Source organism: Empidonax traillii, unplaced genomic scaffold (genome assembly GCF_003031625.1).
Source record: "Empidonax traillii isolate 1590-97213 ecotype Southwest subspecies unplaced genomic scaffold, ASM303162v1 scaffold19:size3308961, whole genome shotgun sequence".
NCBI classification, from domain to species: domain Eukaryota; kingdom Metazoa; phylum Chordata; class Aves; order Passeriformes; family Tyrannidae; genus Empidonax; species Empidonax traillii.
Genome location: NW_020955212.1, coordinates 2,066,797 through 2,138,885, shown reverse-complemented (window position 1 = coordinate 2,138,885; position 72,089 = coordinate 2,066,797).

The window sequence follows — 72,089 nt, the reverse complement described above, 5'->3', positions numbered from 1 at the left end:
TGTGGGTATGTGAAATCTTTATGAAGTCAAACAAAACACTTTCAGACTGTGTGCTATCTAAACCCATGGTGGAGGGCTTTTTTTTACTACCAGATGGTTGTTGCTCCAGTTATGGTAGCCTGGATGTGTGCTGACATCTAGTGGTCCTTTAGAGAAGAAATACAATCCAAATGCTTATTAATTAGCAATAAAGAATAATAATCTCAGATTCAAAAATGTATTTTTTCCCTTTTCTTTCTTTCCCCTCACAGCACCTGTAATACTGTTCTAGATAACTGAATTTTAGTGATTATTGTGCTTTTCGATATTTGTTCAAGCTGAGGTTTTCTAAAGCACTTTCCCATTGACATCATGCTGAGTCCTTTGGGAAAATCCACCTGGAGGCTTTTCTTGACTGACAATCACTACAATATTTAAGCAGAGAGTGTAAAATTGAAAAAGAAATAGATAGAAGTGCAGTTTTGAATGTCTGAAGCCACAGTAGGATCCGTATTACACCTGATTTGATCAGAGACCCCCTAAGCTATTCCTACTAAATTCATATCAAACTTTGTCCTTAAACAGTTATTTACCTATTAATGTAAGAAAATGGCTGCAAATAGCCTTTAAATGATAATTTAGTTTACTACTATATTGAAAATACCTTATTATATTGTAGACACCAATGAATATTTATGAGATAACAGTCAAAAACTCTACTTAGAAACCCACTTTCCACAGCACTTACTCTGCCTTCATTTAGCACATATTTCTGATCATTTGCAAAGCCGTGCATGTAATACACCCCCTACCCAGGATAACTAAACTGGAGAGAAACTATTAGATCTTTAGTGACTGACTTCAAAGTAGACTGAAGGAGGAAACACAACCAGAAAATCAATTGCCTTAGGAAGAACTGATACATGGGACCAAAAACTCCTCCTTAGGTTTCAACTGATTTTAGAGTCCCCACCACTGAGAAAGGCTTATATTACTTGAGAAGTAAGACAACTGGAGGTTTTACAGTGATGCATCTGGTCAGAGAACCCCAGTCTCCAATGTGGCATATTCACACCCTAAGAAGAAGGTCTATCCTACCTCCTGGATGTCCCTGAGGCCATGTTTTAATGAGCTTTGATTTCCAGGAGATAGTCTTTTAGGCTAACTTAATAGGCTATTGCAGAAGACCCCAGGTAACAGAAAGGGAGAGGAATGATGTGCTGAACTAGCACTGAAGAGGTTTATTCTGAATGAGGCAAATGGGAAACAGCCTGATAGCTGGCATACACATGCTGTCAGTGTTTCACACAAAGATCACCAGCAGACCTTTAGTATTTCCCTGACACTTATCCACCAATATCCCTAACAACCCAGTGTGCTCAGTTCCTCATGAACACATCATTACTTATCATGTTCATTTTGGGGTATTACAATTCAAGTGGCTGCTCAACTGGTATCCTATAAAGAGTCTTGCCACATAATGTTATTTTCCCTTTTTTTGCCTCAGTGCAAGACCTGCTCTTGATTTATCAGCTGTAGCAAAGCACAAAGCCATAATTTTCTTTTATTGATCTCACTCTGGGTAACCATCACTCTGCAGAAATGCAGATGGTCATCTTATTCTTATTCCTAGCAACGGGATGAATGCCACAACTCTGCTGACAAAAACAGGAAAGCAGTAATTTATAAGAGTAAGAGGAGCATTCCATTTAATATCTGTGTTAACTGCACATAGTTAGGCATTTTGAACATAGTTATTATAGGATCCTGCTCTGCTAATACTTCAGGACTTTACAGTGTTAAGGCAAATTTGCATAGCACGTACATTGGCATCCAGGTGCTATATCTGTGCTTATAGCAAATGAAACAGAACTGTACCCTACTATATATATAGCTGTTCTCCAATTGAACTCTAATCATAATCAGGTTTTATTATGTGTATTTGAGATACCACAATTTAGTTATTCATCTATCTCTTCCCTTACTTCACACTTCAGTTTTCAGGGGCATCCACATTGCAGATGAAATTCTGGTTCTGGATCAGAACCTATGAGCTTGAGTGAATAAATGTATTTAACTATTTCATTGTCAATGGAATTAAGGAGATGACTTGCAGCTTCCCTACTATCTCAGAAAATATGGGTTTAGGGAAATGCTGGTGCCAGCATGATACACAAAACACATTTTGTCTGTTCTGGGGTGAGAAAAGTGTCAGTGAATAATTCACAGCAACTAGTGGATGCCCAGAGACTTGCCCTGTGATGACCAGTGAGTTTGTGGAGGACAAAAATATGGTATTGAATATTAAACAGAAAGCGTCAGGTGTTTTTTAATAAGCACCCTGCTGGATCCTGCCAAAGGGCCCCCATACAGACCTCAACAGCTGAACGTAGAATGTGCTTCATTTCATCACAAAATTTGCTATGGCTATAGTAAGAGCTCTTGAAGAATAATTCAAAGAAACAAAACAGAGATGCAAGTCAAATCCAGGGATTAGACTATTTAATCATTTAGAAAAAGGGGAGCTTTACTTAGCATCTTCAGTGAATGGACTCAGAACAAAAATTCATCCAGTGTATGCTAATGCCACATTTTAGTACTGCCTCTTCAATCAGAGTAAATTATATAGCTTAAGTGTTCATATCACCAATTAATCTCTTCTGAATCAGATCTGCATATTAGTTGCTTGAAATAGGCTTAATATAGTCATAATTGTACAAAACATGAATACCATTTTTCATAATAATTAGGCAGTCACACTTCTCTTTCTCTCAATTTGTCTAAATGTTCGTATTTACATTAGAAGTTAGCAGTTAATTTTATCGATACAACCCTTCAAAAATACTCCTTTGGTCTGTCTATAGAACCTTCTGCTTGAGGCACCAAACCTGTGCAAAATACAGGTGTTCAACGTGCAGAGTATCAGTTTGAAAGGAATGGAACTCTGCTCCAGCAAGCATGTGGCAAGGAAGCAAATAAGATGTTTCCCATTTTGGAAAAGGCTCAGTGAGAGCAGCAAGGCACACTGACTATCACATCCTTTCCTTGTAAGCTGAGAGCAGGCCAGTATCTTGCTTTAAGAGGGCCGTGGGGCCTTGCAAAGGAACCCCACTGTGCCAGAACTACCCAAGCATTATAATGCTCTTCCATAGCACAGTCTGATCACTTCATTTACTACAAAGACCCCAAAAGTGACAAGTAGGTAATTACCCTGACCTCTGCTCGATGGAAGTTGAGAGAGAGTGAGTTGATAGCAGCACCATGAACTGTCCTCATGTTTCATTTGCTGATCTGCTGTAAACCTTTGACTTGCTGCCAAAATTTAAGGTTGCCTTATGAGATAATCCCAGCTAAGAAGTTCAGTTTATATGCATCTTCCTGCCCTTCTGCTGGAGACAGGGGCATGATGCAGTTAGCTAAGAAAAGAAACACAAAAGCTCGTGGGCTATGAATAATGATCTTGAATAAGTTCTTGCATTTGCAAAACAGAGATAATACTATTTACCCTCATATTAAATTTATGAAATACCTCTTCCCTGCTGGAGTTTCTAAATCCCTTCTTAGACCACCAACAATTCTCTTATATATTTCCTGCTAGTTTTAATTGCCTACCCCCAATTTCAAGGATATTTTCCCTAAAGAAAAAAACCCTGAAAAACAGAAATTGTGCATTTCAGAAATAAACAGTTACTGCAGCACTCAGGAAGGGTATGAGACTTGGCTTGCAAAATAACCTTAAAGATACTGTAAACGCTTTATTAATCCATGCTGTTGACAGCTTTGAATGCCAAATTATCTGTGTTGCACTGAGCCATGAAACTATCCCAGGAGGTACTAAAGTCCACCTTGAGACAGTATTGAAGCCAAAGCTTTGATCCTCAAGGCTGACTTGAGTAAATCATTATTTTTAAACTCTTTAATCCCTCAAGCATCCATAACACATAATTTTAGTAATGCATTTGACTTAAATTTCTTATTACTTCAGAATTCAGTCCAACTTCTACTACAAATAAAGTCAGAGCTCCCAGGGGCTCCAGAGAGCAGAACTAGTCCTTCTCTACTGCAATTCTCCATTAAACTGATGAGACAACAGAAACAGTATGTCATCAGGAACCCTAATTTTACCTTCTTTGGATGTTTTGTTCTCCTTTATTGTATTTCAGTGTAGCATTTTCTGGGGAGGAGGAGCACAAGAATTGGAAGTCTAGAGGTCCTAAATTTCAGTTCTTGCTCCCACACCAGTTCATGAGATGACTGCTAGAAAATCACCACTGATCTCACGCTTCATACCAGACAGTACCTCACATCAGCTCAGATATACCAAGCTCAGGATTCAGACTTTATCCATACTGCTCCATAAATCTCAAGCTGCATGGTATTGTCTCGTCACTCCACATAATGTTAGGCTGAGGGTTTCCCTTTGGTCCCCTGTGGTTGCCTCAAAGCCTGAATGCATAAACGCTATTTCATTGCATTTTATTCTCAGTTCAGAGCACTTTGAATAATGCTACGGATGTGTCACAACTCATCAAAACAACACTTTATCAGCACAAAATGCAGACTACAGGTTGCATGATCTGTGGTGTAACAGAAGCCTTGAAGGTGCAAAGCATCTTTGGATATCACTTGAGAGCGGGGAAAATAAAACTGGTCCTGACAGCAAAAAACAGTTCCAGACTGCAAAACAAGCATTAGCAAACCCAGCATTTCACTCCCTGGTCCTAGCCTCTTCTACAGCAGAGACATAGCCATGGACCCCATATGCTGCTGCAGCTGCCCCAGTCCATATTTCAGGCTCTACCCACTGCAGACTGTGCAAGGTTGTGTCAGCCTGCCCTGCCCTGTATGTCTCATGCAACCGAATGCCAACTCAGTTTCTGCCTGTAATGCAATGATAATAGCATTTACCAATTACTTTCTGTAAAGTTCACTTTATCAATGCCAATATACCAATCGTTATATTGAAAAAATATATCTTCTTTGTGAATGCATGTCTTCAATAAAGAGAGTAAACAGAGAGATGTTTTATATCACTGCAAATGCAAACTGTACCCATGATTTAGGCAGTCATTCGCCAAGTGCTGTAAAACACACCCAGTTCCGAAACTGCCCTATCTATTAACTGTCAGTTCAAAATCAAAGGCCAAATGAGCTCCTGCTGGTAAAAATGATCAGTGCCTAAATATTGCTGCAACATTCTGCTCTCTCTGCAATTCCTGGAAGGACAGGTTGGAGAGGTGCTCCAGGGGTGTTCAGCTGCAGGATACCCCCAACAGATGCTGCCACAGAAATTATCACCAGCAACACTGAGAGGAGATGTGTGTGCCTGATCAGAAATCCTGCATACTTATTGTTTGGCTGATCTAAGTTGCTGTTAATTTTCATGGTGGTACCATAATTCAGTAATTATTCCAGTTGAAAGAAGCTTATTTTTTACCATACTTGGTGTCTTGGAAGAAAGCCTGTCAGTGCTGTCTCAAGCTTACACTGCTACCGGTAGCCAATGAATCTCAATGAACTTGACATTGCTTTTGAAAATAAACTTCTTACTGCTCAGAAAAACACCACATGCTTAGTGTGAAAGTAGTGGATGAACCAATCTCTTGCTTTGCCTGCCCTGCCCTTTTCAACTCATTAAGTCTCTAGAAATCTCCTTGCTGGAAAAAAAAGTGAGCTGAAATGTGCATAGTCCAGTTCTGTTTACCAGAGGTATATATTGCCTATATGTGTCAGTGAACCTGTTTTCCAGATAGCATTTAAAAAATCACAATCAGCTCAATGTTTCAGATTTTTGCTCTTGCTTTAAGGGAAGCTAGATGAAAAAGACAGATTAAGGCAGAAAAAAATAATTTTAAAAAGACTTAAATGTTGCCAGTAAAAAGCATCATCATTCCTCAGTGAACACTGTTTCCATTTAGTACTGCACACATGGCAAGGCCAACAAGTCCACTCAGACCAAGCAAGGGAAGCTATGCTTTCACCTACTTGTTCATCTACCAAGCTGAGAAAAAATGAAAATACTTGCCCTCTGAGTTACGTCCAGTAAGTATCATTCCCTTAAAACAAACTTGTTTATATAAGCTGCAGAAAATGACAGTTCTTCTACCACTACCAAAAAAATGACCCCCAGTAGAGGGAAGTAGCAGACAGTCTTCCATGCACAGTGAGCAATTTGGTGCCCTCACTTTCAGATGCTTCTGATGCTGCGCATCTCCACATCTAATTGAGATAAAGACCTAAATTCTACCATAAGAGACAGTTTGGTGTCAGACGACACAGGTTTTCACGGACTGGCTGTCAGTTGGTCCTTCTGTCACTAACTGCTCCTGCAGAAAATGCATAAATCAGTGCTAATAACAATTCTGACAACACCATCATTTCAGTACATTGCAGACCTTCATGCTTAGACATCAGTAGCTTAGCAGCACCATGCACTCTAGCTTTGCAACAGCAGATTAACAATATGACCTCTGAATCACAGCTGACAGACTGGAGGCTAAGAGGGAGACAAGACTTAGAGCTCTCCAGAAGTTTGACATGCTGAATTTCCATACTGGTTGTATTGAAAGGGTAGAAATAGGAAGGAAAAGAAAATGCAGTGAAACTGTCCTTTCTCAGCTAAAGTGAGCCACAAAATAACTTCTAATGAAGAAATTCACTTACTATGAATACAGAATTAGCAACTTATAATTCTTATGAGGGAATCAATTAAGATCACGGTACCAGTAGCAATATATAAGCTTATATGACAAAATAATTATCCTCTACAGTCCATTAATATTTCAAAAGTGTCATTAATATTAATTTAGAAATACACATTCTTGACATGCTTGTAGGTGTATATTTTATGTTATCTGGATATTTATATACCCTTAGCACTATAAAATTTGAGTACCTTACAACTTCCAAAGGAAGTTAATTGTTTTTTACTTACTTTTTCTTAAAGGATGGGAGAGTATAAAGATCATGGAAACAGTCAAAATGCTCTACATTTTGTCTATAGCTCTACATATTCAATGTAAACACTATCTTAGTCTTCCTAGTGTAATAATGTCAATCAAAAGCTTTTTTAATCTACAAGAAAAAAATAAGAAATCCACAACTAATAACTGTCAAAGTCAACTGAGAGAAATAAATGTGGCTCTAGATTCTATCTCCACTTATAAACTCCCCCACAAACACAGCAAGGAGCAAGCTTAACATGACAGAAATGATCATGCTGTTTGTTCAAGGAGGTATTTACCATTTAAGACATGCAAAAGCTTCATCCTCTGCATTCTGTGCAGCAAGGGATGCTGCAACCTGCCATCCAAAACAATGCCTTGGAACTGCAGGCAGCTATGGGATTTGGGGAAAACAGAGAGTTTGTACAAGCCAGTTTATTAGGAAAGGCAAAGAAAGAGTCTATGCAATTATCATAACAGTCAAACTACAGATTCACAGACATATAAAGCTGAATGGAGAGAACTGAAGGCTGGTGAGACATTTTTTCTGCTATTGGGTAAATGTCGATGACACTATCCAAGATGCCCGAAGGAACAGGATTGACTATCAACCAGAACAGGCAGATTCCACCTCAGGAAGACTAAGTTGGAAATATTAGTCATAATGAAAGATTTTGTAATGAAAAGGTGTAAACATGGGCAACAGTGGAATAGGTTCTACAAAATGTTTCTTAATTTCCCTATCATCTCCATCATCCCTATACCCCTACTGTTTTGCTTATTTCAAATGATCTCTCCTTACAGTCATTGTCTTTGTCATTCATTTCCCTAACAAATGCTTCAGTGTTTTAAAGTCCACAGAATCTAACCTGAGCTAAGGCATTAAACATATGCATCTTGGAGAAAAAAAGAGAAGTGAGAAGCCAGAGACAGGGAACTTTTTAGATAATGGAAAAAAATGCTGGCCATGATATCAGAAAATGGGTGAGCATATCCCTCTTCTAAAAATCCATGCACTTCCCAACATCCTCTTTAATTCAGATTGCCTCTTATGTCTGCTCTGTCCATCTAATAAACTATGGGCTCACTCTACAGAATGCTGTCATTCACTCCCATGAGCCTTCTCAAATCTACAGTAGTTACTGCAGTCTTCTTACTATGCTGCCTGGGAAACAAATGTGCTACATCACATTACTTTGGAGATTAGAAAAAAAGGGTGAGTAGGGACGTTCTTCGCATTAATATTTGGTCAGCTGAACCTAAAAAAAAAAAAAGTACACGCAAAAATGCAAAAAAAAATTTTCAGACATTGACCTGTGAAAGTAAAAGCATTACAGAAAGGAATGTGGAGTTGAGTTGTATAGATATGTAAACCATGCTGCTATTTCAGAAACATCCCAGAAATAAAATCAGACTCACTTATGCATTGACATGCCTTATTCAAAGTAAACAAGTAATTTAGTAATAACACATTCTTGTTGTGTGTGAGCTCTACAGTAGGCAGTGGATAGAAAGAGGGTAATATCCTTTTAAGCAGTCTGTGACACCTTTAACAACCTTCACTCTTATTCTGTGTCCATGAGAGCAGTTGCAAATGGAAAAGAACATACCTCCTCTGTATGATTAATAAAGGCATTTATTGGTTATTTAGTTTAATATCTTACCAGAATTATGCATGTAGGCAAAATGCTGTTCTGTGGGTGCAAGTCCTTATCTGGTTTATGTATAAAGGGATAATTATATTGTGCTATCATGGCAGAATATAGCCAATATGATTAATAATATATGCTAAACATAGTCAATTTAATTATATTAATAAATTATATTATTGATATAATTGTATTGTAATTACATGTTATATTGCAAGTGTGCATATAAATACAGTATCACACAGTTCCAGACCTTTGAGCTGCTCAAGTTTGCTTGGAAGGGGGTTCCTGAGGCTGCTCTAAACTATAGTCTCAAATTTTTGCCTCTTGCTCCTTGGACTCCTCGCAGAACCGTGAATCTCAAGCAGACCACAGGATTCCACAGTCTGGAAGAGTTATTATTTACAGCTAAAGGGCACCTCAAGAAAAACTGGGCTCTCTGTGTAATTATAGGGCACTACAGAATAATTCTGCACACCATGCAAGTACAGAGAAGTACAGTGGAACACGTTGTCGTCCTTTGATTATAAAAGAATGGTATAATGGAGGATGGTTAAGTCTCCAGTTCATTGCTGGATGGATGGAAACTAAGTATGGCAGCTTTTGACACACAGGAGACAGATCCTGTAGGGCACTGTGCACTTTGCACTAGAAATGCATTTGATTTAACATGAGTAAACGTGAGATTTGTGGTCAGATTGCATTTAGTCAAGCAGCTATAGAAGCAAAGTAAATTTGGGTATTTTTAATGGGGTCGGGTTTAAATGGTTTTAATATTGTGGCATCTTGGAATCCCATTCTGAAAACTACGTATTTGAACTTGAAAAATCTAATGCAGCATTAGTGTACTTCTCATCTCAAAGCAAGAGAGGACCTGTAACAAATAACATTCAGGAGACATTTATACACCCACTTGCAACATGTACAGATTAAACTGATATAAATATAATACAGTTTTTTAAGATTCTAATACATACATATCTCAAAATTGAGTACTGTAGAAAAGAGACATATGGGTAAGAGAAAGCAACTTGTTTCAAATGACACTGAAATGAAAATATTGCAGGCTGTCTGTGCAAGATACTAAATTGATTCTATTTTTTTTATATATACACAAATATTTCATAACTTTGGGAGCCCCTGGTGGTCTAGTGGTTAAGGACACAGCACTGTCAACGCTGAGATCCGGGTTCGATTCCCAGTTAGGACACTCCCCGGGCAGATGGAGCTCGTTAGCCCCGTAAGGCAATCCATCTACATCCTGAGGACCTCACTGCCACCGTCCAAGCTCGCTTGGCCCCGGCAGATGAATCTCAGGATTAAAGGGTGGGCTCAGTTCCGCGCACACTGTGTCTCACCTAAAAAATCCAATGCGCAGGCTGGAAGGTGGAAAGACCTTCCCCGGATCTTCATTCACAAAGACTGGCCAACAACAACAATTTCATAACTTTGTTAATTTAAAAGGTTTCAACCTTTTCGCATTTCCCAGTTATTAAAGTAAATCAATTACTCATGAAAGGTTATACATTGCCAATACTTTTCACACAGAACCAAGGACTGTGCTCATCACTTTCTTAAGAATCAACATTCCTGATGTGGAGTTGGGTGGCCCAGAAATGGCAGTAACTGAGGCTAGATCTGAGTTGGAGAACCTCTTCACAGTCTGGGATGTCTCTGCAGTGCATCCTGGCAGCAAGTCCCAGCCTGAGTATAGATGAAGGTCATAGATACTTTGTCCTGTCTTTTCCTATTGCGGCAGCTGGTGCAGTATAAATTCTAGCCCTGGGTTGGTACAGCTGTTTGACTAGCAGAGTAAAACATACTGCCCCACAAGCTTTTGCACACCTCTTCCAGAGAAGTCTTCTCTAGCCTCATGGAAATATCCCACAGCCTCCATTCACTGCACAAATCCAGCTGTAGAATCATGCAGGTTTTGGACTGGCAGCACCAAAATGCATGAGTAATTTTAAGCATATGAACTAATGAGGTCTATTCACAGTTTTCTGCTGAATGAAATACTAGAAAGATACTTACAGCGTATCAAAAAATTCCCAAACCATCTCATCACTACTTTGGCATAGAGAAACTAACATAAGGGAATTATTCAAGCTCCAGCTTTATTGATCCTTTAGCTGTTTTGTTTAAAATGTTCACAAAACTCTTAGTCTTACTAGCACTTTTTGGTTTGGTTTTTTTAGTAGTAAATTAACTGACATCATATCAGTCACCTACCAGCTGTCAAAAATTACAAGCTCTATTTCTACTGGCACAGACCACCTTTTAACTGGCTTTGATATGAACATCTCAGGTTATTATATGCAACAGCAAATCCACAAGGCACATCTTCATTAGATCCCAAACTGTGCACTAAAGCTGTATTTAGAATTACAGGAAAAAAAACTCAGCCACTTCAGAAATGGAAGCTACATTGCCATGGTAAGAATCACAACACAGAGACAATGCTGAAAGAAAAAGAAGCTGGTAGGGTTAAATTAAAAGTTCAGTCCAAATGCTCAGAAGTGTGAATGCAGCTGTCTGTCAGACAAAGAGCATAATTTCCAATACTGTCAGTCATTTACCACAGAAAACTACAAAGTTGCGTTTTGAACCGGTCAGAACCCAGGAGACTTCACATGAAATGAAATATGGAATGAAGAAATGCCAAGGAGGCATTGAACTGTTTAAAGATCTTAAAAAAAAAGACAGATTGAGGGAGATCTTTTAAGCTAAAAAAAAGTCAGAAAATAAATATAATTTTAAATAATTTTTTGTGTGAAAGCATTCCAAGTGGCCTTGAGCACATAATACCCTAAGTACTGTCAAATAGTGCCCACCAGTCAAAGCACTTTCCCAAGTTTTATTGTAATTTCTTAAATTTTATGGAGGCAGTTAAAAGGGATGTGAAGCAAAGAAGGTATTCTCTTAGCCTTTTATGATGGGCCTCCCAAATTGCTTTATTCTAAGGGAATAGCTATACCTATTTCCTACTGTATACAGTAATGGTGCTTAGGAAATAGTTACTTCAGTAAAATCAATTCTAAACCAGGATTCTTTTTATTTTATTTCTGAATTGGTCTCCAAAGATATTGCCAGCATTAAATCCCCAACATTTTTTGGCCGTGTAGAAAATTATGAATGGGTAGGTGTATCATGCTGCTTTACCTCTAGAATTGCTACAAAAGGTTTAGCAGGACTGGGAAATAAAAATGAATTCTAAGGGGAAAAAAAAAAAGCTATTTAATCCAGAAATATATTCATAGATATAGCTTGGGTTTTGGAGGAATGATTTAAGATTTAGTCTTCCCTTTCTATTTAGCTAGTCATTAGAGAGAAAAATGTTTCTGAAATATCTTTACTGAACATAAAATCAAAGCGGAGGTGAACAGCAAATCCAAACACAAGGAGAAAGTGTTTGCTATTCAGATCCGTATCTCCGTGAGGGAGAGGCACTCATTATTCCAGGATGTGTGTGTCAGATGAATGTTAATCTGCCTTGTTAAGATACCTGGCCAGGTTTTCTTACAGGTGACCCAAATAATACGATTCTAATTTGCAGACACAGCACCATGCACAGGCTTTCAGGCAAGGATTTCTAGAAGGTCAGAGAAAGAAGATGCTACCTTCTGCTTAACCTCAGCAAGAAGTGGATGCCTAACTCCTCTAAATATCTTGGCAGATCCAGTCTGGGACACAGGTAGCTCTGAATGCTGATGTTCCACTTGTATATGACAACAAAATATTTGAAAGGGCATGTTTGAAAAAAATGTCGGACTTTCAGAGTTTTGTCGTTATTTCTTCTACAATCATTCAACAGCTATCTATATTTCTAATTAGCTACAAAAAAAGCATCAGTCCTCATGAAGGTTTTGGTGGGTTTTTTTAGAAAATGAAGCTTTTTATTTAGATAGAGCTTTTTATCTCAGAAACATAGTACATTTCTCAATTGTAGCAGTGATATTGATTCTAGGACACAAGAATGGAAAGAACAGCTGTATCGTGCTGGATCTCTGCCACACCATCAACTCTGCCACTGGCCAGTACCACTCTGCCTAGAACAGAGTGTAAGAAAATAAACATTTATCCACAATACTGTCCCTGCTTCCTGCAGTTTATTGAGGCAGAAGTAAGAACTTTTTTTTAAGCAGCCATGCTTGGACTTTGTTCCATTTATCTGTCAACTGCTCCATAAAACCTTAACGTTTTTCAGCATCTTGTGTTGCTAACTTTCTTGACTGAATTACACATTATACAGAAGTGCTTCTTTTTGCTGTGAAACTCATACCTAATTTCATTTGAAGTCTTCTGTGGTGTACAATGGAAATGACAATGAACTCTACTCGCCTTCTTAATGTCAGGCTTAAAGACTTCTAGGTTTTTGTCCCTTAGTCAACTTTTCTCTAGACTAAACAATGTTAGCATACTTAACTTCATATTACGGATATTTTTCAGTATCTTTGTTATTCATCGCTCTAACTTTTTAAGCTATTTTATATTTTGTTTTAGATGGAGGAACCAGAACTCTTTTAAGCATTCAAGATCCAAGCCTAATGTGGATTTATATAGTGGTATAATATCATTTCCTCAAAACTGTAAAGACAGCTTGCTTTCATCATATAAAAATATAGAGATAAAGCATCAGAAGTTAGAATTCAGTAAGTGGATTTAGACAATATTTTTAAATATTCTTGCCGTCCCTAAGGGCAATCTTATTTCCACATATATCCAAGAGAACCTACAAATCACTCCAATCCAATAACTGAGACTGACCTGCATTATTTCCTGTTTTATTCATAAGGCTGAATCACAGTCCTTCAGCTAACATGGTAGCTGCTACCAATTCTGTCAAATTATTAAGTGATGAGATAACACAATGATAAGCTGATTAGAAGAACCCAGATAAAACCAGGCAGAAGACTGCAATAACTCAACTCATTCTTTACCTGCCCAGTGCTGAGGTCAAACATGGGACTGCATGAACAACTGCTTCTCCTGTTGATAAAAGATAGTCGATCAAGTTGATCCAAAATTACAAAGTCCACCAAAAAATTTCCCTTGCAATGCTCTGCACCAGAGAGGTAGCAAAAAAATATGTTAAGTTTTCAATTTAGTTCTTTCAGATATTTGCATAACGGAAACAAATGTTGTATGACTGCGATAGTTGTGCTCTGTAGCAGCTCCTGGCTAACAGCAGTGGGTAATGCTCCATGCTGAGGTGCTTTGGCTGTGAAATTCCCCATGACAACCTGATGAAAGTTGTTTTATCTGCTCTATCAAGTCTCGTGGCAGAAAACTACATCTTCCTCTTTGAATGCTTTAAAAGTGTTATTAGGTTGAATGGGATATTCCATTTCACACGCAAAAGATGTGCAAGTGAGGTGATATACTGAATCAAAGTGCAGCTTCTCTTCCCTGCATCCCTTCTTCACAGCAAACCGTCTGCTGAAATGTGTGTTGACAGGTCTATGCAGACTGAAAAGTTGCTCCCTCCTCTTTAACATCATCCTTTAGTTATCAAGCCCTCAGCAAACCACAGCAGAAATAATCAAAGGACTTAAAGCTTTCAGCTGTACGGAGAAGACAAGAGAGTTGCACTAACATACCCATACAGATGGAGTTCACATATTTATAACACATCTAAACTGAGGTTGTCAACTGGTCTGCAAGACATAATACCAGACCGTGATGTTCCAGTTTGCAGGGTAAGCCAGCAAATATCCTGGGAACCTACCCTCAATACTGCAGAAAATCAAAAGGAAAATTAACCAGCATATTTCAGCTACTGTGAGCTGTACAAAATTGTTTTATGTAGGGAGGTACATCATTCCTTCTTGTAAAGAATATCTATGGTGCCAATTTCCTACCAACACCATACAAACTTAGACAAAAAGCAAATACCTGGAATTAGATATATATATTCCTTGGCAGAGCAGACTAAATGCAATAAAACTGAACTGAACCCCAGGAGTATTTTAGTTATTGTGTATACCACCTTTAACCACTTTTCAGTCTTTCTTCCAACAGTTTAATAGAAGTTCAAAGATTTATAGGTCTTAAAAGAAAAAGAAAAAAAAAAGTTAAAATTAAGCCTAGCACTAGGAGAATGTTTTCTAGACAAAGGAATGTCAGGATATATTTCAGGATGTTCTCTCTCAAATGTCTAACAAATAAGGATTTATTTTTGGATGAAGCACTGCACTGGAACTGAGGATGCTTACATTCAATCAGCAGCACTGCCATTAGCTTCTTGCATGACCTGAGGCTAGTCAGTAAATTACTCTTTTCTTCAATTCTTGTCAGTGAGGACAATAATAGTAAAATTTTCCTACTTGTGCTTATTTAGGAAGCCATTTGAGGTAGACACACTTTCCAACCTCACATACATCAAGCACCTATTGCAAAAGAACTCTGATCATTTGCGCTGCTATAATCGGAGTAATTGTACGCATTATTTTCTCCAGGTATTACCCTATTCTTTGAAAGTAAACTCAGATCTACAGGATGGCTATGTAGTCACCAGTAGAGGCAGAGTAAAACTGTGTATAAAAAAAAGATGCCCTGAAGTAATATGAGTATGGACGTGGTCTATACGACTGAAACAGGTCTTGGCAAGATATTCCAGTTCATTTAAGCACAGAATTAACCTTGACTAACAGTCAACTTGTGTTATCAAATACCAACTGTTTAATTAAGTTATTCTGGAAATTACTTGTAATAAGAACCTCTGTGGCTAAGGTACAAGATGTAGCAACTGCAGAGAAAGACTGGTGATTATGGTATGAATGCACCGCAATTACATGGTGTTTTTTACAAAATTGCTGTGCATTAAGAACAGAAAGTAAGTCCTAAAAATTTATCCTCTTGTTAAATGGGAGTTCTTGCCCTATAGTATTTGCCCTGTTCTAAAGTATAGTCAACCAATGCCTTTTTTTTTCATTTGATCCAAAACAGAATTTAAGAAAATGTTATTCTGAAGAGTAACCGTTACAAAATATACTCTTGACAGTCAACACAACAGAGCAGCGAAATTGTTCTAGAAAATGACCTATCAATACCTTCTCTATGTAGAAAATTAAATAAATGAGGTAAATTGTCTTAGGTAAAAATAGGGGAAATCTAGAAAAAATGGAATCATAAAATATATCAGCATGATTTTATGTATGACTCAGCTGCCTTTAACTTATCCCCCCACTCCCACCCCATGAAGGCCAAACCCTTTCAAATCTCTGAAAAGTCAGATGGTCAAGTAGTTTAAAATCCTGTCATCTATATTTAGAGCACTCAGAAAATTGCCAGTATAGACTTTTTCTTGTTATCAGCACAAACAAGTATGGCTCTGGAATATTTCTGCAATGTTGGTCAAAACTAAAAGAAAAAAAAAAAAGAAAGGTGAAGAAAAAAAAACCATGAAAAGTTATTTTTCAAACTATATACAATATGGGATGATTTAATAATATCAACAGTTTGCAAGAGTTTCTTGACCATTTTTACTTTCATTGCTAAAGAAAAATAAATCCCAGTGTTTTGACTAACACAAAGGACTGAAATTAAAATGTTCTTCATGGGATGTCAGGGATTTCATGTTTGTCAAGTATAAGATATATTACTGACAACTGACCTTTATAGGTATGTTTTAGTGATCTTTAGTTCTGCTCATTCATTTCAGAGTCCTAGAAAACTGAATCTGTAGAAAATCTTTTCCTTGTGAATCATCACTAAACCTGGATCCCGAGAGTTTTGTTCCATTGCTTCAGTGGTTTTTCAACTTCTGTTTGTGATTGACTTTTTTATCAGAATTTATATAAGCTACAAATTGGATGTAAAAAGTGTGAGATTGCACCATATTTTGTGAAACTATTCCTTAAATAACCCTTCACTGGGATATTCTAGGTGATGTGAGTTGGTGATACTATTTCAGATTGCAAGTTGTGAAGCGATCTTTAGCATTCAAGTACTGCTTCTATATCCTATAAAGGGCAATGTTTGGAATATGAACAAAATTATGGTCTGTCACTACAAAATGACATTGTGTTATCAAGTAATATCTGGCAAGATAAAGCAGTTGGATGGGGATCTAAACACTTTTGATATTCATCCAAAGTGAAGAAAATCATATCTGTTCTGACTGGTTGAAAATTGTTTTGAGCAATTTATCAGACTATCAGTGTCAAAGTTAGTGTTGTGAAGTACAGATTGAGACAGTGATTTTGGTCTGGAAGACAAACTTAATTCCAGTATTAAGAAAATATAATATTAACTCACACTGTTGTAATTTAGACAGCTGTCAAATTAGTTGTGCCATGAAATGAGCTTTGAGAGACATTAATATGTGAAGATGCTTTGTTAATTACAGCAGTGGTAGATGATGCACCACGTATGCCCAACAATGAAAGCATTCTTAATGGAAAGCTGTAACGTGTAAGCTAATGCTGTTTGTTTCATCTGAGAGGACCTCTCACTCACTGGAAATAGCTGACATATACAATCAAAATTTGCCATCAGAAAAGTTGCTTGAGCTTATCTTACTTGTCCAGCTCATCACAGACCTTTCTTAGGAGATATAACTGTGGTATTTTATAAATTTATATTTATACAAGAAAGCAGAGCAATACTCTTCAGGCAAACCAGATGTTGATTAGACCTGATAATCAACAGAAAAGAACAACTGACCCAAAGGTTTAACAATATTAACCTTTAAAAAATACCAGTTTTTACACTTTCCCCAAAATAGGTCATAGCTATATACAAACTGAAATAGGTTTAAATCAGAAGATATAATATTACATGCTTGGTAGGAAAAATGAACCGAGGCTCATGGGATGATGATAATCACAGGTTATTTCACATCTCCCACATAGTTATGTCTCCTAGTAGCTCCTTTTGCCATATACTGAGCCTTTACTGGTGCCGTAAGCTTGTGCTTACCATCCTTTGCCACCTCCTCAAACACACTCCTATTCCACAACTAGTTGAAGCTTGATCATTTTCAGCCTGTTTTAGGTTGCTTTGCCTGCCTGTATCATGGTTCTCACTACACCAGCCTACAAAATTTCTTTCCATTTAATGCACTTCTGTGTAGCTTCAGGATTTTTTTCACCTTTGCCATTCACTGTGAATCCACAATTTCTGGGCCATTTTTCCTAAGAGTTTTCCATACTCATGCCCAGAATGTTAAACCCCTTCCACTATGCCAAACAACACCATTTTGTTCTTCCTAATCCCATTGCAAATATACCTTTTACTGCTATTATCTACCCATTTCACCTGCTGTTTTCTCTCTTCACTACTTAAAATAATAGTCACACATGGAAGACAAGAAAACTAAAATAATACCTCAAAATGAACAGGATATATTCATTCACCTGCACCATTTATTTTGTTTATTTTCTATCTCTTTGATGCCACTCCCCAAAGTTGTTTTTTATTACACTTTCTGTTCTGCTACACAAATATCAATCAGAATTCCCCTGCCACCACTGGCAGCTCACTTTTCATCCACTAATTCACACTGCGAACTCACTAAAGCAAGGATTGTCCTTTTTAAATATCTTTTGAAGGCCTTTTGGGCTTAATTCCTCTCTCCTGTATCCTGATTCCATACCCTGTCTAACATAGCCCTTCTCTTTTACCTGTGAGAAGCCACAGCACTCAATTTCTCCCACTATCTCTCTCTTCCTTCTCAGAAGCACTGAAAACATAAGGTTTGTTTAGTCCATAAGCAAAGGTGAAAGAGGATGTCTAGAATCAGGGTCAGCAGAAAAGACTCCAAAACTGAAAGATCAAAAGGAAGGGGAAGGTTTCTCATTTAAAATTGAGGGATTCTTCCAAAGCACTGTAGGCCTCAGTTAGAACCATGTAGGAGTTTTTAATTGACAAGGACCCAAAGAGCTGGGGAAAAAATCCCTCCCCTCAAGAGAAATTGAAGAATCCAGAGATGCTCGCTTATTTGCATTTTTATCTAGCCAATACAACAGAGGCCAAGCAGTACAACAGCTGCAGTACTAGAATTATATAAAATAAACTATTATCGTGCACCACTAAGCCATTTCTGATCCAAATATTCAAAAATTACGTACAGAGTCACACACACACACACTCCTGCCCAAAGCTGGTCAGATCTGTGCAGTTAGATCAGTTCACTGGAATCAGTTTTTAATTCAAGACTCCCTTGAATGACATTCTGCCCAACTTAAATATGCAAATTTACATCAGAGTTGGAGACTGGGTTCAACTCTTATCACTAATGAACAATGAGATGATGTGAAATAGAATAAAAATCATCCTGCTTTGAATGAGGTATTCTCATTCTTCTGTTTTCCCCTTCAAATTTGCACAGGAAACACTTCACAAATTAACAGCTACAGATATAATGATAAAAACATACAAAGGGAAAACAATTAGAATATGCTGTTACACAGGGAAATGTATTGCATTCAATGTCTCCTGTTTTTCAGTTATACTTTTGACATCTCACAAAATCCACCAGTGCATTCTTTATCTCTTAAATGGAGTGAGAACCAGTTCTTCCATGTTTGAATCAATTTCTTAGAAATTATTTTGAAGCATAAATTAGAACATACTTTTTCTTCAGACTAGCTCAAAATGTCTCGTAATCTTTATTAAAATGAAACAGTACTAAATAAAAATTTACTCAACCTGGAAGAAAACCGAGTTTTATCAAGCCTGATGATCATATGAGATCTATAACCTTTACCTGGTCCTAACTGCAATTTCTGATCTATAAAATATTGTCTTCATGAATTCTTAACAATGCTTTTTTTTCAAAATAGTTTATTTTCAGCTTGCCTTTAAGGGCAGCACTCACACGCACCACAAGGACATTGAGCACTCTGAAATACTCAACTGCTTTTTTCTTTCTAGGCCAGTCCTGTAGTGATGTTCTCCAGAAAAGCTGAAGAGTGGTTTAAAAGTGAGAACATTTTCTTCTGTTGTTCAGGCTTTGATTTTTGTCTGCTCAGTAGAATCACTAATACACTTGTTTCACGTACGTTTTGAGGAGCCAACATCAGAGTTCAGATTTCAAGCACAGCAGATTAACTCAGACCATTTCCATTGAACTCCTTCTGTAGGCACCAGGCACAGAATCACAGCAGGACATGTTGTTCTCAACAGTTTTCAGAGCCTGTTTATAGACATATGTCTGTATATGCAATTCAAATATCCAGTGCTTACAGATGCCTTAGTAACCTCTCATTTCATGGGGGCCTACCCTTTTCCTTTTTCCCCAGAATGAAAAAAGGCACCAACATAATATTTTTGTAATGAGTTGACCCTGTGGGATGCCAGACATGCACCACAGCTGCCCTATCACTCCCCTCTGCAACGGGACAGGGGAGAGAAAATATAGCAGAAGGTTCATAAGGACAGGGAGAGATCGTTCACCAAATACCATCACAGGCAAAACAGACTTGAATTGGGGATATTAACTGAATTTATTACTAACAATATCAGAGCAGGATAATGAGGAGTAAAATAAATCTTCAAAAAAAAACCTTCCCCCCTACTCCTCCCTCCTTCCCAGGTCTACCTCCTCCCCCCCAGTGGCACAGGAAGACAAGGAATGAGGATTATAGCCTGTTCATCACAGGTTGTTCCTGCCTTTGCTCAGGAGCAGGAGTCCTTCCCTCCGCTCCAGCACGGGATCTCTCCCATGGGAGACAGTCCTTTATGAACTTCTCCAACAGGAGTCCATCTCACAGGCAACAGTTCTCCATGAACTGCTCCAACATGGGTCACTTATCAACATGGTGCTACAGTCCTTCAAGAACAGCATGCTCAAACGTGGTAACCCACAGGGTCACAAGTCCTAGCAGGAAAACCTGCTCCAGTGTGGGTTCCTCTCTCCATAGGTCTGCAGGTCCTTCCCAGAAACCTACTCCAGCACAGGTTTCTGACATGTTCATGGCTCACTCTCAGTCATCCACCTGCTCCAGTATGGGTCTCCTCCACAGGCTGCAGGTGGATCTCTGTATCCTTGTTGTCCTCCATGGGCTGCAGGGCCAACCAGCTTTCTTCACCATGGTCTGCACCACGGGCTGAAAGTGAACCTCAGCTCCAGTGCCTGCAGCACCTCCTCCCCCTCCTTCACTGACCTTGGTGTCTGCAGAGTTGTTCCTTTCAAGTATTCTCACTCCAGTCTTCTCTGTCTGCAAATATTTCTGCACAATATTTTTTTCCCTTCCTATATGTGTTATCACAGAGATATTAATACAATTCCTGATGGGCTTGGCCTTGGCCAGCAGCAGGTCCATCCTAGAGCCAGCTGGCATTGGCTCTGGTGGACATGGGGGAAGCTTCTGGCAGCTTCTCACAGAAGCCACCCCTGTAGCCCCACCCGCTACCAAAACCTGGCCAAGCAAACCCAACACACTTTTATAAGGAGGTATAAAGTTATAGATATAGATCATAGATAGATATATGTATGCATAAGAACTTACTGCAAGAGGATAGCAGGGTCTTACACAAAAATTTTGTTGAATTATTCCTCAGCTTTGTACCCCACCTCTCTAATTGTCCTGAGTGCTATGCGTGACCACACAAAGGTATGCCAAGGAACAACTGATGAACTATCACGCATGTTTTTTTGCAGAGGGTGCAGGAATGACTTCATTTATTGAATTGGAGAAGATCTATAGAGCATCACCTCAAAAAAGAACAGGGAATTAATTTTTTTCCTCTTCTGCCCGCTATTTGGCCTGACATCCAGCATTGGACTTTACCCAAAACTTTAAAATAGGCAGCTACTTTTAGCAGCAAAGTAAGTTCAGATCACTAGGTGCAGAGTAGATTATAGACTAGCAATCCAAGATCAAAAGGAAGAAACCAATAAAATAACTTATTACTCTGTACTATTTTCCAATTTAAATCTGCGACCCAATACAGCTAATTTATTATAGCATACAGAGTTGCAACAGATGAGGCAAAATGCCATCAACTACAGACTTTGTTGACAGACTCATAGCTAGGAAAATAAGAAAAATAACATCTGAGAAGAAGCAGAAAAATCAAGCAGTGGGGATTGGACTCCTTTGTCATAGGAGAGATGCTGAAGAAAAGTGTCATGGGAGAAACAGGAGATTACAAACCACATACTCTGCATAACAAAGTTCCTTCACCCCCCCCCCCCCCCCCCCCCCCCCCGAGAAAGGATGCCAGTCAAAGCTCGTTTACCAATGACATATGGTAAGTCAACTGTATGACTTTATTTCTTCTGTCAGTAGAGGTAATATGGGCAAGAAACAAATCTACAGATAAATATACCAGGATATCTCCACACCAGATGGAGATGTAGATGTATTATCAAAATATGAAACGAGAAGAATCACTATCAGTTTCCAAAACCTTCCGTCTCCCACACCTGCTGCAAGAATCTGGGACAGGAAGAACTTTGTGGAATTTAGTGGATCAGAAGAACTCTAGTGTCATTGTCAACACTTCCCTGGCCCCTCCAGTCCTCTTCTCTATTGTGTGGGCAACCCTTTGCAATTCTGCTATCTTCTTCAGTACAGCCAACCTCCTGCCAAGAGAGCCAGGGACAAGGCCATGACCCCTGTCTGAATACAGCAAAGAACAACAGGAAAAGTTTTATCCTGTAGTCTGAGATAGTTCATCCAGGGTAAAAGTCCATTGCTCTCCCTGATAATAAGCCAGTAGCTCTCTCCCAGTGCCTCAGACTGAACCAACTTGTTTCCTCTGAAAAAAAACTCTGAGAATAGTTCACTTCAGGAGCTACATAATACTGACAAGTCCATATACATTTGGCTTCATCCATGTCATATTAAGGACATACAACACAAATTCTTTCTGCCACATTACAAGCTGAGAATTGCTATGGAGTGCAATGCTTATTATGCAGTCTTTGTATTGTTTCATGAGATCTGAACTGGGGGAAAAAAGATCAGGATGTCTCCTAGAATCCAGAAGAGATCAAGATCAAGACCAAGTGTTCAAGAATGGGCTAAACCTGAGAGGAGCATCCCCAAGGTATTTTATACAATACACTAGACCTTCTAAAATACTGAAGAAACACAGGGCAGTGCTTCCCACATTTGGGAGAGATTTGGCACGTATATGTGATTCCCTGAAAAGCCAAGGCAGACTGTGCTGTCTCAGCCACTGCCTGTTCCTACCAAAGCCTCTCAATGTTCACATAACTCACAACTTACCAGTACTCCAGGTAGCATCTGGTTGTAAGACAAACAGGATTTAGGAAGCAGAAAGACTAGCTGAATGATCCTCATTGTTATACATCTCTGCAAGGTCAGGCAAGCACAGTATGACCTACAGACATTCACTTTGTGCCAGCTGTTCTCTTATTCCAGGAAAATAATGTTTCTTTAATCTTATTTGCAAGAGTCTGATAAAAGAGAACCATTTATCATCCACTTTAAATGAATAAATCTCATTTAAAAATCATTGCGATGCAGCTTATATGTGATCTATATTGTTAACTTATCACTGCAAAAGCTGACAGGCCTAAAATTAGATCGCCCAGATGCATATGGATATGGGGAAGAAAGACTGAACACCACACTGTCCCCCTGCTTCACACTGCTCTGTGGTGGTGAAGAAGATTGAAGCCAGAAACAAGCAGAACAGAGTGTGGGATCCTTGCTTATTTCAGTCCTTTCCTTGTGTTTCAGGACCCTCCTGAAACACAGGGAAAAGATGCTGTGGAAAACAAGAGATCACTGAAGAGGTCAGTAGTGTATTCGAGTGTGGGTGTTGGTGGTGATAGTGAGTTATCTGCCCAAGAAGCTAAAATGTCACCCATTTGCAGCCTTGTTTCATTTGTGTATACAGCTCACACACTTTTTAGGAGCTACACAATGAAAATGGTTTGGTTTTGAAGCATCACGGGAGTTTTAAGACAGTTGACATACTGGACATGTAAGGATGCCAGTCAAAGCTCATTTATCAATGGCATATAGTAAGTCAGATGAATGATTTTAGATTTCTTATGTAAATAGAGGTAATATAGGTAAGAAACAGAAAGCTATATAAACATATACACCACACATGTACCACAGTATACTTCCTCTATTCAGCTTTGAAGATGTTGTTGTATGTTAGAAGGACCTCAAGACTATGAAATCTATGGACTGCTAAACACAAGGGTTCAGAAGACAGAAAAGCATGAATTTCCTAATAACCGGACACTCCATTGACAGGTCACATCTCATTTTCAGGCTTGTAGAAATAATAAAATAAAATACGAACTGTGATTCTCCAGAGACCTTTCCTGAGAAAACAATGGTTTGTGTTCCTAATGACTTGTGTTCTATGTTGTCTGACCCTCCCTCATTTTATCTTGCATGCTCACACAAGCACAGGGTAATTGAAGTTGGCATGTGTGTGTAAGTACATTACACCAACAAGTGTACAGTCATTTTCTGTGTAAAGGAAACAAGACAAAGCAGGATGCCAGAACTTCAAGATGTCCATATAAGTATTATGCATTCCTGTTTTGGCCACTACACTTGTTAAGACTGCAAATAATCTTATATACAGAAACATTTAAGAAATAGTAGAACCAGGAAAAAAAAAAAAAATAGGAGCCACAAACCACTGAGGATCTGAGGAATCCAAGAACAATAGCCCATGCAGTGTTTCAAACCAAATGCAAAGACAACCACTGCTTCAAAGGCCTCTCTGTGTATCTCTCTCTACTGAGGAAACTAATGCAGGGTGCTTAATGCTGTGCTTATCTGTCTGTAAGACGGGAATTCTGCACAGTGAAAAGTTACCAGAGAAAACAAATGTTGTAAAGGAGGTCTGTAATGTAAGAAGCACTGGGGAGATGAAGAGGGAGCTCTGGGAAGGAGATAAGAGGAACGTTCTTTTATAGCAGGAATGCTGGTCTAGCTCCAAGAAGGTCTGAGGTTAAAGAAAAATTAAGCTGGGAAGATTCAGCTGCTTGGGAGGCCAGTCACAAGCCACAAGAAAGCAATTCTGGGCTATCCCAGAGGGGTTGATCCAAGAGCTGAAAGGGTGTTTCAGAGTAGTAAGAAAATTGAGGCATAGAAACATATCCAGGATTTATTGTTTTTCTAGCTCCTTTTTTTTCCCCTATGCAATTGAGAGTCACTTCTGAAAGGCATATACATAGCATTTAACTCAGCTTCCCTGAGGAGTTAGACTGTAGCCCAAGGTACACATGCAATTGAAATTGTGAGAAAGGGTGCTAAACATACACAAATGTTTGGAGATGTTATGAACAGTTTCAGGCCTAAGCTACAAGGGCATCAGAGGCATAAGAGAAGAAACAGCACTACAGTCCATTTGTATACACAGAAATTTCTAGCACCTGAGCTCAATGAAATAGAGTCCAGAGAGCAGCCTGACGAGTGTCAGTACTGCAAAGACTTGATTAGGTCCTGACAAATCATTAGGCACGTCTTTTCAAAGTAAGCATGCTTTGGATTATACAACTACACAGTTAACCCAGACTCAGAAATACCCTTAATTAACTTTCAAGAACATTGCGTGTGCTTGAACCATTTAACAATCACTCCTGTTCAACTTTTGACATGAATGTTTTCTGTAAGTGTTGTGAGAATTTTAGGAACAAAATAAAATTATGCAAATGTGTCTTTTTTATCTGGTGCTTTCTATGTGCAATCTATGTGCTATTCATTTCCACTATACAGTGGAAACTATACAGTTTCATTATTTTGGTAAATATTACTGCTCCTGCAATCCTTTGCAAGTCATTTTGATCTTCAGCAAATACCTGCTCTGCCTTATACAACACTGCATTCTAAAAATCCAGGGTACCAAGGCAACCCATGGTAACCTTTCACTCCAGCCACTCTAATTTTACACATAAATATAGCATGCAATACAGATATACCCTCAGCTCCATTTTCTTAGGTGTTTTGTCTTGCTCTGGTGCCAGTGACAACTTAGTTTCTGACTGAGTTCACACCAAATAAAATGCTTGTCAGTAAAGGCGAGGCTTTTCTTAGTGCATGCAGCACAATGGGTACAAATTCTCAGCACAGTAGCCACTCAGTTTTCATTGTCTTTGCAGACAGACACTCTGCACAAAGCAGGAGATAGCCTTCTCCATCTCACATAAGCCTGCTCATATTAGATGCTCTATTAGTGCATGCTGGAGCGGTCTCATAGAGACAGCAAGGCATACCTATCCCACTTTATACTCATAGCCCTCACACTAACTCCTTACGTAGGTAAACTCCAAAGGACACCAAGTACAGGCTAGGGATAAGAGAAATAACATGACAACAGGTTATTCACAATCTAGACAAGAACAGGTCCATGGAGTACAGCTAGAGACATCTTCTGTACAACCCTTATTAATCTAATTACAGTAAGTTAGCGATAACTGTTAGCAAATCTCTAGACAACATGTGACAAAAAAAAATTTTTTAAATGCAGGACAGGGTCTTGTTTCCTGCCCACATACATCATCCAGGAAAAGAAATTCTATTGATTCAAGGAATAAGCAAAAAAAAAGAGCAGTATGTCTTCCTTTAACACAGGGTGAATGTTATTAATTTTCTTATTACCTTCACTGTTTGAATCCAAGATCAAAACCAGCACTTCTGAGACAAGGTCAAGATCATGCTGCATGTTATTGTTACGGAAACAGCATACAGGGTCGGGACTTGTGTCTTGTTGAGATTTTAGTTTCTCATTGCAAGGTCCCTATTACCGCAGCTTCTGATAGCATAATGCTTCATAAAGAAACCACTTGAATGACTGCACACTGAAATCAATATTTCCCTCACCACTGATAGAGATGGCTGAAATAGATTTCATAGAATTAAATTGAACGGAGGGAATGTGGAGCCGTAAAGACTAGAGAGCAAGCAAAAATTTGATGAAGTGCCAAAATCTTGGCATGTGCAAGAAAGATCATTAACTATTCTACACTGCATAAAAAGAAATTCAGATTAATCAAGAACTGAGATCACAAATGCAGCAAGAGGCAGAACAAGAAATGCTCAAGCATCCCAACCTGCTGGGCAAGCTGAGAAGACAGTAACAAATATTTTTGCTGTTATTTTGTCTTTAAGTCACTTTTTAGTGTTACCATCCAAAATGAGTAGCAACTGTTAGCAGATACAAGTTTAAAGTTTAAGATCCTGATAAATTAGAAGCATAAGAGGAAAAAAAATCTCTTTTCAGGAAATCTTTCTTAAGTGATCTTTTAATGATGTATTAAATTTCTGCATACTGCTGAAAACTGGCAATCAGGCAATTTTAGATATGAACAGACAAAAACAGGATTGTCATGATGCCAAGCAGCACTGACACGGAGAACACAAATATCAGCATGACAGGCTTTATAGTTATGTTATTCTCATTAATATTCCACTCAGTCTTTCTGGTCTATTGCACCCAGGCATGCAGGTCAGTTTTACATGATCATGTGTAAAATGAAAAAGAATAGTTATAAATCAAAACCATAATAATTTACAAGTGTTTGGCTGAAAGGCAGAAGTGTTTTTCTTCTTCTGATCAAGACCACTTAAACGAGCTCCAGATTTTTCTGTACTCCAAATATAAACTCATCTGCTCCCAATTCTTAGTTTTAATAAATCTATACTCTAGGAGAAAACAAGCATCCATGTGAAAGAAAAAATAAAATCTCAAGTGATGAACAAGAGCTCCTAAGCTAGAAATTTGCTTTCAGTTTTTGCAGACATGTTTGTGCAGCCCAAAGTAAGGCTGTACATGAATACGTGAGTTATTTTTGTTCAGATAGATCAGCAAGGCTAAGCAGCTCTTGGCAAGTTTATACCCCAAGGTTACTATATTGCTTCCAGTAGCCCTAGTAAGTTGGGATCCTGTAGGCATACCCTTATGATATCCTTAAGGATCTCTTTAAAGTATTGGCCCATTCTATGACTCAAATAATATTCAGGCTGCCATGTCTCAGGGCTTTACTACACTACTTCACTTGTTCTGGAAGTCAGAAATTGAAATGTGCAGTAGTCCTCTCATTGTAAATGGGCAAGGTTTTCTTCTGCTGGGATTACCCAGTTAGGTGCCAGATGGTTCACATCACCACACAACAAGGGAAAGACCTAGATATTGGTGGGGACCATACAGCACTCGGGCAGGACACAGCAGGGACCCAAAAAGATTGCCAGCCACAACGTTCCAATTGTTACAGAGAGGCAAAAATTAAATAAAAGCCAGATACCACTATGCCTCAAGGCAAAATCTTCAGAAATGTTGAAAGCACAACCAGTTCAAACCTGCCACAAAAATCAGGTGGGAGAAAGAAGTTAGATACAAGAATAATGAACAAGACTGGAATAATTTGGACTCTGAGCCTGTACTCTTTTCCCTGTGCTTAAGACTTTAAGTGAGGACATCCCTTGAAAACAAATGGCTCTCCCCTAAAGCAGGGATCTTCCCATGTGACTATAAGATTGAAAAGAAATAGGATAAGATGCAAGCGATCCAAAATTTATGATACTGGGAAAACAAACTCTTTTTTTCTTCTTTTGCTTTTCCTTTTTCTTGTTTGTTTTCTTCTAACTCATGTGGTTTACAGAATGATCCGTGACTAAAGAACCTAATGTAATTAGGGAACTGAATAACCTAGTAGCAAATGTGTCTTCAATGGAGTTGAATGCAGAATAATGGAAGCAACAGGATGAATTCCTTGCATGCTCCGATGGTTTGTGCCCATAACCATTTACAAAAAGAATTAGACATCTTTCTGAAAAGCACAATGTCCAACGGCAGTATAAAAACCACAAATAACCTTTCAGCCTTCATTAAGGAACAGATAACAAGCAATGTAGAAAATATGAAAGCGCCATGCCATTATAGGAAATCAGCAGCACAATCACATTTCAGTTCTGGTCATCCGATTTCACCAAAAACAAAGCACAAATAGTACAGGAAAGGGAAGGGCAATAAAAACTATTTGAGACACAGAAATATTTCCATATTGGAACAGATTGAAAACAAAGAAAAGAAATATTATAATTTTTGTTTGGAAAGCAAAAAAACCACCAGGGAATATGACAGATCTATGAAATGACTAATGTATAGAGAAATGCAACAACTGGACCCTAGGTAACACACTAGAACAAAAGAGATTTTTCAAACCAATAAAACACATGAAATTCAGTTCCAGGAGATAGGATTGAAATGAAAATTTTATTAGGATTAAAAAGAAGCTACCCAAAATAAACTTATTTCAGTAACGCCAGTCTGGTTGCTTTCAGATATTGTTATGTGTAAGGGTATAACTGCAAATCTTCCCGTAAAAGATTAGATTCTAATCTTTCTCTAAAAGATATGGTATTGGCCACTGCTGATCTCAGAAAACGCAGCTCTAAATGGATCTTTAGACTGGTCAATTAGAGCAACGCCAGTGTTATTTGTGAAACTGAATAGCATAATGAGTCCACTAATAAATTAGTCAACTTACTAAAAAAAAGTTATTTGTCAAAAAAGGAAATAAACCAAAACAAATAACCCCTCACAAACACAAAAAATCCCAAACAAAAACACAACAACCACCAAAAAATCCAAACAAACAAACAAAAAAAAGCATGAGGAGCACAATTCATATCAATTAAGGTCTTGTTGCTTTGAATTGCTTAGCACAAATAACTTTTGCCAATATGTTCAAAACCTACAAATGATGAAATCTTCTGAAAAATATGATTTGTAGTAACTTCTGTAACTACAGTGCTTTAGCTAATTCTTCCAAAGGCTAATCATTTTTCAAGCCTCCCCAGCCAAGGTTCGCAGTTGATCTCACCTGTAATTGAGCTGCTACTTCAGATAGTGAAGCACACTCTGAAGGTATTCAACTTTTTATGGAAGATCAGAACAAGGTTTATTGGTTCCAGGTTTTTCTCCCCCCTTTGGCTCATGGTAGAAAATTTCATACAACATAATTGAAATAAAAGAGATATTAAACCTCAAAGTCAAGGTACATATAATTAAAAAGGAATCACTGTTCACTTCAGCTACATTCTAGGACATTGCCTTATAAGTCTCAAAAGCCACATCATTTTAAACTACTCGTTTCTGTCTGCTCTTTATTTACAAATTACTAGCAGTATTGAAGTTTGTCTGCTTTGATTATTCCACGGACACCATCTAATAGAGAAGTTTGAGCTTCCCAAGCTCATTTGACAGAGGTTCACAGATCAGACTCAAACCAAGGTCTCTGAGATAAAATGCACTTATTTATCCACTAAAGCCATCTACTGGAAAATCAATATCTCAGATGTAATGAGTGGTAAGACAAGTAAATTAGAGTACAGATTACTCTGTCAATTGGAACACATAACTTACCACTGTAATTAAGTATTTCATATGTGATGCACTGCATTTGGCACTGGTTGCTTTGTCTAATTACTGTACACTTTATTTTAAATGAACAAGAAATTTCCTAAAATACCTTGGCTTCCATTTCCAAAGGTCTGCGAGCCAAAAGAGAGGCTCTGGAGTAGCGAGAAAAATTTCCTGCCCTAGCAGGAGCTGGCACTGCAAATAAAGTGTTCTGTTTAATTAATGTGCCTGTCCTTTCTCACTTCAGCCCTGCTACTGATATGAAAACAGTTACTTTTAGAATAGCTCTAATCATCACTTATCCAAAGCACAGGAACAGTGTGAATACAGGAGGCAACATGAAAAATTACAGCTGAAATCCATAACTCAAGGAAATATTTCTATTTAAAAGTACAGCTAAGAAGACTACACAGTTCCTCCATATTATTCTTAAAATGTCCATGGACAAAGAGCATTCAAACCCTGGTTTAGTTTGCAGGTAGTTGAGGCATCTAAAACCTGTTATACCTGTACTGACACAGAGGTACGTAACGAGTTCAGGACATACACAGCAATGACATCTACTTGGGAAGAGGAAGATCTTGGGGTGGGATGTGATCCTGGAAAAACAGAGAATATTCTGAACACTTGAGAGCCTACACCATAGCTAGAGTTTCCATACTGTCAAAGATAAAGGAAGAGTTTGGAGTGTGTCTGTGCTACAACAACAGCATGAAGGATCAGCAATAACCTTTCTAAGAGTTCTTATGTTGTGCAAACCTCTGTTCTCAGGACGGAGATGATAAAAAGGATAGGGTATCTGCATCCCAAGACTGTGCCTGCATACTTGTGGATATGAGTAGTACCTGGACTCCTAGATTCAGGAGTCTGAAAGTTCTCAGCTACCTCTAATCAGATTTAAACACAAAAGACTGATAAATACTATATTGGCATTTTAACAAATCTGACACATCTGTTTTTGAAGAAAAGGCTAGGGCACTTCAGATGCATAGTATTGGAGGATTATATACCAGAAGGACAAACTGGAAACACTGTATCACCATGTATACACACATATATATTTTTTATAAAAGAAACCTGCGGTTTTCAGGTACTGTATATATAGAAAGGTTTTGCTCACTCTAAGAATAAAAAAGGACTGTGATGTCTGTAGTTCTAAAGAACATTGAGGATGGAGATAAAAAGTTCACTTTTTTGTGTTGTTCATTTATTCTTCAGCTCCTTCCTTCTCACTGTTGCATCTGATCCACTATCCAGAGAAATCAAAGGAAGATTTTTCTGATCAGTGCTCCTCTGTTAGTGTCAGATACAATCAAAGACAAGGAGTTCATTGCATTACAAAGTGTTGAGATTTAGTAACAGATCAGATCAAATTGGTTAAGGGAAACTACTACAGATCAACATCTAAAGTGCATTGCCTTTTTCTTGAGTAAAACCTGGCCAGTTGTCAAGGAGGAAAACTTTTCATATTTTGATACTCACTTTGTCCTTTCAAAGTCACTCAAAAAATCACAGACACATGAGAAAATAGTTGCTGGACTGTCTCTTATGTGGGAATTATCATTATTTTATTTAACATGGACTGCAGAGAAGATATTTTATTGCCAAGGAAACAAAAATTAGGCTAGACCAGAGCCCTTCTGTATCATCAGTAAAAGAGAAGAGAATTCGTGTAAGTATGAGCTATGTTTATCTCCATTCTAAGTTCATTTTACATTCTCTTAATGATGTCAAGGGGTCATGGTGTTAATTAAGATAAAGCCATTTCCCATCTTCAAAAACCTTTAAACCAACCTTTTCTATACATGTGATGGGGAGCTCAGGTATCTCCTTCAGGCCTAACTACACCATGCAGTGAAGTAACACACAGCAGTCTCTAGGCAGCAAATTAAAATGGCACGACACAGCTGTGTGTGGTGACTAGCTGAGGTCAAGAAGCTGTGCCTGATGAGCTCAGGCACCCCACTGGGACAATGTGACCATCTTGCTTCTGAGACTGACCGGCTCAAACACCCCTAACATAACCTTTTCTCTCAAAAAAAATTCTCAAGGCAGGAGCCTTCCTTGTTCTTTCAAACCCCTTTACAATCAAGAGTAATCCATTTCCATCATCAGAACTGTAAGTCAATAAAGCAGGGACAGCTTTAGGATGCTTTTGTGAATCATGGTTTAACAGATCTAAAAAAGCAGCAGCACAGTTGTGCATTATAATTCATCTGATAGGAATCATAACTTCTTTACATGACAAGTCCCATCAAAACCAAAAAGATCACAGAGATTTTAAGTGCTGATATCACAAATGACAGCACATAGACAAACTGCTGAGACTACACAGTCACACTAAAAATCCATAGATACACTTTCATATCCCCCTCTCTACTCTGGTGCTACCACTTTTTGAATTTGAGCTACGTATTGCAATTTTGTAGTAGGATATTCAAATAGGAGTGGATATACAGTAAAAGAAAATAACTTACCTGGTTGTGCTTTTCAGTACTGGTTATAATTTTTTGAAGTCCTGACCTTTAGTCAGTAAACTAACTGCATCATACATGAGCTTTCAACAATAACCATGTTATAGATGCACATACATTGTGCTAAAGAGCTTACAGTGTTATTTTCAACTTCATACCAAATATATGTGTCTTCTTTTCAAAGTAAGACAACTAGTTTTGGATGACTGACCTGAGAAAACAAATAAACAAAACTATGAAAAGAGCACTGTATTTTCTTTTAATCACAATACAGCTAAGCAAAGTCAGATTAGCCAAAGACTGGCCACATCAAAAGCAGAAGTTCCCAGTACCCTGTCTACATCCGGATCAGATCAACAAAAAGTGAAAAAAACCACACTTCTTAGACTGAAACTGCAGGAGACAAAGGTTCTGCCACTCTCACCAAAAAGCCAGGGAGCTGGACACACAGAGTGATCTCTGCACCCAAGCAGCCACCAGCTCAAAGTCTAGACACATAAAAGAGAAGAGCTTCAAAACTTTCCCACTCATTCAGTGCTCAGCAGGACTTAAAGTACAACTCACCTGCTAACCTTACAGAGCAGAAAATAAGATCGCATAAGTAGGATCATACCACCTTTAGAGTGCTCTGATACTAGAACAATAAGAATTCAGGTGATTCAACCTGCCTGCCCCTCATGCAACTTCCATCCAGTTTGCAGCTAAAATTAGATGCCTTTGTCACTCTGCTTGCAGGCATTCACAATATAAACATTAAAAAGATGGAAGAGGCATTGCCTGAAATTTTTCAATTTTCCACATAAAACTTCATAAAAATCTATTCACTTTATTCTTAGAAGTCATATAGACACTATTCACTGAGTATTAATCATGGGATCTAATCTTAGTGTCAAGTTCAACCGTGCCCTGAAACCCTGAAGAAGGCCCAGCTGAAGCCATTTACATTTTCATGCAAAGGAACTAGGCATGGAAGAGTATTCAGGAAAAGTAATCCAAATTCACTTTTTAATAAGATTAGTTAAATTGCATTATGCTGGCAAGTGGATGCTTTAATTCAGAATGAAAGTGACCTTAACTTGGTTTAGTTTAATTTGCTTTGGAAGAAGATCAGGAATTAATCTGATTTAACTAATCCACCTTAAGTCCATTAATTACTTCAGATTCTTGAGTTTTCCGATGCAGACAAACCCACTTTCACCTTATCAGAGTCTGAGCTTGCAGGTCTAGAACAGTTTAAGGAGCATAGTCCAGATACAGGTTAGCATCTCCATGGCTAAACCTCATTAAATAATTTTGTGATCTTAACATAATTCCATTGCAAAACAGCAGATTAATCACTTACAGTGCTCTACAGAGCAGGTCATATGTGCACTACATACAATAGACTTGTTTCAGGCAGGCTCACCAGATACTCTGCTGTTCAAGAGGCTTTTAGCTGATAATGGTTGGAGGTTTTACAGGTCAGATTGTTTTATCAGCTGAACTAGTATATTGAAAACACATCTTGAAAGAAAGAAAATACAGAACTTTTCTCTTTGACTCTACAGTAGCATTGGTCTCCTATCCAAGTTTTTAAGAGTTTCTCCTAGAGCAGTTGACATGCAACCAGGATAGATGCTCTGAGGCAGAAACTTTCAGGTGGCCCTAGGGCACCAATTCATCACGTAGTGCTGGTATGAACCTTGCTCAGTATTTTTCAAAGCTTTTCCATCTATCACCTAAAGGGAGGTCAAGTATATTGATTATTTTGCAGCTCTTCAGAGGATGGAAATTACCATCAGATTAGAGGAAATCTGAACTAGTGACACAAATGCAAATGGTAATTCACTCAAGGAAAGATAAGATGAAGTCAAGCCGGCTGCTGTTATTCATTGAGGTTCTGTGACACTTGTAGGCCACATATCACAAATTTGCTGCAGGGAACAAGTAGACAACAGATTTACTCTTGCCAACCCAGCCCAATAAAATACTTCAGGGAGAAGTCACGTCTCCACACTTCTCCTGGTCCCAACCCTCTCAGGGAAAGGCTTCTGCTTTCCCTGCCTTACCTCTCCACTAACCTCAACAGGCAGGACTGAGTGCAACTGGGGCCAAGCTACTTTCCTTTCCAGAGGACTTGTTTAACTTGGGTATGGAACAGAAGTCTGGAGCAGGATACACTGAATCCATGTTAATGCTCCTTCTGGCCTCCAGGAAAAGGGATTGAGAGGTGCAGATTCTAGCACAAAACTCAGAAAAACACAAGGATATGGTAAAGATCCCAAAACAGCTTTACTTTTAGCAGGAAAACTGTCTCAAAACCATTCACAGCATGGTGGTCTAAGCCTGCATTCCTCTGCCTACCCTGTCATGAAGCCAATGAGCTAATGCCCAAAACACAACCAATGACATATTTCACAGCTGAATGGGGTATATGACCCACTCAAACACTGAATGAACAGTATCTGTCCTACCTGAACATTACCACATACTCTCCAGACAGTTAAAAACATCACTAGCCACTAATTGTGGCAGGCAGAATGGGAGAAATCCTCTAATCCCACCATGAGCCCCTACATCACCACGAGGCCTGACAGCAGTGACTCAACCCGAGCTGGCTTTGGTGCCCAATAACTCCATGCAACACATCACTTCTCCTGTCCTGAGCAACCACCATAAGCAGCAGACAACAGGAAAAGAATATTCACAGTCTACAGTAGATTACAGTAATATATTGCTGTATTTATATGCAAGTGATAGATAATCAAATATCTCCATGACCATCTTGTGCCTTGATGCTCTCCAGACCATCTACTTTGGTTTTTGGGTGGAACAGAAAAGAGAAGAAACCTGCAATTAACAAGATGGTTTTTTAAAGTATTCTGTTCTAAGTGTATTTATTCTTTCTCTTGTGGAAAAGCTAAGGGTGAGGGAAGAACCTCTCAAGGGTGCTGTTAGAGATAGATAATTCACAATGCACATTCTCACCCACAGTGGTTATTTGTGCATGTTTTCAAATACATTTTGCATAGATATACAAAAGATATTTCCAGACAACATAATGCAACATGGGATTTCATATTAAGTTTTATAAGACCAAGTGAAATAAGAGAGAAAGATACAGGAAATTGCTATATTAAGCAACTCAGATGCTATGACTTTTCACTAATTTTAACAGAATAGAAACTCAAGACCCAAAACAATGATTATTTGTTTGTTGCTACTCTCTATGCCAGGCCTGAAAGCTCAGAGACCTGTGGTTGGGGAGGCACTGGGCTTAACATCGCAAAGAAATAACTTCGCTCAAATCAGTCTTGCGCTGTTTCGAGGGAAGGACAGAAATATAAACAACTCAGGTATTGCCCCAAAATCTACTCCAGCAAGCTGTGAACCTACAACACAGCTGGCAAGATCTATGAACAAGAATCAGATCGCAGTTCAAGTCCTGAATGACACTGAATCTCCTTTGTTAAAAAAAGTCTTTCCTAGTCACCATCCTCCTTCTTAACAATAGCTCTTCCATTCATCCTCTGATCAGCCCTACCACCTATTTTTATAATCTAAGGACTACAGATCAGCTCCCTGAAGTACCTAATACCCACAGCCACCAGCTTGCTTCCTGCCTGTGCCTACTCACCACAACTTCTGAGCCTTTTCTTCCATTACCTTTGTAGACCTCAAATTTGCAAAACTATTGACATAGTTTCAGACCAGACTCCCTCCTTTCCGTCACAAACCATATTGCTCATATACCTTCTCACAGCCTACTTTTCCTACCAGCAATCCTTCTTCAGAACTTCTTACAACCGTATTTCCTTTACACTTAATTTTTTCATGTTTCTTTGATGATGCTGCCTACTTCCCACCTCTCCCTTTTCTTCCTCTGCTTTTTTTGGTACTTACGATTTCTTTCCTTTCTCTTCAGAGATGGTTCAATATGCCCTTTTCTCTGCTCTTCCACAGACCATATATGATTCTGTTCTCCACGTAGCCTACCCTCTGCTCTTTCATTGTTATATTTGAGTTTGAAGTTAAATTCTACAAATTCTAAACAAAAAGCAGGAAAGAAGGCAATCACTCATAAAGCCCAGATCATAGACACACACATCTTCCAACAAAGTTTAACTCTAGGTGCCTTCTTAACTAGTGGCCTTTAAGGAGGGCAAACAGGTAACACACCTGGAGCAGAAAATGACTGCACTCAGCTGTCTTGGCTCTAGCTCACATCACTGTGAGATAGATATTGCTGTGCTCCATGAAGCCAGGCATTACTCTCAGTGTAGAATATTAACACCACATAAGCAAAAAAAAAAAAAAAATACCAACCTTAACACAGGATAAAACTACTTACTTAATATTAGTAAAGCATTCTAGAAAATAAATTCCCAGAAGACTACTGCTCTTCCAGGTGTGTGGCCTGAAGCCTTATGGCTTTCAGCAATCCAGCTGAGGCAGTCAAAAACCACTTTGAAAGATGCTGCTGCCCAGAGTGAATTATCACTTAATTAGATGGAGCTGGGATGTTCTATCACATGTGCAATGCTTTATGAATAAAATCAAGTGTATCCTTCTTTCTAAGCATTCATCTCACCACGGCACAAAACCTGGGAAGTGACAGCTTTCTACTAGGAGGGAATCTACCCAAAAGAGATATCTGTTATGTTTCAGAAAGGAGTGCAACTATAAAAAGTTCAAACAACTCAATAGTCTGTAGTGCTGTCAGTCATAAATGCTTATGTGGTGCAGGAGCAGAGAAAAGCTCCAGTCAATATCAGGACTGTATTGTGAGGAGCTGTACCAGTGTAGGAAAACAGCCTGGTGAGAGCTTCTCTGCAGAAGCAGCCCCATGGTCACTCCCCTCCTATGCTCACTCTAATTCCCCACTAAGGATGTCTTTATATTAATCCACTTCCAAACTAGTTTGAAGCAATTTCAGAAAGATCCTCTGTTTGGATTAAGAATGGCCACATGATGAGTTTGTGCAAAAATAGCTGGCACGCTGTAAATTCACATTCTAGATTTGTTTCAAAACAGCATTCACGTACAAGTGTATACCTAAAATATCTACCTTGAAGGATTTATTATCCAAAAATCTAATCTTGCAAACACTCATACACTTTCTCAGCTTGTGGTACACAATTAAACACTTTCTGTATGTTTTAAGAATCTTGCATAAAGCTTCATGATCTAAAATGTTAGGAACAGCTTTTAATTTCTGAGTTAATTGGAGGTATCTCCCTCATGTCAAACTCCTAACAACAGGTCAATAAATTCAGTAGGAGGTCTTTTCAAGCAACATTTAAATTTCCAGTTCATAAAAGAAGACTCTAAAATCAGCATATACTTGAGTGAATATTACACTTCTCAAGAGGCTAAAATCACTTATACTTCCCACATTTCAAACGTTTTGCTAGATCAAATACTATAAAGACACATGTTGACATTTTAATTATTTAGTTAGTCCATTACTGAGGGCTTTCTATACAAAATTGATTCAACGTTAATTCCCTGGCTAATTTAACTCTTAAAAAGGTAGTGCAAGGAGTGAACAGAAGGATGAAGGAAGATTTTAACTAATACTGCTGCTAAAAGGTTTAGTAATCTGTGTAGCACATGGAAAGTACCTACAAAAAACAATTAAAGAAACATTGTAATTTATGCACATATAGGGCTAGACATCCAGGGTACAGTGATAGTACTCCAAATAAATCCAAAGACCAATTTAATAAATAGAATAATAGAGTAGCTTGGCTGGGAAGGGACCTTAAAGATCATTTAGTTACAACCCCTCCTGGTGTGGAGAGGGTCACCTTCCGCTAGACCAAGTTGCTCAGAGCTCCATCCAACTTGGCCTTGAACATTTACAGGATTTGGGCAGCCACAACTTCTCTGGGTAACTTGATCCAGTGCCTCACCACCCTCACACTAAAGAATTTCTTCCTAATATCTAATGTAAACTTATTCTCTTTCCTTTTGAAGCCATTCCCCTTTCTTCTGTCACTACATGCTCTTGTAATAGTTTCTCTACATCTTTCTTGTAGGCTCCCATCAGGTACGGGAAGGCTGCAATGAGGTTACCCTGAAGCTTTCTCTTTTTAGGGCTGAACAAACCCAGTTCCCTCAGCCTTTCCTCACACGAGAGTTGCTCCATGCCTCTCATCATCTTGGTGGCCTCCTCTGGACTTGCTCCAACAGGTCGATGTCCTTCCTGTGCTGGGATCCCCAGAGCTGGATGCAGCACTCTTGCCTCACAAGAGCAGAGCAGAGGGGCAGAATCCCCTCCCTCAACCTGCTGGCCAAGCTGCTTTTGACCCAGCTCAGGATGCAATTGGCTTTTTGGGCTGCAAGCGCACATTGCCCGCTCATGTTCAGCCTCTCATCCACCAGCACCCCCAAGTCCTTCTCACTTGGGATACAGAATAGAGACACTGGTAGTGAAGACTGATCCCAACCTACATTCAGTGCAGGGTTGAGGGTAGCAGCCATCAAGTCTCACGAATGGGCGACACTGACCACGCAAGGGAGTAACCCAACTGAGAGTACAGCTGGTGCACGAATTCCACTGAGCACCTCTACTGATAGGTCTCTGCAAAAGGTCCTAATTAGATAGAGCTTCTATTTTCTGAAAGGAAACTCTGAGGAAATGTAATCAGAGGCTCTGTACTAATGAGTGGGAGATGGACTGTGTGACAGTGAAGGAACAAACACTAAAAGGCAAATGTGGATGATGTGTACTGGACTATTTACCTTTCTAGAGTAACTGTCATCATTGGTGTGTCATGCGTAATCTCCTCTGAAACCTGGTATCAAATACTGAAGACCATGAACTCAGAGAATGCATGTGTATCTCTTCTGTAGCATTAAATATGTGACATTAATAGCTCTTTCAGCATACTGAAGTATAAATTCCTCAGCCCTGGACAAGAGTAGCTGGCCAGCAGGCTAGCCCCAGTGCCTTTCTCCAGAAAAAGCCATCAAGCCCCCACATTTTTATTCCAAACCTCAGTTCTCAAAGATATAGACCACAGGTGATTGAAGACACTAAAGCTTTTGAAAAAGAAGAGATGGAGATTCCTACAGAGAAGAAGCAGAATCCTATTAGCTGCTCAGGGCAAACTTTGAAGATGAAGCCATAAAAAGTAAGAGGGAAATTACAATGGAGGGAGATTGTCCAGAACAAAGCCACATTTAGGCTCTGATTGAAAAAGGGTAAGTGTGACTATCTAGTTATTTAGACTAACTGGATTTGTGTGTATGTGTGTGTGTATGTGTTTGTAACATTTCCTTCCACGTTGGCAGGCAGCAGTATCAGTATGGCCTTAACTTTTGCTTGGCCTTGTTTGGCCAGTTAAGTTTTTCCGAGGCTGTCTACAAAGTGGCTAGGGGGAAACCCTCTGAACTGAGCAGATAGTAAAAATTTTAGTGTGACAGTGACAACTGTGGACCTGTAGGCATTTTTAGAAGAGCCAGTGCTGAAGGGTACCTCTTGCTATGCTGCTAATGACCCTTATTTGCAGTTGCTACCATGAGTGCCAAGCCTGGAAAAACTAATTCCCTCTGGCAAACAAAAAACAGCATTTCTCTTGCAAAGAGCAGATGGATGAGCAGTATCCTGAGACTCCAGGCAAAGCCTGAGGCATCACATTTGGGAAATTTCCAGTTATCTTTCTTTTCCCTGCTTCCATAATTTAAGGACAGCTTGTAGGAGAAGCCAGGCAAATCTGCCATAACCTAAGTAATGTATCTGAAAGTCATATGGTTACACTGCTTTACTCCTTTACTTCTACTATAAACCCACCTTTTTCTCTCAATCAAGGCAACTGTTCATACCCCTTATTTCACTTCAGTGGTGATAAATGCCTTTGTTTCTCAGCATCCTAATTCATAGTGAATACTTAAGAGTACTGCAGATGAACCAGTTGGGGTACCAAAAAGAAAGAAGGGCTAGAGCTGCTATTTTAGAGTCCAGTTGATTTAGTATCTTAGTCTCTTTCCTGATTTACTTTGTGTAATGTTGCAGCATTCGTAGAGTAGGAGACATCCTGGACCAGCTGGTTATGAAAGTAATTTGGGTTTCTGTCTCATAGTCTACAGCTGCCTGGCTTGGATAGATGGCCACCACTCTCCAAGTGAGCCTTATCTTATAACAAGCTTTTGATATTCATCATGTGTCATCCCTCATCAGCTACAGTCTTGGTTCCTTTGGGTTAAAACAGCTCTGCCAGGCATGTGGTTTTCCTGGGAACTTTTTGCCAGCAGCCCCACAGAAACAGCCTGCATGAAAAATTCATTTACGTCGAATCTCTGCAGCATCTATTTTATCAAAGCAAGTGCTTATACAGCCAACCAGTATAAGCCACAGATGGGAGGTTTTAGGCAATCAGCTGTAAGATTAGGAAGAAATCTGAATATATATCCTGCTTATGCATTTCTGAATATAAAAAGAATAAATATCCAGTAGCATAGGAACAGTAGGCAGCAGGTCACTGCTGTCCATCAACTATTTTATAAACTTCAGTAATGGAACATGGATATTTATCTGGAACGAAAACACACTGCTATATGGTCTGCTTGGGCTAACTCATCACATAAATCCTCTCACAGGAATTTTCAAGAGGTATTGAAAACATTATCAGAAATGTCAAGACTAGAACTGTAAAGGGCTGCAGTGTGGGGGAGCCTCAATTTAACAAGGTAGAATGTAACAATGAAAACCCTCCCAATTAAAAATGTTTGGTTAATTTAACTTTCTTACATGAAATCAAAACACCAGTTTGTTTCTAATGCTTCCCTTGCTATTCAGAAAAGCATCTTCATTTTAGAACATTTTTTTAATTTATTTTCCTGCTTTGATTTCCCCAAACACCTTTGCAAATTGTATGTCTCAGGTCAGTTGGGTTTTCAAGAATGCCTGGACTGCTCATAAATTCTAAGCTTCATATCATTTTAATATTGCCTCAATATTAAATCCCTCATATAGCCAGAAATAAACACAAATTTTCACATACTATACAAAGAAGATCCAGACTGAGTTGCGGTCCTGTGAATGATAAGAGGATATCCCACAGACTGAAGAATGAAAACACTGTTTTGGAGTTCCTAAAAAAACTATAAAGGCTGTATAAACACAATAAAAAGTCATTAGACACTTGCAAGGAAAAGGAATTTCATACGTTGTTGCTACTAATAGACCCAAATAAAAATGAATAAAATTAAAAACAAAGTTTTGATAAGATGCTCTCAGTCTTTATTCCAAACCTTGTCCAGTTCCTAAATGTAGTTTTTATGATGATGATCTATTTTTTTGAAGTTACACGGCATTTTCACAAAACAATTTCCTGTCTTAAAAAATATTTCTGTGCAAAGTAAAACACACACATATCACAAAGCTGGAAAGGTCTCAATTTCTGCCTTTCTGTATGAAAACCTAACTATTTTATTTGGATATTTTGTTACAATACCCCATGGAAGTCACACACTGGTTGGTGAATGCTACCATTCTCCCCTGCACGTTGTGATCCCTGGCTGCATTTCCTCTTCCATCGTTAGAGACCTTCTCTCACAGGAGATGACACTGTCACAGTCCCACTAGGAAGGAAGGAAATTATGAACCAACAGGGAAACATATTTGAATCCAAAATATAACTGATTTGAATGAAATATTCAGTATCCAAGTGTTTTGACAAAAACTTTTTTTTTTTTTTGAGAGAGAGCATAAACAAACTAAAGTCTCCATAGAGCTGTACTTTAAGGTTTTGTCAACAACATGTCTGGCAATGTATCAACAATGTAAAGTATCTATCAACAGCATAAAATTTTGTCTACAAGTATCTGAAGGAGGAGTGCCAAAAAGATGGAGCTCAGTGGTGCCAAGCAGGCAACGGGCAGAAACTGATGCACAGGAATTTCCACCTGAACAGAGGAAGAACTTCCTTACTATGTGGGTGAGCACCAGAACAGATTGCCCGGAGAGGTTGTGGAGTCTCCCTCACTGGAGATACCCAAGAGCCAGCTGGACAAAATCCTGTACAATGTGGTCTAGGATGACCCTTCGTGAGCAGGGACATCTGACCAGATGACCCACTGTGATTCTGTGAATGGTAAATGATAAGGAACCACAGCATTTGTCCCTATAAATGCCTTACATAAGTGTAGGAGAGGTAGAAATCTCAAAATTTAGGCATAATAAACTCAGATATTTCTGCAATGTCAATATCATTACTGAAATTCTTACTGCTGTAATTTAAATTACAACTTACTGTTGTAATTTAATTCATTCAGGCAAATTTTGTTCTTCCCATAGGAACATATGTGAGAGGGGCTAATGCCAAAAGAAACAAGTATCCCATGCTTTATTCTGTTTTCTTTTGCTAAACCAAATATATTTACCTAAAATAGGTAAATATAAGCATAGTAAAACCTGAGAGCCACTGAAGCCAGGGAATGCTAAACTCTGAGAGAGAGCAAACAGGATCTGTGAGAAACAGAAAATGAATGTCTTGGACTCTCTAGGATAAAGCAAGCATGCCCTCTAAGTGCATCCCACAAGTCATTTGGGCACTGAATGCTTTCTTCATCAAAGTATTCCAAGTGAGAAAAGGTGTGATACTGCAAAGAGGATGAGGAATGATAAATTTGAAGGAATAACATCATAGTAATCCTACTAAGATTCCTTGCCTGTGTTAGTGCTACAATCACAGTGTTCTTAAAAAGATATTTTTCTAATCTCCTGTGTTTCTTAACATATATACTGCTCATTTCTCTCTTCCCACACACTTTGACAGGTAGTTTCTTTTTCTTTTCTTTATTTTGTTCTTTTTCATCTGTCAGTTTTCAGGAATAAGAACTGCGTTTGCGTTTTGAATTTATAGCACAGTAAGAACATATTGAATTTAAAGCCATAATCTAATGTAAGTGCATTAAATCACTACAAACAATAAAAGGCAGATATAAATTTTCCTAGGCTGCATAGTTATAAATGCAAGATATGAGTCAAGATTAAGTTGTAGTGGCATTTTAGCTGTCTCAATATAGACTAAACAGAAATGGAACACCTGTTCTGGTCTTCACAAATTGTACATGTATATGGATGCAAACAGGTAGGTAAGCAAATGAGACACATACTAAAATTTCTTCAAAGTAATTAATCCTTCTGCTTCAGTTATTAATCAAAAAATAAGAATACATGCCAACCTCAAACACATCATGCAGGTCAGAATTGGTAGGGAGGTTCTTATAAATGAGTGAAACTTAACGAAGTCTTTTCTAGAAAAAAGCTACCTTACAATGACTTCAGAAATCTTTCTCATACCATCTTGTGAAGAGATGCATTTCTTTATTCTCACATTTACTCCTCTGTGGCAGGTCCATTCTGAAGCATAAGCAAAATAGCAGCCCCACGGAGAGAAGGGAAAGGAGGGAAGAAGTGTACGTGTCTTATTCAAGGAGCAGAGATACCTAAACAATGACCAGAATATCTATGAATGAACACTGAAGGCACATTTTTGATCCATATTATCTAGTCTTATTTAAGAATGATTGATAAAGCTATCAAAGTTATCATACATAATTACTGCCATTTTCATGGAAATAAAGTGTTCATGAAGTCATTTGACTCTGCCAGCCATTCTTCACTCATAGCGGAAATGAGTAAGAACATGGTTTTACAATGAACAAAAGCCACTCCCCACCACCAGCAGACTATTCTTCTTGAGCACCCCGACAGGTCTACATACACTTTACTCTTTACACTTCAGCAATAACACAGCTGTTCCCCAAATGTGTTCAACAACTGTTCTCTAATGCCATCAGTTTCATAGTGTAAATGGGTCCTAAAATAGCTGGAACATTATGTCCTTTACCATTATATCTTCCCGCCTGGCTGCCAGATTGCTCTCTTTTCCTATTTTGATGGATTAAGTAGAACCACAGCAATTTGTTGATTTGAAAACTAAGCAATCTCTTTAAACTGTCTCTTTGCTCATTCACTGCTGTCACTGACTCTACCTGAATTCATTTTGGAGCCTGCATTACAAAAGCTTTATTCATGAGGGATTTGCATATGCAAGCAGGGTTGATGAATCCAATAAAATAGATTCATTCTGTATCTAGAGACATCTTTAAAGATTTACTTTTTGGCTCAGCTGCTGACACTGGTTCCCTTCAATTTTTCTTCTTACCTATCTCTTTAGTGGGATATATTGATTCTGCAAACATTTCATTTGGAAGTGATGTCCTTTCACGGGTGCCCCTCTTACTGGGCAGTGCAGAAATGCCAGCAATTATTCTAGCTTTGCCCTCTTCCAAGCTTTGTCAGTAGCAACGGGCCTCTATTCAAACACCAGTGTGATTTTTCTTGAAACCAGCAAGAAAAATAGGCCCAATTCCACTGCCAGAAGCCAGGAACGAACTAATTAACAAGAGACTTGACATTAGAAATACATTCTGCTCTGTAATTTAAGAGCTACCTTCTCCATGGAGGGGTGAGTGGGACAACAGTACAGCTGTTAAGGTTTGGCTATGACAGCTCTTCACTCAGAGGGCATAACTACAGTTATGTTGCATTCTCTCCCAGAGAAAGATGAAAAAAGCCCACTTTTGCTACCCCAAAACCTCAAAATGAAGCAAATCTTGCACGGGTACGGTAGGTACCGTCAGCAAGGTCAGATCACTCTGCCTCTTCCCCTCGTTCACCAATAGATGGTGGCAAAGGCCCCCTCTGAAGCTGCCACTGGACTTGCTGCTATTTTTTCAAATCCCGCTAATAACATAGAAAATGGGGAAGGCAGACGCAGGCATCTCCTTCGCAACAATCACCTATAAACAATAATTTTTTTGTTTCTAAAATACCTGTACATAATTACTCTGTTAATGCCATCTTTCTTTGTCTTCGGATATGAACTTATTTGTTTCTTCTTTTGTAAAGTAACAATAGTGTTTTGCTTTAATGTCAGGCAACAGAGCATTGAGAGGAACATCAAAGCAAGCTCTTCTAAAATAGGTTAAGAAATGATGCTTGTTCTTAAGAACTCAGCACATCTCTGCCTGAAAGGGAGGAGGGACCAGAGAAGAAAGGCTCATAGGAAGTGATTTCAAACTCACTGTTACATTACTTAACATTTTGAAGAGTGGGCTGCTCTTTTCCAAATTGCCAGCAATCACAGCAACTTCACATCATTTCAAGAAGCTCCACATAGCTGCCTGCCTCTCTTGGCCACCCATGTCAGGCTCAGCAGGGTTTTGATGGCTCGGGGAGTGAAGTATCAGAGCCTTGCTAGGCAGTATTTTGCAGTAAAATTAGCAAATATTACTTATTTTTTATTCCAAGGCTTTTTAAGCATCATTCTTGTGCTTCAGAAAGTTGTGCAAGAAACCTATTTCTGCCTCACTCAGGAAAAGAGCAGCAGGAGTAGAGCACTAAGAGTGGCTGGAAAGCCACTAATGCAGGCGATGTGTAAAAGAGCTGTGGATGTTTGCAAAGAACCCACCAAAATACCATCTGAAGTAAACCAGACATGCTGACCCAATTACATAGCACACAATCCTATCCTGCCTATCCTAATATGACATGGTTTGCAGTTCATGTTGATATTCATCGCCTCGTTTCATGATCCTGTGTAATGCTGCCAGCAAATTACTGTCATATTCTACATCAGCTCTGGAGAGACAGACAAGCTCTATTAATCTTTTATTTGAGAACAAAGACTTTTGAGGTCCTTAGGGTCAAATTCGTAAAAAAACGTTATTTTAGTCTATTTGTTATCAGGTTCACCTGAGAGTTTCTTTAATCATGTACCTTTGTAGAGCACTTCACAAAGATTCTTTGTATTTATATAACTCACATAGATGCTTTTTAGTTCTTGGCTTATTTGCAGTAACTCATCTCCAAGCTAGGGATCTCTGGTCGGCTTATTTGCTTATTTGTTTAAGTACCAGTCTGTCAGTTTAAATAACCCACTGTGCATCAAGCTTTCTGTTTGGAAAATAGGAACAAAAAAGACATTTATGTGGGGTTTTTTCCCCTTTCAATTATAGCAAAAACTTCCCCCACTATTTTGCACAGTCAATAATATTTTGATTTTTGTATGGAGGGTCTAAACTATTTCTTTTCTAAATTATAAACCTTTTTTTTTTCCTCCTGAGTTTGAAATGTAGGTATGTAGACAATCCTAAACGACATTTGTAGTGACCCACAGGGCTCTGTTTCTTACCAAGAGATAGATAAAGCAGATCTGAACCAGGTATCTGTGATGTTGCAGTAGGTGAGCGCCAGACATCCCTTACAAGTTAAATTATTCTACAAATCTATGATTCTATAATTCATTCACCTATTAGTTTGCATCTCTGGGTTATTTATGAGAGAAGGGTTGTGTTTCTGAGAGAGATAAGTCCAAAAGAGAGAAGATGGATAAGTAGTTCAATTTTTGTCCTTATCCAGTCCTGAGCTGATATAAACACAAAAACCTACAAAACAGAGTCCCAAAAGACAATACAGTGTGGGTACTTTGCTAAGAGATCATCACAGATAACACACAAACCTCCTTACAGCTAAAATCTAGACAGTTCATTTTTTATCTCTGTAAGATATTCCTGTCTTACTGAGATTTCAGTGTGAGTTTTTCATTGTCTACAGAAGTTGAGGTGGTATCTTTACCAACCTACAAAGTTAAGTAAACCATAGGATGTGTCCTGGGGCTTAATTCATGCCCTCCAGAACCAGCTTATGCTTTTTGATATCATCATGCATTTAGCTGAGACAAGAGGATGGCAAGAAATTGAACTAGGATTTTGCGATGACTATGGCTATTATTGCTTCTAGTATTTGTTGCAGTAGAGCAGTTGGAGGGAATTAATTTATGTTCCCAGACACCATCATATTTATTCCTCATTGTCTTTTACAGATTTTTAGGTAAAACATATTCCTTAGGGTTTCAATACTGTGTAGTTTTTCAAAGAGAAAACTGGGCAACAGTAGCAAAGAAAACCAACAGTGGCCCTACCATTAAGGGACAAAATCAAGTAATGGTTCAAACAGACTAGCAAAAAAAATTAGAGGAGTGTGTTTATTGCACTGGACTGAATAGTAGTCACCCTTCTTGCCAGTGTACTTAAAAGAGATTCCTTGGGAAGTGTGAGTTATGGTATTTCTTAGGACAAGTAGCATAACAGCCTGAGGACAAGAAGTGAAAACACACCTTCAGAAGTCAAAACATTTTCAAACCCACCAACTGTGCTCCAGTCATCCAGTAAGACTAGATGCAACAAAGACATATTTTACATGTGTTTTCTCCATCCAGCGGTGTTTGCTGGGTCTAGACTACTGCTTCAATTTTAAAAGCTTCTTCAGCACCTGCCAGCCAGTTTGGGAGTAGTTGTGAGAGCACTATGGCTTCAGTTTGTGTAGGTAAGAAAAGGAGAATGCTTATTTGTTTTTTGGAGGTCAGGGTACATAATGGAGGGAAGAGCATTCAGACTGAAGAGAAATACTAGTAGCTTCGGTATACCGAGTATAATTATTCCTAAAAGCTCAGCATTTGATCCAATGTCTATTTAAGTCAATGGGCGTTTTTCATTGACTTGGGGTGACAGATAAAGTGGGCCATTAGTGCACTTTTTAAAAGCACCGCTGAACAAACACATCACTAGGTGGTTCAGGTCTTTTTTTACAATGCCTTTCCTTCTCTGTCAAATACTGCATTTATCTCTAGTCTTGTCCTTTACTGCAGCTTGTATTGTAACACTTTCACCTGCATCACAGGAGAAAAATTCTCAGCCTCTTTTCCTCTTAGTAACAGAGAATCTGCTCCATTAGTGTCCTCATACCTCTGCAGCTCTGAAGGTTAAGAAACTTTATCAGAGTATACAGAGGTAGGTTAGGGTACTTAATGCTGTATACCCAAGCTTTTAAAAAGAAGAAAAACACATTTTTTTTCCTTTAAAATTATAATTAGACTATTTTGTTATAGAATTTCAGATCTCTAACTTTGAAGTGCAACAGAGTGAAACAACTGGGCAATAAGTATGAATTCATCAGATGGAAAATACTTGGAATTTTTCTACTCATGCTGGACATTTCCCAGAGGAGTAAGGAAGGAAAAAGAAAACAATTTTAGAAGTGTCATCTGCATTATGCCAAATTTTCATTCCATTCTGCCTCCTAAAAGGGTCTTGTTACCTGATGGTATTGTGATTTAATAGCTAAGATTTAGTAAAAGTAGATACCATGGAGAAAACACATAGCACACAGCAGTAACAAAATACAGCAGCAGGTTGTTATTTGCTGCCCACATACTGCAAACTTGTGGGTAACTCCATACGTGTTAAGCACCCTGGATTGAATTCACAGAGAAAAAGAGCCAAAAAAACCCACTGACTCTAGCTGTCTGGACCAGTAACACCTCCCACCTGCAATGGCACTGACGTGTTTGCTTTTTAATTTTTGAATTTTCTGTTTACTTGAGGTGTAATACACCCAGACCTAACACCATTGTCTATAGGAGGGAGCGCAGCATAAGCAGACAAGTAAATGAGAAATGCAGTTTACCAACCTGTCACAGCTGGACTAGACTACCAAATACAGATGGCTGCCTGTTGATTTACCTGCCATTGCACCACTGGAATAGAAATGCTCAAAACTAAGCAGTCCTTCTGCAGCATGATGCCTCATAACAGCTGGAATTTCTGCAAAGAAAACATTATTATTTCTTATAAATACAGAGAATTAGTAGGTCAACATTTCCAGAAACACCCCTGTTACTTACAGGTCTGCATGCTGATGAATATTGTTTTCATTGAAACACAAAATACAGCGTTTAAAAGGAAAACCTTTGAACTGAAGGATAACAAGATTTTCAGAAACACTGACAATGTTGCTGAAAATGAGAAATTTTCAGATAACACTGCCTTTCAGCTCCCCTGTGCTTCATGAGGCAACAGTGACTCACAGCACAATGACCTTAGTGACAACAGCACTCTGCTGACACAGCAGTATCATGATTCAAAAAATACACCATATCACATAATTGGAAACTTAATAGCTGCTGGTACTGCCATGATGTCTCTATTCAGTGCTACCTGTGTTTCTGCCCTTGTTTTCTGCCCATGTGAGCCTGGAATAGTACTGTCAGATCAGTTCCCCTGCCCCAGCAGCAAAGAGCTGGAGGAACTGGGATGACTCTGTCTCCCTGTTAGCTAGACACTCTTCTTCCCCCACCCAGGATGAATGCCATTGCTGCCATCCTTGTGACCTTGGGAAGAGCGGGGGAAGAGAGAAGGGAGAGATCTAACACTTGTGAACCCTGCAGCCTTCTGATTTTCTATGAATTTCTCTGTTGACAAGTCCCAGCTCCCTAATTTTCCTCCCCAAGGCAACTAATTCCTAGACTGAAATCAACTGCATTGCAATAATTTGTGTCAGAATATTCTTTCTGTTATCAGTAACATTTTAGTGTCAGTAGGTATTGCCCCCACTAAGCCATCTATCTACTTCCTATACCAGTAGCAAATGACCAAAAATGGAGAGTACAGGACTCCGCTTCAGGAAGGGTGTTGGCAGGTGGGACACATGCAACACAAAACACCCTTTCTGTTATTCATAAAAGAGAATACTAACTCATTTTTAATTAAATCATGAGGCTTTCTACTTGCCTGAATCACAGCTTTTTGCTGATACTCTCGCTACTCACCATGTCTAGAGTTTCTGATTTTCCATCTGGGTATTTAGCAAACAACATAATTTGCCTCATAAATCTTTGTTAAGATTTTTTGAATGCTGGCTACTTCCCCATGCACAGGCACACAAATGCACTCCCATTTCCACAGCAGAGCACCACATTTCACAGCAGGAGAATGAAGGGAAAGGAAATCAAGAAAGCAAAACCCAGCTGTAGCACAGTCTTGCGAAAACGAATGTTACCAAAGCCTTCCCTTTAATTTTCTGATTTCTCGGAATGAAACCGGCTCTCCCTCCCTTGTCAAGAGGCAAAGAGAATGTTTTTTAAGCAAATAAAGTACTTGGAACTGTTCTGGGAGCTCCCATTTTCCAAAGATGGATGAGTAAGGGTGGGCTTGGCAACAGACAGTAACATGAGGAAATCACGGTATTACTCTTATTTACAAGCTGTTGCAAACTATTCCAGAACTGCATATGTTTGCTCTCTTCCTCAATCCCACCCTTCCATGCTATCACTATTAAGATCAATCACGATGCACTCTCTTACCACAGAAGTTAAAACTCTGACCTTCATGTTTTTCCCCACCAAGGACAAGCAGCCATAGCTTTTGAGGCAAAACTGTCAGTGTGTGCTTAAAACAGTACCGAAACAAACTATGGATTACAAGCTCTGAATGAGGTCTTTGAGGCTTTAGAGATCAGGCATCTCAAATTGCTGTTCCCTGAACAAAGGAGTCTCTCTAATCATTGGATTTGTGCTTTACAATTTTAAGAAGTTTGCAATGTTGTTTAAATGATATTATCTGCTTTTAGATTTCTTTCTTAAGGAGCTTAACAGAACTATCTGTCCCTTTTCTTGGCTCCGCTTCAGGAAAATATTTGGTCACATAGTAAGTCAGCTCTTATTCATAAATTCATAGGAATGAGTTTAAAAACATTGCATAGAAATCCCAATGGAGTTTCAGTATACATTCTCTGAAAAGTAAATTTTCCCAACCAAAGCTTTGAGAATGGATTCAATGACTGAAAAAATAATTTTGTAGAATATGGAGAATTCTGCCTGCTGGGCAAGCAGCTAAGAAGATGTTATTTCGAAGGGTTTGTCTTTCCCTATGTTAAGTTTCCTCCCTCAGTTCAGATATGCTGAGGTAGCAGGTCTCTAAGTTGCTGTCTAGAGAGCTGAAGAAATCTCTTATTCTTGCTCTGCTTTGACCTCATCTCATTTCATTTACATATTCTGCAGATTTTCAGCATGGTCTGTCAAATTTGCCTGATATATGACAAACTCTCATCCTGACTTCTCTTCCAAAGGTTTTATCATTCCTGTTTACTTCAGTGCACCTACTTCTCACCAACAGTTTAGTTCTTATGTAGAAAAAGTCAGTTCTTTCCTTGCTGCTTCTCTTCGTCCCAGCTGCCCTCCACAGGCGTGGGTGCTCACAATTGCATGCGACCTTGCCTTTCACCAGAGGAGGCTTTTTTACACCAACACCACAAAGTGTGAATCAAACCCAAAAGGTGTTTGGCTGAGAATTTAGAAACTTAAACTGATGAAATATGTAGTTTGTAATTAAAGTACTGAGAAAACCTTTACAGAAGAATCGCTAGAGCAACACTATAATTACGCTGTCCTTCATATCCTGCCATTAACATTTCTAGAAGTGACATAATAATAATGTGGTCTTTTTTCTCTTTAGAAACTGTCAGCTCTCTTTACAGAATTCAAGTAAGTTTATAAAGAATATAAAGTTCTTAAATGGAAAATGCAAATGATGATTTTTGTGTAAAAGACATGACAGTCACATTAGTAAGCTCATGAAATTCATGACCATATATGTTTCAAGTCAGTAGAGTAGAACACCTTTTTCCTTTTCCTTTTTTTTCCCCTCCCATCTCTTCAGGGTTCAATAAAATAAAATAAAAAAATAAATTAAAAAAAATATCTCTCTTTTGAGCTCTCCTGTTAACTGTTCAAACCTCATATTTCTGTAGGAACACAGACTGCCTGTGCTTCCAGGAGCACACAGAGAGCCCATTTAATTCAATTGGAATCATTGCATTATCAAGCTTAGAAAAGACCACCTAAAATCATCCAGTCCAAGCATAAGGGAGATTCCAATCCCAGACACCATAAAGACTTCTTGCAGGTAGCAACCAGGCTTACAATAATAGATGCATTTTTGGAGATGTCCCAAGGACGTCTTTTAGATTGCTGTTGTCAGCAGACAATGTTTCTGCCCCATAGCAAGGAAAACACTGCAGTACCAGCTGCAGCTGCAGAGTGCCTGCAAGCCTAATTGGGCAGGTATCCTCTGACCACTACATCCCTCAGGAGATGTCATTTGATTGGCATTCTAACACACTCAGAAGAGGTAAAAGGAAATATCTGGCTCTGTGTTACTACTTTGGGGATTCTAGTGACACCACTGACTCTGAAGGAGAGCTGATACACATTCAAAGCACAAACTCTCAAGAGTTGTGGCTCACAACGGGACGCGAGGCCTTGGCAGCCAGTTCTCTTCTGTTGATTCTCAGTCAATCATAAGTGTTGATAAAAGAAAGATGTGTTTAGGAAAAGTGCATTTTCTGTTGAACAAGCAGCAAAAGTATGATGGAGTTGGGATACTTCAATGCTTTAAATCTCTTGTGGAGTGTGGACGAGAAATAAGTGCTAAAACAAATATAAACTCATTCTCTAATTTTAATTATCAATCTCTAGATTTTAATTACTGACTGCTTGAAAACAGATTCTATTCAAAAATAAACTATGTGATATTTTGACAAAATTGCATTAAATTCTATGGTTAGGATATTTCAAGATCATCAAATGTTACAATGAGAGCAAATAGATCTCATTGTAACAATTTTGGGAGAAGGCAAGCATCTCATATCTGACGCAGACATACAGCATTCACCTTCTACATATGCACATATAAGATACTGGTTTACTAAGTACAGGCAGAAATGAATTAAGTCCTGGGATGTGAACTAAATCTCCATTTACCAAATTAGTGTTGCACCAAGCTCATGTCACAAACTGCATGAAAGTCAGTGTACATTTGTTTGAGTCTAGTGCTACCTAAATATAGCTATCCTTCTTTCATACATCAGTTTCCACCAGTTTAGAGCAACAATAGAAATAACTCACAGCTGACAAAACATGCCAGGGAAATCGCTGCTGATAAAACCTTGAACTTTTTTGCTTTCTAGAAGCCAGGTCCAGAACCTGTGTAATGCAAGGTGTCTAGTGGTTTTCACTCCCTGCCAGCCAAAGGTCCTTCTTCCATGGCAGGGATCACAGCGGTAAGAGATGGACATCTGTGCAAGACTCTTTTAGGTAGCACACAGTGGAAGAAAGAATTTGTCTTTTACACCACAGTTAAATCAAGTTGCAGCTCCTAAATCTCCATTTTCTGCGTATAACTGAACCCTCCCTTTTACCATATATATGACAAAGGGTTTCAACTCATGCTAGTTGGCTTTTAAGATCAGGGAATTAGATCAAATCAGCACAATTCGAGTTGTTCACCCAGTGCAGCATCTTTTGGTGTGGCTAAGGGCTACACCAGATGGGAGGGGAAAGAATGCGTATGTGGGCTTGTTCTGGTATTTTCAGGTTACAATCCCTACAGCCTCATGACAGAGTTCTCCCAAATCAACAAGCAAGCTTCTGCCAACTGCTCCCTTTCAGAAGGGCATTGTGTTCATTTCATGATGAGCTGAAGCAGCGGAAGGAAGAGTTCCTGCATCTTGGGATGTCAGATGTTGTTTTTTAGACTTTGTCAGTCTTCCCACTGCTGCCCTGGGCTTTGCTGTCTTGCACCGTGTTGAGTGTGTCAGTTCACCCAGCTGCCCTGTAGTGCACCAGAGTCAAGCTGACCAGCCGCTAACTAGCTGGTTTTAAAAGCTGGCGTGTAACTCAATGCACTCCATTAGTGGTCACACACACCTAAAAGTTGATTATCTTACTCAGCATCACAGCAAACCTGTATTTTGTAAATGCCTAGCGCTGCTCGGAAACCCCAAATTTCTCTGACATCTGAGAGAATAAATTATTCTCCTGTAAAAGCTGTCATTGCAGTACAAAATTCTACGAACAACAAGTAAATAAAGGTAGGACAGGGTATTGGCCTAGGACACATCTTAGGTAATATCAAAAAGAATTATTACTTTTAAAACAGCATAGGAGAGAAAGAGGTCTGCTAATAACTGTGCAAGTCCTTACCCTGAGATGAGCACTATGGAAAACACTGAAGTACTGAAGATACCAGAATCAGAATTCTGATGAGTTAGAGATGAAAGTCGAAATAATTTTTCTATGAAGGAGCCAAAGAAGAACAGAGAGACAGAGAGACAGAGAGAGAATGAGCCCCAAGCTCACCAGGTTATGGAGGAGACCTGGCAGTAGATGCTGCATCAAAGTGCATGAATGGGTGATCTAAGCAAAGACAGATCCTCTGTGCCTGACAAAGGCTGCATTTTAGGTAACTGTTAGTGAAAACCCTTTCTGAACCTATTTGGCTCTATCCCCATATTCTCACATGTATGACGGAAAATTCTCATCATCAGCAATTATTTTCCATCTATTTCCAGATCCCACGGTTCTCAGCCGCATTAGCACTTACCCCTCAGCTGTCCTCTTTCATTTGGCTGGCATCCAGGGCATACTCCTTCTGCACTCCAAGTGCCCTGTGTAAGGCTTCATGTGACAAAGCAACAGAGGATAAGTTGGAAACCTAAGGATGAGTTGTGGATTAATGAGCCTTTGGCAAACCTTTGTACCTTCTGTTTCAAGTGCCAGGCAAAATCCTTTGATCTTTCCTTATCTACATATTTACACTGAATCACGTAAATTGAAAGAGCAAACAAATAATTAAAATGCCTCAGGTCCACCAAAATAAGAGACCTAGCTGGACAAGTTTTTGCTCCTACAAGGAGAATCTGAGAATAAGTATGTAACAGATACATAAGATATAGAGCTTTATGCACTAACAGAAGGTTCTCATGTGCCACAGGCATGAATGTACTCTAACAGCCTAGGGAAAATGGAATTTTCTTTAGTAGCAAAACTGAAAAAGTTATCTTTTGACATATACTATAGGCATGTACACTGTATACTTTATATACATACACACATATAAATGTTTGTTTCCTCCTTGTTCTGATGAAAGGTATGATTTTTCAAAATTGCCTCAGCGACTTTCCCACTTTAATTTAGTTGAATTGCATAATTACTGAAGCTGACAGCATAAGGCCAAATGCTGCCCTTGAAATCCTTGAAATTCCCTTCTCTGGGAATTTTTTTTCCCAGAAGACCAAAGGCTTTTGCAGCAACTGAATCTGCAAACTGTGTAATCATAGAAGCCTGCTCTGGCTTTTTTGAGATTGCCATTAGAATTATGCCTGCCCAGGGACTGTTGGCAAAGCCTTCAATATATATAGCATCTGAAAAAAAATTATCCTTAACAGAAATAGTCCGTTCTTCTCCAGATATCTGTGCTGGGCTTTCCCCCAGCACTTCTCTGTCATGAGTGCCGTGAACTATTATAGGGCAGGTGTTTCACTGAAGACTAGCAGAAATTCTTTATGCCTCCATCTTTCCTGTGACAGAAAATCCCAGCCAATGACACTGGAGAAAAACTGCCATGGTCTGTCACTGTTACAGTTCTAAGAAAGATCACTGAGAATTTCCTTCTGACCATCCAGCCAGGTGGCTTTAACAGGTATCTATCCAGAAGGCTTTTTTGCAGAAAAACTTGGATGCCTTGTGATAGCTGGATTAATTTTTTCTGAAGTTGCTTTATTGAGGTGGGAAAACTGGGTGGAAAACCATCAGCTTTGATTAGGAAAGGATAGTAATGCGGTCATGGTAACAGAATCCAATAGAAAGAGAGAAACAAGCAGATTGTGCCTTGCTTGTGGAGGGTACCCTGTATCTATTTGTTTATACATTCTCTAACCTGCTTTGGTCACAATACCCACCTAAACATAAACAGTTTACGTCGTAAATGTAGATAGACTGGGTTCATTTTGATAGAAGAGGGTTAGGCATTGCTGGTAGCCCCGAATGAATGGTACCCTCTCAAACCACAAAGGGTGGCAATAAGCAGTTGTGACATGAACTTCTGATGGTACCTGCTCCTTAATGCAAGCAGAACACAGCATTTCTCTGTAGTTTTAAAACTGGAAAAACAGTGGTAATGATTTATTTTTTTTAATGTGAAATGTCAGAGCAGAAAACGGATGTCTGTACTCTTGTGAGCTAGAGGTATTAAAATGAAGTGCAAATCCCCTGGTTATGTTACCTTCTTAAGTGCAATGAAGATGGGGAGAAGTGATTCCAGCTTCTGAAGCATCTGGTAATAGCATTTGTGGAGTTTGAATGGGGAACCAAATCCCAGCCTCCTTTACTCATGTGAGTAGTTTTGTGCTGATCTATTCTTAAAATAATCATCAATTCCTGCTCAGTGCTTTCCCCCATAAATTAGTTCCTATGATGTATAACAGCCACTGAAAGAAGAATTGAACAGGGGAAATTAACTTGCTTTTCAGTAACAGAAATTTATCAAGGCCCCACTTTTTACTGGGACAAAAACAATTCATTTAAGCCTTGTCAAGATTTCTAATTAAAAATCCTCTGCTCCCGATTGCAACTCACAAATACTGTGCTTAATTTTGGAAGTTAATAATATTTCTGTGCATTTCTGCTACACTCCGCTATTGCAGCTATGACTCTAATCTGATAAAAAGAGCACTGTAACCAAGCCAGAAGTAAATGACTTTCCTTATTTCTGTGTAAAAAATGAAGCTTACTTTGTAAAAGGGGAATGGGGAGGTTTGACATCGTATTCATTGTCTGAATTTCTGCCCTATTGTACGAGATAAGAAAGATTTTTCTCCTTTACCTGTAGGTTACCACATCAGATATTCACAGGCCTAAAAAGTTTTGACTTTTTATTTTGAACCAGTCAGCTACCTGCTGCCTGGCAGGTCTCCCATCCACACGTGCTTGTGTGAACAGCTTGGACCACAGATCACACTAAAGGAAGACCAAGCCTTCAACCAACTGGCCCATGAGTAGAGCTCAACTCTGTTTTTCATTTGTGAGTTGGAAGAGATCTCTTCCCTCAAAGACTTTGGTAGTGTAGACATTCAGCATGTCCAAGAACCAATTTTCTGTTCTAGCAGAATACAAGTAAGATTACTGTGTTCTGTGATTAGCAATTATGATTCCATAGGTAATTCGCAGGTAATTCAAACCTATAGTACTTTGAATGGAATTTTTTTTATGCTCAGTACCATACAAACTTGAAACAAAAGTAATTTTCAGTCTTAAGCAACACACAGCAGTTCATCTTCCCCTACTTACAGAGGCCTATTACAATGAAGAACTTGACATGTGACAAATCTCCAATAAGTCAAAACTCAACACCTCCCTTATATGTCCCAAAAATGTTTAACTTTGAAGCAATTCATATTCTGTCTTCATTATACATCAGTAACATTTTGTCCCTACACCATCTCATCATTGTTTACCCTTTGAATCCTTGCTTATAGTCTGTGAGACAAGAATGTGCACAAGGATGTTTGCTGATCATACAGTGAGAGTTCCACACATTTATTTTTCTCTGCACTAGTTCATTACCTCTGTAGCCAGTACAGTGCCAGAGTTTTTAGGGGATATTGCTTGAAAATAAACTCTTTTAAGGAGAGATCTGAGAGAAAAACAGGAGGCGTTTTCCAATATTTGTTCGGAATGGTTTTCTAATCATCAGAAACAGAAACAACAGAAGCTGTGAATTTAAAAAGTCAGACTAGACGTAAGGTAGGATGTGATTCCTGTGTGACCACAAGGTCATCGTAAAGTTTGACCTAAACCATATCTTCCAATATAACAACGGAAAACCAGGCTTGACTTTCCCAACATTAAAAAAAAAAGATGCATGAAAAAAGCCTCTTAAAAGGTGGACTAGCCTTTCAGTTCTTGGTTTTATACAAATAGGATATAAACATATCCAACAGTCAAAAAGCAACTAAAGGAACAGCAGTATAAACAGTAAGGGAAACAAAGTTACTTTTAGTTATTCAAATTCTAGGACACATTTTTTTCCTACTCTGTAAATGCAAAAAAAATAGGTGTCTTAGCCTATTGAGCTGGTATTGCTTTTATAAATAGGCTAATGTTGGAAGACCACAGTTCAGCATTCTGTGTGTTGCTATGTTGTTCTTAGGGATGTAGCTTTGTTAGATAAAGCACAGTTAGACAGTTTTTATGAAAAAAAATTATTGCTGACAGAAACAGCAGAACTAACTTAGCCAAAAGTATTTACCCAGCAACTCACTAAAACACTGAAAGAGCAAAACCCCATGACAGTCCTTCAGCTGCAGCACAACTCTGCCTCTGGGAATACCTGACCTTGGGGATTTGGATCACGTAGCCCAAACCAGCACATTTGATGCCCTACTCCTCCTCCTAGTATTGACAACTGCTGCTCAGGTGAGCAGCTAAAGGGGAAGTAAAGGCAATGCCATTTCTGTAACTTTGTAGTTTTCTAATCATTAATAATCACTGTTTCAAAGAGACAATAAATATCCAAACTTCTTCGTACAGATCTAATTATTGCATATTATTTGACAAGTGAGTTCTGTCCATCCTGACCTAAACCACAATCATAGGAAATGCATTTTGAAACTCAATAGTCTCACTGAATTCATATTAATCCTGAGGAACAGGAAAATAAGCAGGACTGCTGCAGAAGGTTCAGAAAGTCTAGAAAGAATTTCATTATCATTAACAGCTATTGTAAAACATTAAATTAATAAATGCAAACCTTCTTCCTGCATATGAGATCCCATTAAAAAGCTCTAAAGGTCACCACTTCCTCTCCTGACTGCTGTCACTGGGCTGTTGTCACAAATCTAGTTTCTCTGGAGATACAGGTTTACCTTCTTGCCAGAGATGAAAGACTTATTGATACTGAAACAGATTTAAATAAAATAGTTTTATTCAAAAATTATATTCAAACTTGCATGTATAAAACCAGCAAAAAGACCTAGTTGCCATAAATTTTGTGACAATAACAACAACAAAAATAATAATAATAATAATAAATTTTCTGCTTTCAGACTTAAATCTGTATCTAACCACTACTCAGGAGGGCACCTAATGTAAAGAACACATTACCCTCATTTCTGTATGGTTTCTTCCACCTTTCCTCTGAAACAGCTGGTGCTGGCTACGTTCAGAGACAAGTTTGTAGAGCAGATTGATATGAAGTCTAATTCGGTACGGCAAATCCTTCCGGGACAAATTCCACCATGGTGTGCAGATGTACCATGACTCTGAAGTCAACAATTTTTCATAATTTATATCATTATACATTTTTCCCAGGTTGGTTGGATATAGGTCTTGAGGTTTTATTGGAGTCCTTCTTCACCTTTTTATGCAGGACTTTAATGGATTTTAACAAAATAAATAAATATTTATATATATACACACACACAAAAATGTGTTTTCTTTAGTGCATTAACTCCTGAATATACAGATGGGTTTTATGTAAAGATACTGAATTCAAACAGGGAAAAAACTCCCCTGTTTCCTCAGATGGTCCCATTAGTCATGTTGAGCAGTATGATGCAGTACGGTGCCCAGTGATCTTATATATATATATATATATATATATATATATATATATATATACAAGTGCCTATTCTCTAGATCTGACTGCACAGTTGTTGCTTCTTCTCCAGGTGCTGCCAGGATCTACAAACAAAACTGATTATATTGTCTCCAGCTCTATTACTCGACAAAAGACACACTTCATCACTGAGTGCTTTTGACCACCTGCAGCCCTCCCTGACAGTCAGTTCTTTTCCTTCCTTTCTTCTTTCACAAATGCATACAGAAGTGAATTTTAAAGCAGAAGCAGACATTTTTTACCTGGATACAATTTGAGAGCTTGTGACCCCTGCATAGAGGTAACACACAGATGGTCCAGTAGGTTCTAGGAACAAAGGAAGAAATGAGAAGAATAAATAGCCTTGTCTCCATCCTCCTGTTTTCTGTTGTTTGGAAAGGTACCTGTAGACCATTTAATTTCTTTCCCAGTGAGAAGTGATTTATTTTTACTCATTGCCTGCTAGAGAAGTTTGTTTTCATGTTAGAATTAGTGAATATTTTTTCTTCCACGAGAACTACAATCCTGTTTCTCACATTGTATTAAATAATCTTTTTTCCAGAACTTGGGAAAGGATTAACGGTCACATGATTTTCTCTGCAAGCCTTTGGTTATATGTACATCAGGCAATGACAACACCACAAAAAGGCTGTTGTACAAAGGTAAACCTAAAACATAAAGCATCTGTATAGTCAAGCTGGTGATAGACCTCTCATAACCTGATAGCAGGCCTCCATTAATTCAGTTGCAAGCTGTAGATACAATTAACCTATATTTTACTTTTATTTCTGGATTTAACATGGATTCCTCCACACATCCTGCATACAGCAAACACCAAGTGTTCATTACAATCAGTAGAGTGTATTTTATCATGACCTCTCGGCCGTATCAAGATCTTTCACTCAGCAGAAATCATTCCATGTGAAGGGCCCTTGAGCACAAATTAAATGAAAGTAGACTGCAATTGAGGGAAATTACAGTCATAACGGCTGTAGAAATGAAGTCAACTCTTTCTCTGCATGATCACAGCAAACAGCGCAGATGCTCTCTGCTACCAGCATTGATGTAGGTGCCAACATTTCTTCCTGCTAAAGGAGTTTTAATAAAATGCCTTTATCCTAAAGGGATGTGTCATCAGTACTACACAAAAACAAAGACAAAAGCAAGCCTTGAAAATACAGTAGGAGCCCAGGAACCAATTTGTTTTACTAGTGTTATTATAATATAAATGAGTCTAATGACAGACATTACACTTCAGTTGCAAATAAGAATCCACACATTGCCTGCCTAAGTGATGCTTGTGGAGTTGTAACTAAGCACACTTAAAGGTCCCCTGCCCCTAGAAGTTTGACAGAATCACACTCTGAGAAAGCCAAAACATATACTTATTTAGGAATTGAATGTTTTCTTTCTCCTTCCAAGCGCTCCTTCAGCATAGATTTTACAGCATATAATTTTTTTCTCTACAAAGCTTATAAAAGCAAGTCATAGATCCTACAAAGTAGTAAATCACCAGAATCCAAGTTAGCTTGACAATAGCCAAAAAGCTAAAAACACATAATGGAATCTGCTTGCAAACAACCACCAATTGAAAATACAAAATTTTATTATTTATGACCATATAAATCAGAGAGTACTCACTAGCTGGTAAAATGTACTACAGTCAACAAAGGATCATAAAGAGGGGCAGAGATATTGTTCTTTTGAGCAATTTTGAGACACCAATTTCAGGGCTCTAAGCCTATAAACAGAAGATCCAGTTTAGCAGATATTTTGAGCAGTCTAGGAGAATAAATAGGCCTTTCATGAACACAGAAATCTCTCAGTTTTCCTAAACAAATGAATGCAAAATGCAAAATTCTCCTTTAGGACTCAAAGACATAAAGTGTCCATCACTGAAGGAGCACGGGTCACTTTATTTCAAAGACACCAGTGAATAAGTAAAAAAAATGATAGAAACTTTAGGAAATGGTCAAAACATATTTAAGGATACTTCCTCTTTAAAAACATCCTTCACAAACATATCAACTAAAAGAATCCTCCTTATAAAGTGTTAAACTCCTAGTATGTGTTAAACATTAATTTACAGGACTGACTTCTCAAAGAGAAAAATGCAAATAAAAACAAAACATGTTGTCTTAATTGAACTGCTTGCAGGAAACATACTCATTTCCATCAATAAGAAACAGCATGCTCTGGGGATCAGGACAGATGGGGTGACAGGCAAATGGTGAGAAGTCTGAACTGATCATCTCTAACATCACTTTAGGATTCCCTTCTCTTTCCACTCTGAAACTGTTAAAAGCTGAGAAGTGGGGGGAAATAGCAGAGGAGGGGAAACATCTTTTTGCCTATGGAAAAATAAATGCCAAAACATACTATCTTTTTTATTTATGGCCTCAGCTATTTATTGATTCAGCAAATATTTGCATATATATAAATTTTTTCCCAATAAAGATTTTGGAAAAATGTAAAGGAACCTCAGATTATTATTTATCTTATCCTGGCTGAGTCCCTTTCATAGAGAATCATCAATCTGCTGTAATTGGATGTAACAGTTGCATCCCACACATTTCCAAGCCAGCTGAATCTGGCAAGATTACAAATACCGTCTTTGGGTCTCTCCAGCAATCCAGCCTGAAGCCCTCTGCAGGGGATCCTTTAGTCCTACTGCCCAGGGCCAGGAATCAGTGGTAAAACCAGAGTCAGTTCTGCTGTGAGGCGCATTCTCCCAGAATTACCCCTTGCTGTAGCTGTTCTGCTTCATGCAAAAAAAAAAAAAAAAAAAAAAAAAGCCACCAAAAAAAACCAATCAGACATTCAATGGAATTTCCTATGAACAGGTACTTTAATTTTAGCTAGTGCTAAAAAAAGTGGTAAAAAAACCCATAAATAGTCAAAAAACATTTTCCTTTGTAGCACTGATGCCTTCTTTTCCAGAAGCAGGTTGAACATACCTCCTTTACTCTTACAGATATTTCTCCTTTACAGTATTGGAGCACTATCCTTTTTCCTCTTCATCTACTTGAAATTTTCCCATGTCTGCCCCATCTCCCCTTCTTTATCAGCAGCTTAGCAGGGATCACATAAAAATCAGTGATTCTGCTAGTAGAAACCCTTTTATTCTACCACAGTGAAAGCATCTGCTGAGACCTTGACTGGCCTCTTACTGCTTCCCAGATGCATTCACCGCTACTACCATAAAGTGGATATTCTTCTCTATACTGAAGGTCACAGCCAAAAATTATGTTCATAAACCAAAGAAGAATTCTTGTCCTGACAGGGACATATTCCCCACCCTGTCACGCTATTGCTCTTATCTTTACGTACCAGAGAATCAACAGACTCTGTTGAAGGAGAGCTACGGTAGCAGGGTATAAATAGGCTGCCTCAGCAGAGCCCAGGCTGTGAGTTGTATTAATGCAACCAGGCTGCTCCCAATCCCCGTGTTAGCGACCTGTGGTACACCTTGGTGATGCTGCCCTGGTGGATTCTGACCATCAAACTGCTGCTCCTCTTTGCTTTTGCTAATTGGCATTTATGTGAGCAGGATATGTTACTGGATGCAGTCACAGAAGCATCTCTACCTAAGGGCTTGCAATTTAAAACAATCATTCTCTGCTAATGTTTCTTTACAAAGGGCCTTGTCACATACAACAGTTCATCAGCACAACAATATAAACATGAAATTAAGGCATAAGGAGCCTCTCTAACATAATGATCCATGAAGCAGATAACTTCACAACATACTGTTACAGGCTTTCAGATCCTCCTTCTTAAAACGAGAAGTCAATACTTATCCCTAGGCTCTTCATTTATCAATTTCCTTCACAAATCTCTGTGTAGCCATAATGTGGGTCCAGGCTAATTTTAAAACATCTTATAGACTAAAACTTGTCTCAAACTGAGCTCTCCAGATTGGGCAGTGAGGTCAACTCACCAAACATGCAAGCCCCCAGCTATACAATCAATCACGAAGTCAGGATTTCAGGCTGTGTGTATTTTAAAGTGTATTTTAAATAAAACAGTACTGAAACACTCTTAGCCACCTGACCTGTTGGTACCAATAATTAATAGATCCATTCAGCCAAACCCTGCTGTCACAAAGAGATTCATGTAAATTAAAATAACCTTTTCTTCCTCTTCTCATCAGTAACCACCTAATAGATCAGCTTATACGACATAAACCAAAGAGCAAGTCAGAAGCAATTAAGGAAGATGTTGTGCATGCTCAGAGGTGGTCACACATGAGATCTGAGAATAAAATTCTGAAAGACTGATTGCACCACAACTCAGGAAACCTGTAATCTTAACATCATAATTTCTTTTCCCTCCCTACTAACAAATCAGTTTCTTCAGATTAAGAATTAAATCTTTGTGTATGAATTACATAGAAAGAATTTGCACTCTCCATGTATTATCTTCTGAGCTACACCTTCTCATTAGCTTCTTTCAGATTGCTCAATATTTGCACTGATTGCCTCCCTTCCCTGCTGCTGAGTCTCATGACACTTGCCATTAATTTGTTGCCTAAAGAAATCATTCTGGAAACCTCCTGAAATAACTCACTTGTTCGGTGCATAAAATTAGGCACTTCTACAATAAAGGCTGCAGCTTCATCAAACAGCCAAGTTCTAAACAGGATTACTTGAGACTTGATTTGATGCCTTTAGGCTCTACACTTTCATGTACAGGAATCATTAATAAAGCAAGTATAATTTTTACACCTAGAAAAATTCACTCTTCAGTTGGGAAAAAGACATACCAATTTATTTGAGCTAAATTCCTAAGAATCCCTGAGAAAAAGGGTCAAGTAGCAAAAAAAACCCATTTCAGCACAAGACCAAAGAAAGTAAAGTAGAACTGGTTTTTGATCTTATCCTCTAGACAACTGTTGACCTACAGCAAAACAAATTATAATCACTTCTAACTAATCAAATTGCTGCCTTTTGCAGTCTTACTCTTTCTTTATCTATGGAAATAAAAGGAGTTGATGTAACACTGGATTCTTTATTGTGGTTACCTTATCCCACAACTTCAGAAAGAATACAACAGCATTTTTTTCAAATGCAATCAACAAATCAATGTTATCTGGGAATAAATGTTTACCTTTACCTTAGGCCAGGAGAAATTTCACTCTGCCTTGTCCATAGTTGAGTTAGTAAACTCCTTCAGCTACCTGAGAAGCTTTGTTAGCTGACTAAAGGACAGTTTGCAATTTTCTTAAATGGAGTACAAACTTATTATGCAGTTTCCTTAGACTATCTATAATGTTAACAGACTACCAAGTAAATGCACTAATATGCCAAGTACTTCAATTTGGGAGATGGGCTAAGGGAGGTGTCAGAGAGAAATTATCTATATTCAGGTATTAGTATCTTTTCATTCCAAGAAGCTGCTGAAAGGATCCTGTTAATATGTCAACATTTTTACTTGGAATGAATTTCAGCCTCTTCTCTCTCCTGAAGCACTGGGGTTTTTTTCTGGGGAATAGGAAGAACAGGTCTATAAAAGTCCTTCCAGGCTGAACAGCAAAAACAGCAGCTGCAGGAGGTATGAGTGGCTTTCTGGCAGAAAAGCATCCTGTCATACATCAGACCCACACTCATTAGTATTAGTGAGCATTGCTGCAGTCAGAATTAACTGTTATGCACAGGACTCAAGAATATTTTAGCTCCAAACAATGAGACAGCATATGTATTTTTACATTAGAAGTAATGGTGGCATCAGCTTAGCTGCAATTCTAATTCTTTTGAGCAGCATGCAAAACTAATGCCCTCCTGCTAGCTTAGTTGAAGACTTCCAAAATATTAAATAGAAAATATAACACAGTCTTCTAAAGGGATAAAATAAAGAAAAAGCTGATGTGAAGAAAAAATAAAAAGCATCATTATTTGGACCTGTTTCTGCACAGTACTGAGCACAGACTGAACATTAACATTAAGCATTACTAAGCATTAAGAGGTCTCATTACCATTCGGGTAACACCTAACAGAATCAAGTCTTTTATGAGGAGATAGCAGCTACATAAAAGGTCATAGTAGCATTTTTAATCTTTACGTCTCAAAAAACCACAGAAAAAATGCTGGAGTCAATACGCCTGTTTTACAGATTAGGAGATTGAGGCAAAAATGCTTAAAAAAAATCTTCATCGAGATTTGACAAGCTACTATCAGAGCTAAAAACAGAATCCAGTTCTCTTAAATCCTCATCTAGTCTAGTCAAGAGCTTTCCAGGAGAAAAAGTTGTTCTTGGACAATGATAAAGACCTGACTTTCCAGTGGTGCAGTCAGCAAGGGAAACAAACACTTAAAGCCTACGCAAAAAAAAACCTCTTATTTTTTCCCTTCTTAAAGTCAACACAGTCACCAGATCAATAAGCAGCCTGGAGTGCTAAGACCATGTTTCTTGGCCTGGTTTCAGATGGTATGCCAGACAAACAAATCCAGACAAACAAATTCATGCAGAAAAGTTGTATGCACAGGACAAGTTATAGGAGAAAGACATAATAGCAAGATGAATTATTAATTTCAAAATGTTTAAAATTGCAACATCACTTTAAATATGAACAATTTCCTACATAGTCTTGACAGTACTCTCATTAAATGCTAATAGATGGTTCCTTAATAAACAGAACCTTAAAAATTAATCATATTTATATACACTGAGATGTCATGAGTAACTGTTTTGCAACTTAGGAGTGAGGAGAATCTTTTTTTCTGTGTGGCATTGACATCTCCTTCTTGATGTTGAACAACACTTTATAATATCTTACATTATAAATTTATTTATTTTGCATCAAAATGTGCATTTATTCTATAAATTTCAAATGCTGTATAATTGTCCTTTATGCGGATGCAAGAAAGAGTCTTCAGATTCACCTTTTCTTAACATATGCAGAACAATTAGTACTTTGTGTGCCATAACAATGACAAACCTGAGATATTTTTCTTCAGAAATCAAAGTGATATACCACTCCCGTCATTAGAAATGTAAACATTTGTATTGAGGAACTATAACCAAGCAATGTTCTCAGAAGCTCATATTTTTCATTATTACTGTTTAATCCTTCTCTAGGTGCATAGACCATAATCTATTTCAAGCAAAGCTGCTGGTAATGTTGAAGTAGTGGTTAATTAAAGATGTTGTTCTAAAACATTTTGAGATCCTTCAGTCAGAGGAACTGTGCAATTTCAAAAACTATTACATTCAGAAATCACAGTTAACAGCTACTATAATAATATAAATTACAGTAATACAAGTGACAGGCCTACAGGTGGAAATAAACTTGGATTTCAGAGGAGTCCTAAAATGAGAATCTGGTTTGAGACAGAGGCAAATTACTCAGCCATTAAAAAGACAGTACTGTCTTGGCTATTTTTTTCTTTGGAACAAAACCTTGGAGCCATGCTGTAGGGTACATCTTAATTCTGACACAAAAGAGACAAAGTCAACAACTGTTCATCACTGCTATTTACACACGTCCAAGCTCATCATAGCCACTTGCTGGGGAAACCACATGATTTCTGCACATTCGTGATATTGGTATTCAAACTGGAAATGATAGCAGGGCAAAACAAAAGGTTTGAAATTAGTTTTATATTTGGAAATACCACAGGAAAGAAAATGAGATGAGAACCAAGTTATTTACTTAGGTACAAAAGGATGTGTACAGAGATCCAATTTTGGCAATAAGGTAGGTTACTAACACTGGTTGTGAAAAAAAGCAGACAAGCATATCGTGTAAGCTCTGCAGTTTAGTGGCGATGTTGGTTTTAATGTAACAATGATTAATTACCCGATTTAATTATTAGTAGCTACCTTGAATGCAGGGCTACAGCACAAACATGAACCAGAGGACTAAAATCTCCAATTTCTTTACATCTACATGTTCTAAGTTTGTCTACTGTGGAGTTTTACACAACGGTCACAAAAATGTTATTGCTGGCTATGACAATAACTGGATCAAATTACTTATTTATTTGCTCATCTAGATTTTAAAAACTGGCAAAACCCAAGTGTAATAATAATTATCAAATAAGGTACATCAGTGCAAACTCGTAGCCGTGTGCGGACACACACTGATGCAAAGCAAGGTACGTACTGCGAGGTGTACTAACCTGATAAAAGGATTAAAACAGTGTAACTTAATTTGGGTATGTGCGCGTCTGCAGAGGAAAAAAGCTCCCATTTAATTCAGGCTAACATTTCAAAGGGATTTACTCAGGTACACAGAATAGTCTGCCTGGAAACTCTCAGACAAATTACTATGAGGTAACAGGCTACTGTGTATCAGCTGACCCATGGCTACAGTCCATGTCAGTTTTCTTAAACTGTAGCAAGTAGTGAGATAATAAAAGTTAGCCTGGCCATCTGTCCATGAAGCCTAAGCTAATTCACCTAATTTCTCATCTGCCTTGGACAGATGCACAGTCACTGTGGATCAGCTGATGTGCAGTATCTTGTCAAGGTGCAGCATTGGATAAGGAACAGGAGAACAGAATAAAATTGCTCTGGCCTTGCTCAAGAAAAATGGCTAAATGACCAAACTAAAATGGGATAAACTGCTTTTAGTTCCAATTGCTGCATTTTTCAGGGACCTGTGTTGGCATAAACTAACTGGTACTGGTGCCAATTTTCTTTATCTAGATGGAAACCTACAGAGACATCTATAAAACCACTTTAAAAAAGCGTGCATTTAAAATTACGGAATGTAACTCCATTTAGTCCACTACATTTAAACCAGGTTTATTTTAATTTGCCTTAAATTGATTGGGAATGTGTTTAAATTAAACCAATGTATTCTTAAATCAGAATTCTGGATCAGAATACCACAGCTACCCAGACCTTTTGAAATACTTTCTAACCCTCTCCTCAGACAGGCCAAAATTAATGCTGGTAAAGGTAGTGGAAGGTCCAACTAAGACCTCCATTTATTGCCAATTTCTCAACTGCATTAGTCTTTTACAACTGTAAATGACCCAAAAAGTGGGAATATTTGCATATGCAAGATTATTATCGATATCTGGCTGAACTTTAATTGTACATGAGGAAATACTCTCAGGTAACCCAGAAAGAGTTAATTATTTTCCTTGGAAGAAATGAAGTATTTCCTCAGCTTTAGGAATCCAAATTAGAAATATAAAACCTTTTGCTCCACAGACTTTAGGACTACAGCTAATTATACTGAATCATAATGCTCCTTTAAAACCAATACATATTAAAAGAAGTGTATTTAAAAGACTAGGAAAAAACCCAACATAAAGTAAGAAAATCTGTAAATTGTTCATGATTCTGCAAATCAGTATCAAAGGATTTACTGTCATCCTCTTTTAACATCAAACTGTATAACAGAGAATTTCTCTACGTGTTTTGACACAGGAACATCTCAAAAGAGATTTACCAGGTTTACTGCTTTGGTTGGAAGTGCCAAAATATACAGAAAAAATATTACTGTCCAAGATGTCCAAGTTGATTTGTAAATAAAAGAACTAATAGCCTGAGTTTCATCCACTACAGGAATCCCAATGGTTTGGGAATCACTCACACTAAAACAACAGAGCAAAACATCTCAGCACACACACAACGAATAAACAAGGCCTTGATCCAGGAAGCTGCTTCCTGTTGAGACTACTTGATATCAATTAGGATTGACAAGGGATGTGGCTTATTCAGAGAGGTTTGCAACACTCAGGCCAAAAATCTAAAAGAAAACTAACAGAAATGCTTCTCACTGCAACAAAAAGCCCCTTCTGCCTCTTTTACTTTTCTGGTTTTGTTGTTCCTTCTATATCTTATAGTAAGGAATCTCAAAGCTAATTTTATTCTTAACATCATTCAGTAGTAAAAAGGGATATTATAAAATTACAAAGACATTTGAAATAAATAATTTCCCATGTACTACCAATATTCAGCGATTACTTCATAGGTGGACAAAATGTCTCTAAAGGGCCAAGAAATTTTGTGGGGAGGTATTCCCAAAAACCAGCTCATAAATTCCTCTCCTCTCCTAGTGGCAAACTTCCAAATATCTTTCATTTTCATTAAAAAGTTTCTCAGCTCATCCTTGTGAGTATAGGGATTGTAAACCAGTAGTAATGGAGAAAGTTCATTCTGAGCTGTTGTGATTCGGGTGCTGGCACTGGTTCTGAAAAAAACAACCTTCTCAGTACTGTGATAAAGACTGAACCTTCAACATTTCTGGTTTAGCTGCTCTTGAAGCTATTGCTGATGCACAAGGTTAGTTATTCTCAGGATAATACCCTTGGAAAATTTGCAAAGAAAATTGAGATGTGTCCCACTGTACTTAAAAATTCACAGTATATCTACAGTTTCAATCCATTAGCTTAATAAAATTTAATTTATTCCAAAAAAATCTGCTTCAGCATAGAACTTGTATGATTCTCCTATTTTCACTGCATAAAGCAAAATGCAAAAGGCAGACACTTACCCCAGCAGGGAACACCACTGGGATATTTCATGGCTTTGTAAAGTTTTAATTCAAAGGAAATCACAAGACCATCCCATCTGCTTAAGATACATCATAATCTATTATGTTTCATCTGGTCACCACTGCACTAAGCCTCCTCTAACTGTGTTCGTTGAATGCTTGTCTACCAAAGTAGACACCTGGGGTTCTGCTTCAGTCATTACTGGTTAAACTGTGGCTCTGTGGCCCCTGCTGCAGCTGCAAATGAATTCCGGGTATCCAAAACAGCAGAGTTTCGTGTGGCACTCTCTGCCAGGGTACTTCACACATGTCACAATTCTTCATGTTCGTGTGTGAAGACAAGGCTGGTGTAAGGACATCCCTCACACTTCATGGCACTTGATGATTCTGACAGTAGAAGTGGCAGGTGTATTGTGGTGTCATGACAAAATCAGAAAAAACAGTTATTCTCCCTCTGCTGGTGTAGATGCCATTCTGGGTGACTGGCCATCAGACTCTTTCCTGAAAGACATGTGTGAGGTGTTCCAGAACTATCCATCCAAAAATGGCTGGAGGATAGATACAACCCTAGCATCTGCTCAGGCAGAATAACTACAGAAGAGGTTTTTTACAGAAATGAGAGGGTTCCTTTATTTTGTGCCTATGCAGATATTTGAAACTAGGACACTTGTAAAGACATTTATCTGTACCATAGCTCCAGTACAACTGGGACTAGCAGTTGGCTTCAGGTAAATGTAGGCAATACTTTACTGCCTGCTCTTCCTCTGTCATTTGCCCCATAACCAATAGTGCCCTTTCTTCAGTTTGAACTTTCCTGCATCCCTGACACAACTGGAGCCTGGATTAGGGTGTATATTAACAAGCTTGTAAGCCTTTGAAGATGACAGCTGCTACCCTTTCTCAGTCTGTTTAGCTGATGTAATTAATCATGACCAGCATAACAACCCAGGTATGGCCATGCAGAGGACACATTCACCAACTGTAGGTGAAAACAGATCAATATGACCACAGCTGTCAAAACCAAAGTTACTCAACTTATTTCTGAAGAAGTTGGATGGGATTTAATGAGGTGACGTAGTCACCCCGTTTTTATATTCTTGGATGAGAACATGAGAAGACATAGCAGGGGCATACTTGTCAAGTGGGAAAGAAGCAAATCTCTTGTGGGAGAAAAGGAGGAGCCCTGATGGTGAATTAAAAAAAAATAGGGAAAAGCACAGATGTCCAGAAAAAGAGTCCCATGTGATTCCTTCAACCAATGAAGCCTTTCAGTCATAAGACAAAGATCAGGAAAAAAAGTAGAACCACTTTGTAGTTTCACTTTCTAGTTCTCATCTGCAACACTGCAACTGCACTGCCTGCAAACACAACTAGGAGACCTCTCTTCCTCTTTATTTTTTTCCTGTAGTCAGTCATTTCTGCCTTTCCTTGAGGTGCCACAGAATTCTAAATCTCAAGGAAGAATAAAAGAAAGAAGGGGGAAGAGAAGGCAAACAAGTCAAACCAAACAAGTGAAGGATTCTATAGCACCAATATCAAAGCAGCAAAAGCCACAATGGCTGAGAACCTGAGGCTGATGTGATTTACTTGCATGCCTTAGGACATTCCGTTCCACATAATCCACTGTCAAAGTCAATTATATATATTACAGTATCTGCTACTGGAACGTATCCAATTCATTCAGAAGAAAATATCAAATGCTGCCTGTAAGGTACATGAGCACTTAATGACAAGGATTTATACCAAGATACAATCAAAACGAACAAGCTGTACAAAAGAGCAAACCAAAGTTAGGTTGCTTGTGTCTCTCTGTTTTTAATATCTGCACTTGATTTCTCAAGGGATTATTTTAAACTAACTTTCCTCAAACATAACAGCATCAGGAAAAAAAGGACCAAAGATTTTTATTTTTTTTTAACACTAGTCCATAAAGTTACTTTCCCAAGTCTATGCT